We start from the raw sequence: 72,089 nt of genomic DNA on the forward strand, positions 1-72,089 counted from the left end.
TTTTTTTTAGTTTTGAATCTTAGTTATACTTTTGATAATACTAAGTTTTGTCTACACTGAAAAATATTATTTAAAATTTGATATGGATACAAACTTTTTGATAATCTTTTTATAAACAATACTTTAAATTTTCAGTAAACTATTTATGTTAATTTTTAAACTTAAACTGTTATCGACTAAATTGAATATTTTAATATAACAATAAATTCGACTGTTCTAAAATTTTTATATAAAGTAACTTTTAAAAACTCGTGTTTTGTAAATACAATACATTTACTTTAAATAACTAAATAGGTATACTCAGTGAAATATTTAAAAAAAAAGTGTTATAATTTGTTACTTTTGTTGAAATGGTAAAGAAAAGAAAACTAACTTATTAAATTATACAAAAGATTAAAATAATTTCAAGCAATCAAAACATTATCTATAAAAAAAACTCAAATTTAAAAAAAAACTTAAGTAATATCAGTTTTGAAAAGCTAGTTCTTTTTTCAGCGTATCAAAACAGCTTGTATCTTCCTTTGTTCATTGGTTGATTGTAGTTTTGCTGAAAAATTATAAACTAGTTAGTAGAAAGTAATTACAAACATTGTTTATAAAATTGTAAATTGATAGAATTTTTTTATTTATTTAATGATTAACCGAAAATCGAATACAATACTAAGAAACAAGGTAAAAATAAAGATTATTATTACATTATTAGGTCTTAATAATTATGTAAAAGTTTTTATTTACCTTAATAGTTAATGCTTTTAAGGTTAAAACATTTAGTAATTATAAATTTAACTTAAATTAAAAGGTATAACTCAATAAACATAAAAAATAAAAATATAAATGTGCAAGGATATAACATACGTAGACTTCTGGAATAACGTTTGGTCAACATGAAAATAATTATTCAGCAAACCAGTGAATAATAGATATTTAAAACTAAAGCTATGTGATAAAAAGCAATAAAATTTTAGAAAACCTTCAAGCAATTTTGATGTCTTTCCGTATAAGTCTAGAATAATTTTAAGTTATATACTTGTCGACTGGCAATAAATAACATGCTATGAGCAAACTTAAAAAGTGTTCCAAGTAAAACTCAATGAACTAAAATTTTGAATTCCAGGAAACCTAAGCTATTTTCGAATGAATTATATTTTTCAACATTTTTTGGCAATTACATAGCAACTTCTTTATAGATTATTATCTAGAAAATCATTATATCTACCATCTTAAAACCACAATATTTACAACATAAACTAAAAGTATTTTCAAGTACTATTGTGTTAAAAAAGTACTACTTTTTTAACAAGGTAATGAACGAATATTGTTTTGAAATGACTCACTACTACCGGCTTTATTTAAAATTATAGCAACTTCAAATAATACTAGAAATTTTGATGGCGGAATCATTTAAACAACTAGAGTTTAAGCTGACCATCAGTACATGCAACAAGTGCTGATACACTGTTTTTGTTATTGATCATTCTTTTTCTACAAAATACTTTCCCTTAATCAAAAGCTTCTTTAATAGTCCACTTAAACTAAAGTTTATAACATCTTAAAAGTAGTTAACTTAGATACTACAAGAGTTCTTTAAAGTTTCAGCTTTGTATGTAAATATCTACGAAGTGATAGACGTAAAATCTTATGTACTTATGTTTGCTTAAATTGCTTAAAAATTGATCAGTAAAGTGTTTCTTTAAGTACATAAACCAGCTTTCATCTTCATGAACTATCCCGAGTTATTAAGAAGGTTATAAAACTAAAATCTTAAGTAGTAAACTTTAAAAGTCAAACATTAAACATTTTTAAAGTTGCGAAACTCAAAGAAATCAAAAGTCTTATAATAAAACTGTAAATATTGGTCAAAAAGTGTTAAATATGTTTGTCTAAAAGATAAATTTAAATTATTAAAACAAAATTCAAATCTTGCTTTATTTTAATAAAATTTAATAAACATCACAATTATTTTAAATATATAAGCTATCTTAGTATTTTCCTGTTTTTATTGTCAACTTTTTGGTTTACGATAAGATTAACTAATTTTTAAAAATTGGTAACACAAATGGTTTTTAATACTAAAAATGGATAGAAATAACAACAATGATAATATCAAGAAAAACCTATTAATTACGTGAATAAAAATACATTTACTAAATTAATTTAAATAAAACTTCAGTTTAGCAAAAAACAAAAAAGACTAACCAGTCTGATAAGCTCCTCTTTGATGATCCTTGTTATTTCACTTCTTGCTTTCTGCACAGCAAGCTCAGTTGGGGCTGTTTATAATATTGATATTTACAATTATTAGAACAATAAGTAAAAACCAGTTAATGTTACGATTGCAAAACTAAATTAAAAAATAACCCGTTAGAAAAAATATGCTTATTTAAATTGTAAAAGTTCTAAAAATTAACTTTGTTAAGTCATTCTTATTTCATGTGTAATTTTGACTTGGAGTAAAAAAAACAATTTGGATAAAGAAATATGTGCGTTTTCTGTATTAAGAATCTACGTAGAATAATAAAAAAACTACTAATTACTTTAACACTTTATCCGAATAATTTAAAATACTGTATAAATATACATAGAAGACTTTTTAGGTAAAAAATTAGCACAAGTTCTTAAAACTTTACAACAAATAAGGAACACAAGTTAAGTTTTAAAACCATTGAAATTTAAAAGATTATAAACCGTATCTTTTATCAAGTGATGGACTCACAAAAACTTTCAACCAAAAACAAATATAAATACATGAATTTTACCTTCAATAGCCAGATAAAGTTTTCGTTCATCAGTATCGCTCTCAGGTTTCTGACCAGGAGGATAATACTGCCCTCTAATGGTGATACTTGTTTCGCTGTAGTCGCAAATTTCGTTCAGAGCATCTCTCGCGCATACTTTGTATCTACAAGTCTGCGGAATATTTATAATTAAATTTTATATCCTTATTTTTATTTTTCAATATCAAATAAATCGTATATAGAATGAAATTGTTTGTTTTAATTCATAACACATAAAATAAAAACTTAACTTTAACTAAACTAACAGCCCATAAAACATTTAGTATTTTAAGCTTTTTTTTTTGAAATATTACAACTGTTTAAAAACTTATTGCATACCCAAAATAGTTTACGTAGACACTTTAAATGTAAAAAGTTTCAAAGAAGTATTACTCATTTTACAAGTTAAATGAACATAACACAAACTTAAAATCTGATAAATCAAAATGTACACATGTAAAAATTATCAATTCTTAAAACTTAAAGATATTATGATACAACAGATTCTACGATAATATGAACATTACAAATAACTTTATAATTTATACAAAAAGCTGACTAGTTTCAATTCTTTAAATATAAAACTGGTTGGTTTTGAACTTGACTTTAAAATAGTTAAAACATAAATTATATAAAAAAAAAATAAAAAATAAGTAAAAAATATTTTAATGAATAATTAAAATACTTTCAGTTAGTATTTGTTATAAACTTTGTAATAATAAAAAAATAAGCACCATTTTCAGTATTACAAAGTTAGTAAAAATACACTTTATACAACTTCAATTGGTAAACTTCTAAGAAAATTTATGTAAATAATACATCTAAAAATGAATAAACATATTAATGAAAATCTAATAAGAAAAAAAAATAAAAACATGAAAAACAGGGATGCAACTAGTATATGTGCTCATTAAGATTTCTTAAAAATAAACATTTCATGTAAAAAAATTTTCACACCTGAGAAACTTAGCTAACCGCTTAATAAACGAAATACATCATAACATAATACCTGAGGGAAGCCGTTAATTTCCAGTTCTTCTTCATAATGTTTACCAGCTTCTGAGTTGGCAGTTTGGTACAAATCGTCTCTTTCCTATTATGTCATATACGTTAATATTTAATTATTTTTAACAGCTTTTTTGGTACACAAATACTTTTATTGGACTAGTAACATTTAGGCGCCCATAAAATATGAACAACTCTAATGAGTCTATATATGTACTGACTGAATGACTGATTAAATTAAGTTATTTTTTACATCAAATGTACAAAGAAAAACTTCTAATATTGCAAGAATTAAAAGAATACTAAGAATTAAGTATTTTTTATTACGCAATCATTTAATAAAAAAACAAAAATAAAGTTTGCAACTTAAACTTCTTAGTTTGCTTCAAAAAATATACAAAAAAAAATAAATCAAAACAATTGAAAATAGCTTACTCCAGGATGGTAGTTGATCTTTTGATTGATTCTTTCAGCAATTATCTGAGCGTGAGTCTTCTTTGCAACTTCAGGCGCTTGGAAGGTTCCTCCTCTCATGAATGAGGTTGCAGCTTGCTGCATCACACCCAGCTGTAAAATTAGTGTTTGAAAAATTGAACTGTTTTTAAATAACGCTTGGTGTCGCATTATTTCACAATAAAATTAAGTACTAAACAAGATGCCTGAATTTGATGTATAATGTAAATCAATCATGTACTTAAAACTAAAACAACTAAAACAAACAAAATATTTATATTTAATATTGATTTTCAATGAATTTATACATTATCTTCAGTTTAATTTCCAAGTTAAATAAAAGATATACGATGGGAATTTATAACAAACCGTCCATCAAAGGCATAATATAATCTAAGACTTAGTTTATTAAATCAAACGACTCGTTTGACACTTAACAGTTCAATAACTTTACCTGATTTGTTGGTTGGAACGACTTGTTGATGTTTATTTTCGAAGCGAGCAGTTTGGCTCGTTCTAGACCGGCTTGGTTCTTATCGGCTACCGATTGAGTTTGCTCGTTGACAATCGGTCGCGATATGTCCTTCACTGTCTTCTTTGAATTGAACAACGATTCTATCTTGTCGTCAATCTAAATTAAAAAATTGTAATGTTTTTAAGATGAAGGTGTTTCTGATATACTTAGTAAGTTAAAAGTAAGCTAATACAAACTATAACTTACTTCATGTTTTTTTTTGAATAAATTAATTAAGGTCAACTTAGTGATTAATCTAAGAAGTATTTTTGTTTAAAAAACCATTCAACGTTAATAAAAAGTACTGCTAGTATTCATAACAAATAATAACATAAAGTCTCAAACAACTATAACTTTCAGTGTCAATAGTATTGTATATGCAAGCAAGAACTTATTTTATTTAGCCCTGCGTTTTAACTACATATTAAGATATAAATAATGCTTTCAATAACTATTTTGAATAGACTGCTATAAATAACTAACATTTTCAGTATCATTTTCATCTTCGCTATCTTGCATACCGTACTGAGCTTTTTGCGCCTGCTTCTTTTCTTGCAACATTGTCGCTTCATTCTCGTCAAATTTGAAACCCTTGCCGCTGAATCCTCCTTGAGATGATTTCACTTTCTTTCCTTGCTGTTAACACAACTTGTAAGTTGTATAAACTTCAAAAAAAAACTTTATAAAGGTAATAACTTGAAGTTATGATTACAAATGCAAATAAAAAATTATAAAAATATATGATATATCTGATCATTTTTATAAATTTAAGTTTTAGTCACAAAAAATTGAAAATTTATAAAAAAAAATATTAATAACTGATAACATATTTTTTTAGTTTAAAAATAATACGCTAAGCTTCAACTCACAGCTTGCTGTTCGTTCTTGAACTCAAGCCACAATTTTTCCAGTTCAGGTGGAACTGCTGTGTTGCTCAGCTCCAATGCTTTTATAATTTCGCCTGAATATCTGGACTGGTCGCTTGTTATAAACGTGTAAGCTTTACCCTGTTATTTTATCTTAAAATAAAAACTTTAAACAGTAATTTACAACCTAGTTTTAAAGCTATTGTTTTTAAAATAATCGAAAATGTTTTATTTACTTTTTCTAAATGTTTGTTTTGTCTTAACCATTTTAGAAAAAATATTAAATAAATTCATTAGTAAAGTATTTTTTTTAATAATATATAAAGGTTTTAAACAGTGCTTATAACTCAAGATTTGAAGATGTAGCAATTTTATCAACAAACTTTATTGATCGATCATATATTTTTATTAATTGAATTTTTTTTCAATTGTTATTGTATTACATACGACTAATTTTTCATCAGAAGTCATAAAAACATACAAAGCTATTAACATTAAAAACAAAAACTAATTTAATTATCAGAAGGACAAACTTTTTGTCCAGCCCTCCCAGTTCTGCCACATCTATGGACGTAGTCTTCATAGTGATTGGGACAATTGAAGTTAACAACAAGCTTCAAGTTACGAACATCCAATCCTCTTGCGGCGACACTTGTTGCTACCAGCAATCTGCAAACTCCGTTCTTGAAATCCGTGATGACCGAATCACGATCATATTGATCAATACCTGAAAAAAGTTATGAAAATATTACAGTTTTTTTTCATTTCGTTGAATACAAAAAGTCATAGTTTTTGAAATTTATCTACATCTATAACAAAATTAACACTAAAAGCATTAAGATTATAACTGATAAAATATTACAACAGTTTTATTGAAAAAAAAAAAATTGTTCAAACCACCCACTAATTCAAAAACTGATTATATAATTAAAGTGATACCTCCGTGCAATGACATGCAGCCTCTCCAGTTGTGATCGATGAGATCCTTGAGGAGATTGTCGGCTCGTTCCTGCTTGTCGACAAATATGAGTGTGCTCGATCCGTCCACGTGATACGTTCCCAACAATTCCAACAACTTCAAAAACTTCTGCTGCTCCGACATCACAATCTGCACATTGAATATCAATGTTAAAATAGTATGTGTAGTTTCTCTTATAAAATTATGTTCAAACTTTTATTTTAATAAGCTGCTATATATATATTGAAGCTTTAAGGGTAAATGAATGTTTCTATTTGAATAATTGTTCAATCTAAAATATACTCTTAAATAAACTTATGTACTTAAACACACACTTTGAATTTAAGTATTTAAGAAAAATTTAAAACATGTTCTGATGTTGTTAGTTGAGGTGCAGTGAAATTGTAAATGATATAAACTTATAAAAACTAGAACTGAAGAATATCAAAGCCCAACTTATATGCATTTAGGTAGTGTGAGGATTATTATTAACAAATCCTCAGAAAATTTCATCAATGTACAAGCCATACTTACAACAGTTTGTTCGACGTCGGAACAAACCACACTTCTGCCACCGATTTGCACTTCCACCGGTTTAACGAGATACTGCCTCGCGAGCGCCTCCATGTGGCGGTTGAAGGTGGCGCTGAAGAGCACGAGTTGGCGATCCGGTCTGCAAGAATTGATGACTTGCCGCACCTGAAAAGTTGCAAGTTCTTAACTGTTTGTTGTGAACAGAAACTTTGATTGCATCTTCTGTATAGTTAACATTTAAATATTTTTCTCTTAATAGCACATAAGCAATGGACAAATAAGGTTTTATAACTCTTTTTAATATTTAAGTTTTAAAAATTTGTTAATATTTAAAGTTAAAAAAACTATTTAAATTTTTAAAATGACATTCGAAAACTATGCAAAACTTAGTAAAAGTTACTTAAGAAAAACTAGTGTCTACCATAACAAAAACTGGTTCAGTTCGATTTTTGCTAAATATATTAATCAATAACTCAATAATAAATTTTCAACTTTATTAAACAAAATAATGTTTTACTCGTTTTAAGACGAGATCTTCAGTTGTTTAAATATCTATAAAAATTTATGTAATAACATGTAGGAAGACATTAAGCTTAACTTGAAACAATAAATTAAAAATAAATAAAGTTATAACAAAAAACTGAATAAAATCTAATTAAAACTTATAGCTTAAAGTTACTAGTATACGAATATTATGTTGTTAGGTTAGATTTAGATAAATGTAAGTTAATTAATAATTGTATAATCTTAAAACTTAAACAATTAGATAAAAAATTAAAATAAATAAAAATATCTATACAAACATTTAGTAGTCTTTCGAAATTTGTAGATAACTAACAAAGAAAACAAAACAACTCTTCAACTAAAGCATTATGTTAAATATTGAAATTTACTCGTTTAAAAAAATTTTGACTACCGTGTTGTGACGTAACTATATATTGGTTTAAACATTTACTCGTACAAATTAAAATAGTGATTTCTTATCAAAATGCTCTAAGTTTTAAAATAAAGCTTTTCAAAATGTACACAAGAACAAACTAATTCGTTCCTTTTATTTAAAGAAGTTCCCCCGTCAGCAATAAAATCAATATTTACTTTAAAAAAAAAAATTAAATAAATTTTACATCAAACTTTTCTGATAACAAAATATAATCTAAAAACAACATAAAACAAAAATATTGCAAAAAACTTGGAAAAAAATACTACAAAAGGAGCATCTGACTTTAGGGGGCAAAAAAGGTAAATTATAGTTGGGCCTAACACTTTATACGGTAATAACAAATATCTTTAAGTAACATATTTACTGAAATTAAATTTAAGTAATCACTAAAGAAAATAGTAGTTAATATAATAAGAAATAACTAACCTGAGGTTCAAAACCCATATCAAACATTCTGTCTGCTTCATCCATAACCAAGTAAGTGCATCTCCTCATATTTGTTACTCCACCTATTTTATTCATATATTTAATAAGTTCTTTTTATTAAATTTACAGGACTTTGTATGCTTTTAGTAGTTTTATATAGCAACTTTATTGAAATATTTATTTAATATACATTTATAATATTCAAACGTGTATATAAAGTTGATACATAATTTAAAAATTTGTCATAAAAAATATCAAAAGCATTAAAGTTGCAATTTGAACTCATAAAACCTTATCAGTTTTAAAAATTGCAACTATCAGTTTAATGGTATACGTAACGCATATAAAAAGATCTGATTGACGTTTCAATAACAGCCCATCACTTCATCAACTGCACAAAATTAGAATAGAGTCGCTCTGTGGAAACAAAATAAAATTAAACGCGCTATGTGCCATATATAAGCTAGTTACATTTTAAAAGAAGTAACTTGCTACTTTGGAAGACCGGTAGCATTGTAGACTGCAGAAGCTCCTGTAAAAAACAAGAGTTAATACTCCAAAAAGTTAACCGCTTGCGTTTTGGAACTCCATTTAAATTCTGATCTTTAATCTGAAGCAGGGTTTCCCAAAGTGGGTGATACCGCCCCTGGGGGCGATTTTAGTAAGTTTGGGTAAATAATTAGTAAAGGGGCAAAAGGGGGGCGATTTTAAAATTTTGAAACTTACACTAGATATTCTTGAGTTGCAGATGAAGAGCAAAAAAAAAAGATCTTAAGTGTGTTAAATGGTAGTTTTTTGAGTAGTCTTGTTGGATGGGCAATAGCCTTTTAAATTTTTTCAAAGGGGGCATATTGAAAAATAAAAGTTTGGAAAACCCTGATCTAGACTTTAACCAAAGTACTACGTAAAACTTTTAAACTCCATTTTAGAATACAAAATTAAGTCATTTTTCTTAGATATACCTTATAGAAGTAGAATTTATAAAACATATTTTTTAACTCTTCGTTTTTGTTATGTATTTGAAAATAAACATCTGAACTAAGATATATTTTTGGAATGATGGTCTCTTATGATTTAGTTACGAGAAAAGTATATACAGATACCATTTTACTTAATCTCTACTTACACTAAAAGCCAACTTCTTGTCTTGGGACTAGATAAAAACTATACGTAAAAATATTATTTTGGTTGAAACTAATTTCATGAATCTAAACTATCTCTTACATTTTAATTTATGTGTATTGTTCTGTTCAGTTTTTATTAAACACTTTAATGTTAGTATTTTAAGTTCCAAATTATTTTATATTTAAACTATTATAATAAACAAACCTTTGTTTACATAGAGCATGTCTATCATTCTTCCAGGAGTGCAAACTATAATCTCCGCTCCACGCTTTAACTCAGCTATCTGTTTAAATAGGTTATAGATGTTAACTATTGTCTAATTTTCACAAATGTTTAAAAATTGTCTTTTTAAAAGACTAACTTTAATAAAACTATTAGAAAGATATCAAAAATGGAACTGACTTGTTCGGAAATTCCAGTGCCACCGTAAACACAACACGATTTGAGGTTGTTTTTGCGGGCAAACTTGTTGCACTCGCGATGAATTTGCAACGCCAGTTCCCTTGTCGGAGTCATTATCACCGCTGTATTCCATTGTTATTTTCAAAACTTTGATTAAAAAACAGAAAACAAAACCGAGTTCTTTCACAATATGCCGTCCAACAAAACGAAAAGGTGAATATAGATACATATTGTTTTATATCTAGTTGACCAATATAATTATGTGATATTGTGAAAATTTAATAAAATAAATAGGTAAAAACTATTTTTCTACTTCGAATCTTCTAAAATATCAAACATATGACTACATTTAAAATAATTAATAAAGGTTAACTGACAATATTTTTTTCTAAGATTACCAATGTTAATTAAATTGTATAACTGTGCAAAACAGTAAGCTTAGAATCATTCATGATGTAATGGGGATTTTGTAAACTATGGTTTTTTCATTTCAAAATAAGAACTTATATTATATTGTAAAAAATACTATACATACAATCTGTTCACTCATTTATTATAAAGTATTTTTCATTGTATAAATAAATATATAAAATCTATTTAAATTCTAAACAGGTTTATAAACATACCGATAGGTCCATCTCCATAATCTAGGGATCGCTGAGCCATGATATGGCGGAACATGGGCAGCAAAAAGGCGAGAGTTTTTCCACTTCCAGTCTTTGCTATTCCGATCATGTCATTACCTGCCATTATAGCTGGTACAGCTTGCGCCTGGATCGGAGTTGGTTTCTCATACTTTAAACTGCAAAGTAAAATAAATCTAAAATAGTTTTAGTGACAATATATAAAATTTAAGCTCGAGCCTTATTTATATTTACCTTACAATTTTTTTAATTTAAAGACAAAAATTAAGGCCATAGGGGGAAAAGGGGGGGAGGGTAAATTATGTTTTTTACAAGTTGGTCTTTTTTATAGAGTTTTTTCTAAGCTTCAAGAAAATTTTTGTCGTTTTAAAAAATTCGAATTATTTTTTGAGATATGACCAGTCAAAGTCGGGCGGCATACTAGGTTCCTTATAGAAAGGGAAAACTAAAACCGCGAAAAATTACTATTTTACTTAAAATCTATCTCCTCCTACATTTTCCAAGCAATCTTCTTCAAACTTTCACAATCTAACCTTTATACAATAACAAAAAAAAGTTACTTTGGACTTTGAAAAATTTTTTGTAAAAATATTATTTTTTTGAAATAAAAAAACGTTTTCTTTTTTTTTTGATAATTTTTTTGTTTTCTTAAATTTTTAATTTCACAAGTAACGTTTTTTTTCTTTTAATATAAGTAACACTTCCTGAAAATTTGAAGAAGATAGCTTGAATAATGAAGGAGATAGATTTTTAGTGAATTTTTAAATTTCCGAAAAAATTGACCCCGAAAAATTTGCGGTCCATACGTTTGTATCGGAAACTTTTTACAAAAAAATAAAATATCTCAAAAGTTAAATGATATTTTTGAATTCTATAAAAACTGGCTTGTAGTTTGTACTTAAAGCTTTTATACAAAAGCCAAAGTTAATTTTTGTAAAAAAAGTGTTGGATCCCCCCCCCCCCCCCTATGGCCTTGATTTAAAGTTAACAACTTTAACAGCAAAGAATAACATTTCAAAACAAAAGCATTACAATGTTTATAATAATTAAAACGAAAAGAGTAGTTACCAAAACTAGTATTGGCTGTGTCTGCTGTTTAATAGTGCTTTTTTGTAATATGTACAATGTCAAAAAAAGTGAGCCAATTCTTTAGTATTTTTAAGAGTTAAAACTAAAAGTAAAATTTAATGTTGTTTAAAATTTCATAAGTTTTTCTTAAATGGGTTTAATACTTCTATCTAATAAGTCCATACAGATTAGGGGTGGGAAATTAATATTTGCACTTAATTTTATTTTCAATACACAACAAAGGTGCTTTCTACATGATAATTCGTTACAAATTTGCTTTAAAAATTGTCTCTATACTTGTATAGTTACAAGCTTTTAAAAGTATTGTCCATGAAACTTTTCTAAAAAGTCTAGCCACAAGATTTTTTTTGATAAATCTGGCTCGTTAACTATAAAAGTTTCCGACTGCTACCGTTAAAATTCAAAATCAAGTAGTTAAACTTTGTTCAAAAAAAAATTATAAATTATTTGTTTATAAGTTATATACAAAAAGTAATTTGTTTTATAAAACAAAATGTATACTCATTAATAAAAGCTTTCAGTATCTTTAGCCTAAATCATAGATGTTTTATCGAATTTCATATTATCTTGATTGCTAACCTTGATAACAACTCATGCTTTTCAGAAACAACAAACATACCAAATTTTAACAAAACTACTTAGCGCCTAAAGAAATATATAATAAAAATAAAACAACTTACTCTTTCAAAATTTTTAGTATCTTTTTGTTGACACCAGCATGAACCCACTGAAGTATTGGTCTAGGGCAATTTCTTCCTTTAATCTTCACTCCTTCCAGATCTTCATTTCTTAAATATTCCACTTCTTCATCTGTCATTGCTGCTATTTCAGGAACCTGGAAGAGTAATTAAACTAATTTTTAAAACTAAATAAATTAAGTTTATATACAAATGCTTTGTACAAGAGTACTTACATGCAAACACGACAAAAGCATTAATCTTTTTAAAAAACAGAAAATTACGTTATTCAGTTAGAAAAAGTTGATAAATACAAAATAGTAAAAGCTTAAGTAAACAGTTAAGGGCATAGGGGGGTCCACCTTAATTTTTACAAGTTGGTCTTATTTTATAGTTTTATCTGAGCTATCAGACATTTTTAACCGCTTGAAAAAATTCAAAAAAATTTCGAGATATGAGCGATCAAAGTTGGTGACCTCAATAGGTTCTTTATGGAAGGCGCAAACTAAAAACGCAAAAAAAGACCATTTCACTAAAAATCTATCTCCTTCATTTTTCAACCAATCTTCTTCAAATTTTCACAGAAAGTGTATTATCAAATTTTAAAAAGATTGAAAGCAGGAATTTTTTAAATTTTTAAAAATAAAATTTTTATAAAAAAAAAACCACCTATTTTTTTTGTTTTTTTATTTAAAATTTTTATTTTTCAATATTTTTAAAATTCCAACATTCAAAGTCTTTTAAACTATAAAATGAACGCTTTCTGAAAGTTTGAGGTCTCTAGCTCAAAAATGAAGGAGAAGATAGATTTTTAGTGATTTTTGAAATTTCCAAGAAAATTGACCCAGAAAAATTTGCAATCCATACGTTTGTATCGGAAATTTTTATAAAAATTACAATATTTCAAAAGTTAAACAAGATTTTTCAATTCTATAATAACTGGCTTGTAGATTGTACTTTAAGATTTAAAATAAGATCATATGTTATTTTTAGTGAAAAAAAATATCGGACCCCCCCCCCCCCTATGCCCTTAATGTAACTCAGGCTTAAATTATCTTCAAAAAATATATTTATAGCATTACACAAATTTTATTTATTTTCTAACACACGAAAACAACAATAACAGATTGTCTAAATTGAAGTTTAAAAACTATTCTAAGACCAAAGTAATAAGTAAAGCCTAAATGGTTAAACAAACTTACCTCAATGTAAAAATTTTTAGTGAAACGTTCATAGTGAATTTTAGAATGATCAACAGTGACTTCCAGTTTTCTCGGTTGTTGTTTGTTCTGAAAATTGCTGAGTGCCTCACCAAGTGACTCATCTTCCTCTTCAGAGGAATACTGTTTATATCAAATATTGTTAACAAAAACTAGTGATGGTGTTCTTACTGTTAAATAAATTTATATTTAAATACTATGGACAATAAACAAATTTAGTGTGTACAAAAATTATTTACTAGTTCAACCTATAATTATTAAAAATATTTGAAACACCTTTTAGTTTTTAATTATTTTAGATCAAACATTAAAAATGAGTTTGTGCTGTTAATCAGCATAACATTACGTAACTCGCTTTCTAAAAATACTTGTAAAAACCTCCATTGCATCCTCATTTCCAAACATCAGCTCTCCTTTTTCCATGACTTTTTTGTCGCTTTTTGTTGTTCCCACTATTCGCCTCACCTTCGGCCCGTTGCCATTTCCTGCTTTCTCACCCTAATATTTAAAAAATAAAATAAACTTCTTAACTTCAACAATTAATACCATAAATAAGTTAATCCTTATCCTTTAGCATGATAATGACGCATTTCAATTAAGCACTAACATTTAACACCTTAAAATAGTTTACAATTCAAAGTTTACATCAAAAACTACAACTAACATCTTGCTGGGCACCACCATTGAGTCCCATCATGAAAGCATCAAGAGGATCAACTTCGTCTTCTGTTTCTTCTTTCTTTTCACTTTCATCATCAGTTGACATCATATCTGATACAAACATTATATGTTCATGAAAACAAAACTAGAAAATATTGTAATAAATTTAATTTTTTTAGTTATATTATTGATAATTGCTTTTATTCAAAAATAATAACGACTTACAAATTCTCTATTTTCTTTAATTTTTCTTAAACTTATTGTATTAGTTATGTATTATATCAGTTTTGTATAGACTGAAAATTTAACACAAAAACTTGATTATTTATAACAACTTCTATTAAAATAGTTAGTTTAGATTCATATCAGGTTACTATAAAAAATAAAATAAGCGTAAAAACATTCAGTTTCAATTAAAACCTTTGGCATCGACATTTTCTTCCTCGTCTTCCGAGTCGTTCTCCAGATTCCACTTCTTCTTCTTCACCTCGTCCCCATCCTTCTTCTTTCCTTCTTCCTCTTCCCTCTGCGCCTTCTTCAGCGCGTTCATCATCCTCCACTGCTCGATCCTCAGCCTCCTCTCCTTCGTCTGCTCCTCCAACTTCTCCTCGCTGAAAATCTGCAATACAGGGTTCGTCTGGGTACAAAACAAGCAGGTAAGAAATTAGGTGTCAATTCGAGTGCATGCAAAAAATTGAAGTTTGAAAACTTATCAAACTACTTGATATATAAGCTATAATCAGTTTCAAGACATTTTTAGAAGCAACAAGCTTTAAAAAAAATCTTTTAATTTACTTGTACGCAATTACATTTCTTGATGATCGTTAATCAGTTGTCTTAACAGAAGCGTGCATAAAAATTATTAAACTGAGCACAGTAACTTTACTAAGGTGAGAAAACTATTTTCAAAATGACATTTGTTTTAGATTATTGTATGAGATAAAGCTAAATATGATATAAATTAACAGTCATTAAAACAATGTTTATATATCAAAACAAAATTTAAAAAAATTATTATAATTTACACAATTTTTTCTACTGAAAACTGAATATACTTTCAAGTAGTTTAGTGACCAGTTTTTGAAAAGGTTGAAAACTACTGATCTAATCTTACACATCAAATTCAACACTGCTATAAGGCAACGCACACTATAAACTAACAAATATAACTAAAGATATAATAGAAACACAGTATAAACTAACAGGGTTGAGTGACTGGCTGACGTTCATGGAATCGAGGTCGGTGAATTTAGGAACATCATCAGCGAGAATTTTGGCCGCTTTAACTTGTGGCGTCTTTGAAGATTTGTGACGCGGTGAACGCGATCTTTTCCTTGACCTGGACCTGTTGAGTTGAAAATAAAGTCAAGCTAAGTACCACTTTCAGTATGATAATAAACAATAAACAATGAACTTTACCGCAAGATCAACAACAACAGCATCCGAGACAATCCTACGACCGGTTTCGTCCTTATTAGGACTCATCAGGCAGGAATAGTCGCGAGAAACCGCTATTGTGATCTTAAACAAGCAGGCTTAAGTACTAAGTACTGAAGCGACCGTTTGTGGGTAAAGTTGAAAAAAATCAGTATGATAAGGATACGTTAATTAAATTAATAAAGAGCTGCACAGTGAAGGAGCCAAATACAATTAAATCAAAAGTTTTATAGAGTTTATTACTAACTTAACAGCTTTTGCAATGATCACAAGTAAATAAACTAACAAATATGGACATTTGATATATACAGGGTTGCCACTCTTTGAGCCAAAAAATCTTCCCTGAGTGACCAAAAATTTCCCTGAGTAACCTTAAATTTCCCTGAGTTTCCCTGAGTATTTTTCAAATCTTTAAAAAAAAATTTTCTCTTCTAACACAAATTATTAATACCTCATTCTCATTTTTCTTTTTTAATAATAAAAGGAAGGTTGTATGTGTATGCTTCTGCATTAAATTTATGAAAAAAACTGTTTTCAAAAACTCAATCTTAAAAGGTTTAAACCAATTAAAAACTAAATTTTTGCACAACTTTGTGTAAACTTGTTAGTTAATTTTCTACATAAAAGAATAAAGTTTAATTTGTTTGACATTTTAATTGACAAAATTTAATTATACTATAATAATAATTTCACATGAAGAACTCACTTAAATGCATACATAAGAACTTTTCAATGAATAGTTAACAACAACTTTCATTTCTCTAAACTGTTTGATTTTACTTAAGTAGATATAAATTTAAAACATAAAAAAAACTACTATGTTAATACTAAGAATATTGAAGAACTAGCCGCAAGGCTAAAAAAATTCTAAATAACCACTTAAATAATAAAAATTACTACTTTTGAACAAAATATTGAAACTGGATCAGCTAAACCTCATTCTAAGATCTAGAAAAAAATTTCCCTGAGATTTTCAAAAACTTCCCTGAAATTTAGAGAAAAAATCAAAACTTCCCTGAGTTTCCCTGAGTTAAAAGAAAAATGCCAAAATTCCCTGAGTTTCCCTGAGATTCCCTGAGTTTCCCTGAGATTTTCTACAGTTTGAAAATTCCCTGAGATTCCCTGAGTTCCCTGAGTTCCCTGAGTGTGTGGCAACCCTGTATATATAGTACTTGCATAGTAATTAGTAAATTAGTTAGTCAATTACTTTTTAGTAGCCCTGCTAAGCTTTCATTTTCTAAACTCAAAAATACATACTCCATAATAGTACTAAAATTAAGTAAAATAAATACTTTTGAAATAATTATTAATGGTTAATTTCTTTTTTCTTAAATGTTGTAAAGGTTTATAATAAATCTAATAAGTTTTTAAAAATATCTAATAAAAACCTTTTATTTCGATGATGTCTGTCACGAGAACGGGACCTTCTGGATCGATCACGAGACCTCCTTGAAAGTATAAGTTTACAAATTAGATTCTACAACTTATTTACGTCATGTAAACTGTTTGAAGTAATATAAAAAAGTATTTTAAATGGCTGTTGTGAACTATCATTTAACTGATATGATAAAAATAAACTATATAAAATAGTATATGCAAAATAACCTTCTACGCTTGCGAGATCTGCTTCTTGATCTGGACTTTCTACGACTTCGGTCTTTAGATCTAAAATTAAAATATTTTTTTTATAAATTGCTTTTTCTTTTCTAATCAGACTTTTCTTTATACTATAATAATCATAATATTTAAAATTTTGCAAAAAAAATATTTACTAGTGTAGAGCACAGTTTCAAACTTGATAGAACAGCAAATAAAAAAGTTAAAATAACATTTTAAATAATCATAATTTTCAATAATAAGCTTATTATGTATAAATTCAATAAAAAATATATGTAAAATATTTCAAACGTTTTTAATTAATTTTAGTGTTTTTTACACTACAGTAAACATTTAGTATAAATTTTCTTGCAAAATATGGTGACAAAATTTAAATTCTAGGACAGTGTAAACTGATTTAACTTTGGAAAACTATAAAATATTTAAGTTTATAAAAGCTGAAACCAGTACCTTGGATTTAAGATATTGTACAAGTACTTAATAAGAGAATAGTTTGAAAATTTTCAGAACTTTGTTGAAATAAAAGTCAACTATACCCTACTTATATGATAATAAAACACAAATTAGTAAGTTCGACTACAATACTTAAAAATATAAGGACTAGTTTTAAAATACTTATATTTATACATTTACTTTTAAAATTTTTCGCTAAAGTTTTGTCACGTTTTTTTTTTCCATAATTTTAATTGTATTCTTTACTACTTTTTATTTTTAATAATAAGAAAAATAAACATAATAAAAAGAGCAATTAAAAATAATTTATTATTTAACTTTTTGAATATCTATACTTAGCCTAACAACAGTTAAATAATAAAAGCTACATAACAAAGTAATATTTACTTACTTTTTTTCTTTATGACTTATTTTTGATTTTGAATCTTTAGCTTTCTCTCTGTATTTAGTTATTAAATTTATTTTAAATAACTTTCAAAATATAATAACCAGCAAATCAATATGTTTAAAATTAAAGCATAAATTTTTACTAATACCAAATCAGAACACTTTTAACTTACTCATTCAATGACATACTAAAACTTTTAGGCACTTCGGTTTCTTGTTCTTTTTTTTCTTCTTTCTTAGTTGACTCTGTAAATAGAGTAATTCCATAGTTAGTTATTTGTTTAGAAACTTTAAAACATCCAAATAAAAGAATTATATTTTAAACATGTTTAAATTTTAACGTAAATATGTAATTAACAATAAAAAAATGTTTGTGCAAGAAAACAACAAACTTTTTAAGTACTTAAACTTATTCAAACAAATATTTTTTTCTAAACTTAAAGATCAATTTAAGCATAAGTAAACTATTAACAAGGAAACAACATGAATTGTTTACTATACATTTGATGCAAAAAAATTTACTGAAAATTAATTAAAAATAGTTTCAGAAAATGTAAATAGAAAACAATTGTTAATATAAAATTTAAAATATAATAACAAAATAAAAATTCAAAAACATTCAATTTAACTTATCGACAATCTAAAATCAACTACTAGTTGGCAATAAACCTTATTTATGTATAAAAACTCTAAAAAAATTACTAAGTTTTACATCGAATAATACTTGAAACTATTAACAAAAATTAAAATCAATCTATTTTTTAACATAGACTAAATAACTGAACCATTAGCAATCATGTCCGTAATACTTTAATTTAACACTAAAAATTACCTGAAACAGAAGAAGAAGATCGACTTGAGGAAGAAGAGCCAGATGATGAAGAAGAGTGACGCGATTTTTTCCTTCTCTTCCTGTCACGTGACCTTCTGCTTCTGCGCTCTTTTGACCTATTAAAAATTCATTAGTTAATAAAAAATATTATACAGTTTATATTTACAATTTACTTAAATATGTAAAGATTTTAATACTATTAAAGTTAAAGCAAAAAAATTGATCAAATTATAACATATTTAAACCATAAAAAAGTTAGAATTCTTTTTGATAACTAAACCATATTTAGCAATAATATTAAAAGTTGAAAAAAAATCTTAAACAAAAATTTCAAAACAAAATTATCAGCATCAACTCATAAACTAATTTAAAATAACTAAAATTTAAGTATAATACAAATAAAAGATTTTATAAACTAAATATATAACTTGAACTATAAATAAATGAACAAACTTTCTTCTACGATCTCTTGATCTAGATCCATGACGTCTACGACTCCTGTCTTTTGATCTGCGCCGTGGTGATCTAAAAAAAATATTCAAAAAAATTTACAATATCTTACTAAAACAATTGAAATATTAGCCTCTGAAAAAATACTTAATTGATATGTTTCTAAAATGAACTTTTTTTTTACTGATATTAATAAATACAGAACTAACTTTTTTCTAGATCGGGATCTTCTAGAACGAGAAGCAGAACTTTTTCTAGACTTTTTAGGGCTTCTTGACCTTTTTCTACTTCTAGACCTGCTCCTTGATTGTTTTCTCTTCCTTACCTTCGACTCTTTTTTATTCTAAAAAAATTTTTAAAGAAGTGTTGTAAAATTATTATGTGCATTTTTTTTTAATAATTTAAAAACTCAATTTATTTCCAAAAACAAAGTTATAGACCTATCAATTCAGTTATCTTGTTCAGTAACTATACTTTTATAGAAATAGAGCTATATAAACCTTGTTTTATTTAAAACTATACCTAATAAACTTCACACTAATACAGTATTTAACAAGAAAAAGCAAAACTCAGTTTCAAAATTTTCAATAACTTACAAGATTAAAAAGATCTAAAAATATATAAAATTAATTGTTTGAAAAGAAAAATATTTTTTTTAATCTTAAAATATTTTAATGCTTAGATATACATATATAAATAGTTGTAGGTAATAACCTCAAACAAACTTTATCTAAAAATTAATGATTTACATAAGTATTAAGAAAAACAGTTTTTAATACAACTAAAAAATGGTTACATGACTATTCAAACTACCACAAATGGAATACTTACAATTTAAACTATCATATGAAATTTTAAACCCTACATCTAAAAAAAATCTAAATTAAAAAAAAAATGTTCACATAGGTCTAATAAATAAGATTAGATAATTGTCTAATATTTAAAAAAAAAGAAAATTAATGGAAATAGCCATATTTTAGTAAGTTTAAAAACTTCATTTAAACATATTCACTATCTAGGGTTGCCAAAGGTTTTTTTCTAAATTTTTTCCAGGATTTTTTGTATAAAATTTCATTAAGATTATGAATGATAGAAAAATATTTAAAAGATATTGTAATGCTACTTTAAGTGTGTGTTATAAAAAAGTCTAAACTTTTGTGTATATGACATATTTTTTTATATCTAGTCTAAGTTTTGTTATTTTACATGTAAAAATTGTTAAAAATTATAGGTTTTTCCAGGTACTTCAGTCAGGGTTGCCAAAGGTATTTTATAAAATTCTTCTAGGTTTTCTGAATCTTCCAAATAAAAATAAAAGAAGTTTTTTGGCTCATTTTTAGTATAAAATTAAACTAAGTTGAAAAAAAAAAGGTCTTAAATAGTTTAACCACACTAAAAATTATAACTGAGAGACCTAGAACGAGACTTGGCCTAAACTGCTTTAGATATTTAGGTCCCAAGTTTTGATCTAGTGTCCCTGAAACTTTTAAAAAAGATTGTTTCAAATTTAGTTTAAAAAAAAAATTTTTTTAATAACTACAAAGAGTTTATCTAGAGTGCTTCTGTATGTATGTTTTGTTTGTGTTGAAATTTGAATCTTGTTATATGGCATCAGATTATGATGTGTGGGTCTTTTATTTTATGAATGTCCAAGTAATGAAATAGTAATTGTTATAAATTATTGATTAAATTTATTTATTGTTAATTTATTTTTTATCAATTTTATTTATTTCTATTAGAAATTAAAGGTAAAAGTATAAAGTTAATATATATATATAATTTATTTTTTTTTGAGTTTTATGTCTAGTTAATACAAACAAATTTATATAATAGTTATTATTTTATTAACCTTATCATTAATATATTTTTTCAATAGAAACAGTACTTCTTTTGTCCTACTTACAATATTTCTTTATTCTAGGTTTTTTTTATAGAACTTAATACTTTCAATTAGATATTGGTTCATTTGAGTTTGCAACAGCTGATTGTGAGTTCACACTGGTGGCAGTGGTCACGATTGGATTGTTAATGTGCTTTTTGTTGTAGCTTTGGCAGATACTTACTTGGGGATTAGAGCTCCATGATTTTTCCACACTTTGTGGTTTTTGATGTTGAGATTTTAACCTTGTGAGTGTTTGCCAAATGAGGTGTCACCAAGGATTTTTTTTTCAGCTTAATTGATAGCTTTTTATTTTAAATTTTTGGATATTTTAGTGTTAATTTTAAAGGGGAGATAGAATTACAGGTGATGACAAATTGCTTGCTTGACTTTCAAAAAATGTTTATCGTTGTAGAGGGAAGAGTAAGTCTGATATTTTTCTACCATAAAAAATAATAATAATAAAAATAATAAAAAGTTATAAAAATACTTTAAGCCTACTTTAAATGCTATTTTTAATTAAAAAACAAATAATTCAAAAAAATGCTATAGCTATGATAGATTATTTTGTATCTAATTAAAATTTTGTCTATTAAGGGCATAGGGGGGTAAACACCCTTATTTGGTTTTTGATCCTATTTTATATAGTTTTTACTAAGCTACAAGATGCTTTTTACAGATTTTAAAAATTCAAAATAACTTTTGAGATATAGCCAGTCAAAGTCGGAGGCAACAATAGGATCCTTATGGGAGGCGCAAACTAAAACAGCAAATAACTAGAAATCACTAAAAATCTATCTTCTCCTTCGTTTTTTGAGATAACTACCTTAAATTTTCAGGAAATGTTCCTTGCAATATTTAAAAAATTTTGTCAGAACAGAATTTTTAAAAAATAAAAACCAAACATTTTATTACAAAAAAACTAAAAAAAAACTGTTTTTGTTATGATCAGCTTAATAAAAACAAGTTTTGTATCCACTTATTATTTAAATTATAAATGTATTTCTCTTATTCAGTGTCCAAAAATAACTTACTTTTTCATCAACAGTAGATTCAACTTTCTTTTCTTCTGACATTTTACTAATGATAGATTAAGTTATATTTCTAAAACTTTTATAACATATAATTACAATATTTAGCAAATATCTAATATTTATATATTAGTTAACAAAGAAATGTTTTATTATCTTAAATTTTAGTTGCATATATTTGTTATAGCTGTTGATAGTGGATAGTAGTCCTTGGCAAGACGTTAAAAGGTATACAAGAGGTGTGCAACTTGATAACCAAACAATTTTTTTGTGCATTAGGTCCTAGGACCAACTATTTTGAGCGTATTTTTTTTTTGTTGTTCAATAAACATTACATGTATAATAAAAATATTTGATAAAGTTAGAAATTATCAAAAAATGCTTAAAATTTTAAAAGTCGTACTCTAATACATTATTTATAATGCCAATTTTACACTGTGTTATTTAAACTAAACTACTAACTATTAAACAAAAATTTCAAATTCTGATAATATTGCAGTATTTTTATTTTGACACATTTTAACCACTATATGTTATATTATTGAATTGAATTGGATTACACTTGTATAAAACTCAAAATTTTTTTTTTTTAAATGATATGTTTGAATTTAATTTAAATTCACAAAGAAACAAAAACTACAATAACAATAATTATGTTTGAAAAAATATATGAGTAACTTCTCAAAATAAAAAAAATGCAAATAAAACAATGGTCAATATAACTGGTCTAAATTAAGCCATATTTGTAATTTAGTTATACAAACTATTATAATATTTTTTAGCTAACAACAATTTTTTTAGTAATGATTTTTTACATCTTTGAAAAAAAAATTCAAGTCCAAAAGTAAGCCTAAAATTTAGGAAAAAATTTAAATTAGCTTGAGTTTTACTATTTATTAAAAAAAATTGTAACTTGCCCAAGCTTTTTAAAGTTTAAAATAGTCTGAATAAGTATGTGTTGAATGATACACATTGAATAAGTGGCCATATTTGGCTACCATAAATTTTGATTTATTTTGGTAAAATAGTAATTTGTATATAGAAGAAATCTTTAAATGCATAAATATGGTCTATTGTTAGAATCTGAAAAAAAAACAATGATACATGTACATATTAAAATGAAGGGATGTTTCTAGATTTAAAATTTTATATGTTGCAAATTATAAGATTTAATATTATGCAAAGAATTATTTTTAAATTGTTATAAAATCTTGCACTCTAAGATATTCAACATTCACAATATAAAAAAATGTTAAACGTAGTCTTTTAGAATTAAACTTTAAAGTATTCATATTAAGTACATAAAAATGCATTAGAAATTAGTTTGCAATATAAATACTATTTAAGAGACGTAAAACTGCATTTAAATTATAATAATTAGAATTTAAAAATTTAAAAATAAACTAGAATATTTCTACTGTAAAACACTGTCACAAGTAAAACATTTAAATCTAAAGTTTGCTAATGTTAAAACTAAGTTTTTTGGTTTTTTTTTTTTACTTAAAATTAGTTGTGTTTAAATTGTTCTTTGTAGACATATGAAAATAGTAAATTGACCATTTAGGCTGTAAATTTATTTACAGTGTTTTAAATCTAACAAAATGTTTCATTACAGTAGATTTAGTGATAATTAAATGGCACTATATTTTCTAAAAAAAAACTGCATTTCATTTTTTTCAAAGACTTAAACATGTTACTTAACAATAGAGTCTTGTTGAAACGTTAAGGTCCTGTAACATTTGCTGAATCAGCAAAATAAAAAAGCTTTTTTTCATGGTTTTGTAATATTTAGTTATTAAAAAAATATTTTTTGATTAATTTCTTTTATGTTTGGGTAAGGTGGGTTCAAGATAAAGGTATAAATTTAAAAAAAGATTCAGCTTAATAAATTTTGCTGAGTCAGCAAATATAAGGGAAAAACCTAAACATGCAACCGGACCCCTTAACAATGACAAACAAAATAACATTAATTTAATAAAAATTACGTATAGTACCTTTAATTTCATAAAAAAAACTAATGTAAAAACTATCTTAAACGCAAAAATTGAAAAATTTAAATAAATTTAAATAAACCTTTTATAATTTTTTTATAAGTAAAAAGTAACTATATGGTTTTTTATTACAGAACAATACGAAACCTTAATAAAAAGTTACAAAAATGTTTGAACAGAATTTTTTTAAGCACTTGTATGCATTTTTTAGTATAAAAACTTTTAGTTTTTGTTATTAAAATATACTTTAATTTGGAAAATAAATAAATTGTATCTTAAATAAAGTATTTGTTACTCATACCAACAGCAACTTTAATTTCTACTAAAAATAATTCTCCTCCCAAAATGACAGACTTTGTGTATAAGTAACCATAAATATTGTTAGCTTGTAACTTTTGAATAGTAATAAGATAAACAACTGGCTTATATAAAGTACTGTTTTCATTTTCATTAACTATTTTATTTTTTTCAAAAATCTACATACTTTTTTAAATATCTTTACATAAAACACATGACAGCTTTTATCAACAATGGCTACAATTTCATTAACATTATGCTACGTGACTGTAAAATTTATTTTGTTAGTTTTTGATCGTCAATTGCTAAGGTAAGAGTCGGAACTCGGCAGCTTCCAACAAGTAACGAGCAAAGTTTACTACAAAACTAACACAATTAAACATTAAACAGTAATTCTTGATTTTCATAGCTCCGTTAAAGTGTGTTAATACGTTTACACACAGAAACATATGTTAGTGTAATAAAGCAAGGATACGGTATAATGAATTATTATTATATATTCCAGTGAACTTGTTTCGCTTGGATCTTTATTAACAAATGCTTAAATTTATGAATTGTTTGGTTTTGGTACTGGTTTTAACTAAAAAATTTAAACGTAAGTCACTCATTTTCGAAAAAGTTTATTAATTAATTTCGTTTAGCGCATCCTCAGAATAATATTTCTAAAAAGAATTGATATTATAGTGTAATTTTAGTTATATATCAAATTCATTGTATATAACTAAAATTACTCTATGATAACAATAGTTTATAGTAATATTATTCTGAGGATGCGATAAACAAAATTAATATTTTTTTTTTTGAAAATTAGTGATTTACGCTTAAATTTATATTTTTGAATATTTGGAATTATTACATAATTTTTATTAATTAATAAAGTAGTTAATTTAACAATAAACTCAATTTAACTTTTAAAAACAATTATATAGCTATTTATATAGAATTATATAACTAATTCTCAAGGTCATTAGTGATCATTCCTACTCCCTATTTACTTTGTTTAAGGAGTTAATAGTACTTGTCATTTAATATCCAAATTTTTATAATTTTTTTTATATTTTAGTTTTTTTTTTTGTCCGAAAGTTGGTTTCTTTGGTCACAGTAACATTGGTTTAGACTGGATTTTATCATTTTCTATCTAATTATTTCTAAGATTGTAGTTAAAGTTAACTATTTAGTAATTCATTTAATATCCAATTTTTTGTTTATTTTTTAATTTTTTGTTGGAAAGTAGATTTGTTTGGTTACATTAACATTGGTTTAGTTGAGATTTTAGCATTTTCTGTCCAGTTATTTTTAAGACTATTCCTTAAGATACTTTTTTAATATATACTTTATTGTTTTATATTTTTTATTGCATGAAAATGTAAAAAGAATAGTTGTAGATGTTTATATTTTAGCAGAAAATAAAGTATTTAAAAAGCAAGCTGAGATAACTGTTTCAAGCAAATTTATATTGAAGAAAAATCTCTTTTTGAGCAAAGTAAAATTATTCTTTTTTATGTTTACAAATGTTGTTTTCTTTCTATTATTTCAGTTAAGACTTAGACAAGTTTTTCAAAGAGAAAAGAGTTTTGTTTTTTTTGATTGATTTAGTGGAAAGAAATTTGTTGTTGTTAATATCATTGTTGCTAAAATTATTATCGTTTTTTTTTTTTTTTTTTTTTTTTTTTTTTTTGTAACGTATCTTCATGTTTTTATTTATAAAAGTTAAGTTCAGTTATTGTAAAAATAACTTCTTTAATATTCTATAAAAAAAAAAATTTTACAATAGTTTATGTAGCTATTCAAATGTGAAATATTTTTATTTTCAACTTAAGTTATCAAAAGAAAAAAAAAAAACCTTTTTAGCACAAAATACTTAATTAAAATGATATATTTATTCTATACTTTTTATCTAGTTTAAGCAATTTTTTTATGGATACAGCTTTATTTTACTTTGTTTGAATATTGCAGTTTTACGTTATTTTTATTTATGTTTTCTTCAATGTTATAGTTATATTTTACTGTTACTTACTTTTTGATAGGTTAAAATAAGTTGGTAGTAGAGTCGAAATTCTTAAACACACATAAAAAAAGGAAATAACTTAATATATATATTTTTTTTTTTTCTTTTTAAATTATATAACAAGATAATTTATTTGCAAAGTTCTGGATTAATTTTAAAATTTAAATTTCAGATAAAAACTTAACCTTTTAACGTAAAGTTAGATATATATTTATGTGTATATAGTGTTAGATATATGAGTGTGTAAAAATTCTTTAATTTTTTGGAAAATTCTTTTTTTTTCTATTTATTTTTCTTAAGAAAAATATTTAATGTTGTAAAGTTTAATAGAGTCTCTTTTTATAGAGCTTTTCGTTTTAGAGTTTAAATTTTTCATTTTTTTCATTTTTAGCTCATTATAATATTGATTAAGTTTGGGTATGCAACTCGATGACCGAGAGGTCTTTTTGCTATCCAGGTCATTGAACCAAAACATTTTTGAGCAAAAATTTTTGTTTTTTTTTCGCTTTTTGTTCAATAAACTATCTATATAAAATCAAGTACTGTAAGATTTATACACTATGCACTTAATGAGAAAAAAAAAATACTACAGCAATGGCTAATAATAACAAGAAACTTTTTTCTTCTATAAAGTTTTAATATTTTCTTTTTGAATACTTTTTATGCCCAAAAGTGTAACTATAAAGAAGCAAATAATATTTGCAAACATAAGAATAAAATCTTTTTAGGTTCCCTCAAAAAAATAGATTAATTGATTATAAGTTGACTTGAGACAGTAATCCCAGCTTACCATTTATTTATATTCTAAACTCTCTGTTAAAAAGTACATATATCATTTAATTTTTATATGGGCATATTAAAGAAATGTATGTAAAGAAGTTTGTAAATATTCTGAAGCTGGCTAAAAATAGTAATCTTAGTAAATAATCTAAAGAATAGACAGATAGAAAATATTGCAATTTAGACCAAACAAATCAACTTTTAACTAAATTTATTGGGTATTAGATGACAATTATTATTAACTCCCAAAACAAATGTAAATAAATAAGTAGCAATGATCACTTATGACCTTGATAATCAATATTTAATAAATAATATTTAAGTACATCCTAGAACTTTCCAAAATGCGCAGTCCATAATTTACTACCTTTGTAAACTAGCAATTTCTGACCCTTCTTGTTGTTGAATCTAGGTAGGAAATATTTTGTTTCTGAAGACCTCGTATGGTAATTACGGATATTTTAAACACTTTTAAAATAATCATTAAAGCTAGCTGGTAACAAATTCTTGTCAAATTTTAACATAAAAAGACCTTATTCGTATAGATACTGACTTTCAACATTTTTTTTCTGCTCTTAATTTTCTAACACTATCATCATATTTCTTATAAAGTATGCACCCAGGGCTCAGTTTATAAGAACATTGATATCATTTATATATTTTTTATTTGCTCTGTATTTATATCACAACAAAACTGTGTACATCTTTCAAATTGCTTAAAAACACTTATTTTCTCAACATAAAATTTAATGATCTTTGGTTTACTTTCTTTAAAAAGACATTCCTAAGCGCAAAGTTATATTAAATTAAATTTTGTAAAACAACTGAACATTTTTTACAACCTCTTATCTTAAATTAGGTTTTTCTGTTTAACTAATAAATACAAATAAAGTTTATGTTTTCGTTTCATCTATAAAAGTTTTCAAATTGCGTTAAGCTGTGTCAGATTACCAAAATAGTTGCTCGATTATCCGACGAGATTAACTAGTTTTGATCTCTAGGTTTCTTGATGCGTTTTCCTTCTTATTCAGGGGTCGGCACGTTTTGGTGGTCGCAGGTCGAATTTAAAAAGTAAAAAATACTCGCAGTTTCAGTTTTTACTCGTTTTTAATATTTAGTTTAAATTTCAAAGATTTTTTTTTCACGGGCCACACTTGTATGCTCGTAGGCCGCAGGTCATTCCTTTCATGGACCGCACCTAATTTTAAATGTAAAAATGCTCGCGGGTTGCGTTTGCCGACCCTAGATCTAATACAAGGGTTATTTTCAAAGCTTTTTTAAAACAATAAAATAAGTTTTTGTAGTAAATAGTAAATTTTGCTTATTTTATCACATTGTTGGTTTAAATTTGTATTTTGATCAAAAACTATTACAATTATTTTAAGAAACCACGGCCAAAGAAAAACTTTTATATATACAATGTGATTCGTGAGCAGCTTTTTTCACAAACTTTTGCTTGTCACTTATATAAGGCTACCGAGCTTTGATTTAGTAACTAGTTCAGTGGTCAGTAAACTGCTACTCGTAATGTACTTTTCAGCTTTGAACATATTTTAAACCAATAAAAAAATTGAGGTAGCAACTTAGAATTAGAGTTTTGATTTAATAACTAGAAGTGATTTTGTATTGCTATTTAATCACATTCTTTTGTTTAAAACATCTTTTTAACTCTGGGGTCAGCAGACTGCAGCCCAAGATATACTATCCAGTCAAAAAAATCTTTTTAGAACAATAAAAAAATTATATAATAGAGACTTACAGTTAGACTTTTAATTTGATATTTAGTAATTACTGGTACTTTATTATTGCTCGTTTTCTTTGGTTTAAGATAGCATTTTTGTACTGATTACTACAGTTATTTAAAGTAACAGCTATCCAAGAAGAATTTCTTCTTTATAGTGTGGCTTGCGAACAAATTTTTCATTCAAAATTAGCCTGCGACTTATTCTATTTTAATAAAATGCTACCGACCTCCGTGTTAACAATTGTTTATATTATTCTGTATAGAACGATTTATTAAATGACGTCACTATAGGACAGTTATTTTGTCTAACTTATTTGTCTATTTTATATTCTATTAAGAGCAAACAGCAAAAGCAAAACACAGCATTAAAATTGAACAGCATTTAAGTCAAAGCAACTAGTAAGTTAAATCTGTTGATATTTCTAGTTTTAATTAAGTTAATATAACCTTTTTGAAAACAGTAAGTTTGTTTAATGTCTTTACTAAAAAATGTTCAGTTTGTTAAAAAACTATATGTGTAAAATATTATATAACAATAAAGTAACAAAAGGTTAAATATTAAATCATTGTATTTTATTATCAGTGTTATAAAAATTTGATATTTTTATGCATATTTGTAAATTTGTTATGTTTTGTAATTCATAAACGAAAACTACTTCAATTAAGTTTAACTAAATTTATATATAATAAGATGTATAGAGAGGTTATGTTATGCAATAAACTTTTGTTAATAAATCTACAATTTATGTAACCATTTAGAAATATGATTTGAAGCAATTTCTACTAAATGAATATAACTGTGCTAGATTGTTTAAAAAGACAGTGTTAATAACGTATAACTTATGTTTAGCTTTAATTTTAATATATAAATTTTGAATGTCTATTTAGAATAACATTGTAAAGTTCTTAAAATAATTTACATTATGTTTTTAATTTATTACCAAAAAACTTAATCACTAAATAAATTCTTGAAGTTAAACAGTTTAAATGGTTTAAAATAATTGAAAACAAACATAAAATGATGTTGCAAAATCAAAAAATAATACCAGCTTTCTCTAATACATAAATATTTTTTATTGACTTGTTTTAAAACTTTAAATTTAACATGGCTTCTTATACCACTTAAATTATTAAGAGTTGAAGAATATATTTAAGTACATCAAAAACAGTTTAAGATAAATATAAGAATAATACTTAAAATTATATTTAACCATATTATATACAGATTATACAGCATATATGATTTTATTTTTAATATTTACCGTAATAAAATAAATTAAAATATTCTTATACCTTTTTATTTTAATTAAAAACTAAAAAATGCTTTTTGAACGTTGTATCAGTATTTTCTATACTTGTAAAAAAAAGAAAAAAAAGACTGTTTGCTCAAAGAAAAAGTATTTTGTTATTTGTTCAGTTTAAAATTGACTTTTTTATTTTGTTATTGTAAAAACAAGTTCTATTCATCTACTTGAAAACTAATCTACAGTTTCTTTTACGATAGCTTATAGACTTGTATTTCAAAATGCAGCTTTTATATACTTTAAATTTTTTATATTATAATACTTTTCCTTTATTTTTTTTTATTGCTTTCAATAATATACGCACACCTTGTCTTTGAAATTTCAACAACAACAATTTTAATAATTGACTAATCACTTCCTAAAAAATAAAAAGAAGATAATTGCTATCTAATATTTATTGCTCTTGTAAAAACCTAGATGGCTTACTAATAAAATGATTAATATACAACAGAGTAAAAGCATACAAACAAGCATTAACAAGCAAAGTCAACGCAAATAAACAGCAAACAAGTAAGTAAATTAAATTTATTAATAACTATTAATGTTCAAATTAGAACTAAAGGTATAATAACACACTACATCCTTAATTTTGTTGTTTAATTTTAAAATATCTGCTTAACTAAGAAAAATTCCAAAATGTTTTTAGACAAAGCAAAATGAACCAAGATTCATTGGCGGAAAGGCATAATGCTACTGCAGGTAGACACCCGGTTTCAAAAATGTGTAGCAAGTATGCACCAATGGTAACTCAACTTAAAACTGACATGTTGCATATAAGTAAGTTGCTTGAGCTAAACTTATTTATTTTTTCAAGAAATTTTACATTGAGTGGAAGATTGATTTGTTAATCACAGATAGTTATAAACTAAAAGATCATTTTTACTTATTGTACACAAATAATCTTTGAGATAGTAAACATACATATATATGAGTATATTTAAAAAAACTTAGCCAAAAGATTACAAACTGAAAAAATTGGAATGAATACTGAAATGGGAGACTTAAAAAAAGAAATTAAAAAAGACCAACAATTAAATTATGTGATGAGGAGTCATTTTTCGAAAGTAAATACAAGCTCGCTAAGTTACATGGAACCACAATTAAAAAGAGTAGCAATGAGGAGTGGTGATCACGCAGGGGTAAGTTAAAGCTAATTATACTTAATATATTATTTTAAGGGTATTAAGTTATAATTTAATTTCTCTGTTTTAAATTTAACTTTTTTATTTTTAGCAGAAGTAGCTTCTGTCTCACCGTTTTTTGTTAATAAGTCTAAACTAAATCATTTTTTGTTTTTAAAACTTTTTTTTTGTAAAAATTAAACCAGGTAATAAACAATAGTCAAAAAAAAAGTTCAAGATAGTAATTACATCAAAATTAAATTTTATAGACGGCAATTGAGGTAGTCCATAAAGAACTTCAACTAATTAAACTAGATTTAGAAGAATTAAAACATAAGCGACAAAAAAAATTGAAGATTATTAAGCAAAAGTTAGAAATAATACAAGGAAATGAAATTGCAATTGTTGATAAAAGGGGAAAAAATGATGAAAGGGTTTTTTTTTATAGTTAGATAATCGAAAAACAATTAAATTTAACTTTCTTATTTAACAACAACAAGTTTTAAAGTTTTTATATTTGTTTCAAATCAATCTGATTAGAAACGTTAATTTTAGGAATTGGCTGTAAAATTAACTTCCGGAAATAAGTTTAAAGTCTAACAAATTAGTTTCTAGTACTAATCTTTTTAAAATGCTCGATAGTTTATACTTTTATAGGTATAAAAGTTCAAAATAAATTTATTAAATTTATTTGTAAAATGTCTTTTTTTCATACATGAAATAACGTTTTTTAACATTTAAATTTCAATGTAAATGTAGTAGGACTAACATTTTTTAATTAATCTTTTTTTTTTTGTTTAAGCAATATAAATACTTTTACTTATAAAAATTCATTTTACCATTTGCAGCGCAGCTTTGTAAAAAGAAATATAAGACTGTTTTGTAATGATAATTACTAATTGAATAAATTTTATAAAAGAAGGATGAAAATTAACTTGAAATTAAGTTACTTAATGTTAATACAGTGTGAGAACATTATTTAAAATGAAACAATTTAAAACAGACAATAAGGCAGTTGGTAAACAGAATAACTAAAATGCGACTAAAAGCAATGGCAGCTGGATTGTTGCATCTAAACTACAAACATGTTAGAAGTTACATCAAGGTACACACAAGAACTTTTTAGATATTTTTTGTCATCAATTGTTTCCTTAAAGTTATATAATATCATTTTAAGTATTATCATTCTATAAATTTATTATTTGCTATTTCATATTTCAATTGTTTCCTTAAAATTATATAATATCATTTTAAGTATTATCATTCTATAAATTTATTATTTGCTATTTCATATTTCAAACCATAGAATGAAATTGAAAAGTTTCCAAAAACACTGAGAGAAATTAATGAAAGTATGAAAAAAGTGAAAACTGAAGTTTCAACAAACTTGAAAGAGTTAGAACATGTTAAAACATCATTACAGAAGTTTATGGTAAATGTTTAATGTATACTTATAGTAATGAAACTTGTTTTTTTTTTTACAAAACTTGAACCAAAATACTTTATTCTGATAAAACTCAATAATAAGTTGCAAAATCATAATAAGCCTAAGTGATTTAAATTAGAAGTGTCAACCTTTTTGACCTTCGCAGAATTTTTGAGCTTGCTGAGACATTAATGGAATTAGTAAGATCTTTAAATCTTCACAATAAATTATAATTTTTTTAAAGTATTCGTATTTTATGCAAAATTGTTTTCCTGGAAAGCTTTATTTAGCTGTAAATTTTATTTTGCAAGTGATAAATGTTATACAAATTTTTAATAAGAAACGAGGTCGAATTTAGTATAAATTGACCGTTAAAAAGTTCTCTCAAAAAATTACCATTTACGCTAATCGTTTAGAACGTTTTACAGTTAAGTTCATAGACTCAGGCTGCAAGACACTTTGATTAACTTGTACTAAGTTATTTTTAATTCTTACCTTTATTAAGTTACTATTTTGTTTTACTACCAAGTTTGTGTTGAGTTCTAAACTACATTTTGTAAACCTTTTTAATCTCGTCGATTTCTCTAATGCACAGATAAGGTTTGACACGGAATCTCAAAAAACTCGTCAAACCAAACAAAGATCAATTGATGGTTTCAGGGAAGCAGGTAGGTTTGTGATGAGGTACTCTCACGCTGTCAGCAGTCAAGCTATCTTAAATGGTATTAAGACTGGTGAGTTGAACATTTTTGTTTTTTAGTTTGTAATTCATAATAGTTACTGTTTTGTTTATCAAAGAGTATTTTTCAAAAAAAAAATTCAAAACTAACTTGTTACAATATTGTTTAACTTTTACTTTTGTAACAATGTGTTTTTAGCTAAAATAGACAACAATGGTAAACAAATTGTTTTAAGCAAATTTATCCCAAGTCTACATCTTTTATTTTTATTTTTTATTCAATTTTATAAAAATCTTATTTTAATGAAGTCAGTTAATGTTGAAAACTTCATAACTCGTATTGTTATTAAAAGTGTTGTGTATAATTTTTTTTCGGGTGTTATATCTCATTTATCAAGAGTATGAGATACTAAGAGAAAAAATTTTTGAGAAATTTTGCTACTGATTTAAATGTTCGATTTCAGTACAGCTTAGCTTCCTTATAACCTTTATCATATAGTAAAAGTCTTACATCGTTCTAAAGATTGGGTTTCTATTTAGGTTGTTAAAGCATCTTTATTTAGCTTTAAGTATAAAAACTGGTGGTAAACGTCTAAGAAAAACTAAATTACTTACAGGTGTGTGATTTACTGTCAAGAATATTCCCAGGCATAACACCTTGGCCGAATAAACTAAAAACATAGTTTACGATTAACTTAATACTAAAACAAAAGTTCAAAACTATATAAAAAGAGAACTTACAAAGTCATGTGTTTATGATTTTTAGAAAAACGTTACAACTAAAACACTGAAAAAACAAAAAGGTTCTTAAAATAAACTTAAATTACGATGAATTAATGAAAGCATTGAATTTTATTTAATTGTCAAAAACAAAAATATAAAATAACTAACTATTTATTTCAATGATAAAGTTGAAGTATAATAGAAATAGATTAGAGTACAATTTTCAAGCTCAAAAATCTTAATGACTAACTATTTGAGTTTTTTATATAATGGTCGAACAAAATGAAAGTATCAAAAGTACAATAGGTCGTTTGAATTATTTTAAGTTATCAAACTAACTACTGATGCAGGGAAAAAAATCACTAGTAAGAACAATTGACTTGTGTCCTGGACCGATTTGCGAATTATTTATAAACCATTTTAAAAAAGTAAGTAAACCAAATTCGAAACAACTATATTCTAAAAACTTATGATTAATTTTAAGAGATCTCTTAAATCTTATCTCTAAGTTTACGATAAATGGTTTACATAATATTATTATATCCTTTTAAGATACTTTTATTGATCTTACTTGTGCTACTACTTTTTTTTCTAACTAACTTCAATTATAACTTTACCTTAAACAGGCAAATTCAACATAACATTAGATCCAATCTACATGCAAACAACTCATTCTCAACACAATCATAACGAAACAAAGTCATCTTTAGAATCAAGAAGAAAACAAAATGTTAAAAAGCAAAAAAGTTTCATTCAAGTTAGTGTGGTAAACACGAACTTAATAGCTGTTTGATTTGTATTTAAAATCATTAAATAAAAATGATAAGTCTTAAGTTTTATACAAGAATACTTTACGTACAAAGTTCTTTAGATGGTTACTATGATCTACAATGACATTACATTTTTATGTTGTTTTTTAATCTTAAAATATATTCGTTATATTACACTACGGTTGTGTAAAATTTAAGTGTGTATAAAATTGATTTAGTTTTGTACTTTTTTGTACAGCTTTATTACGGTAGTTTTAAATATCTTTAATTTTTAAAGCCTTCATAATCAATTACCAAACAAAAACTTATCAACCTAAAAATAAACAAAAAACTTCACCACACGATTAACAACATCAGTATCCAAGATAATCTACGACCGGTTTTGTCCTTGTTAGGACTCATCGGACAGGCATAGTCGCGAGAACCGCTATTGTGAACCAACCAAGCGGGCTTAAATGTATACGCACTTAAGCAATCGTTTGTGGGTAAAGTCTCGGGTACTGTTGTTGTTGATCCTGCGGTGAAGTTCATTGTCTATTATCGTTAACGAAAACATCTCAACTTTGTTGATGATGGCTGAAATAAATACTGGCTACAACCTAAAAATAAAAACTTTATTGAGAAGAACATTAGAAATAGTACTTTTCTTAAACTTGTATTTTAGTTTTAAAATTAGTTTGGCTGTTTTTAAATAGTTTATAAAAGTGAAACAACATTGCTAGTTTAAAACTTGATTAAGTTCTTCCTCGATAATACTTTTTTATAGAAACAAAAAAGATGCCGAGAAAATAGTGAAAGACGCGTAATGAACCTTATGCACGCTAAAGTATCAAAACTTGCTGTGAATGATTCCAAATCAGAAAATTTTATCGACACAAGAGCTAAAAGATATCAAATACTGAAAAAATTTAGAAACACCAAAGATAATAGAGGTTGTACATTCATAGCATGCAATAGTTTTTACATTAATTTAAAAATACCAAGTAAGTTTATTGAACAAAATCTAAAGAAAAACGAAAATGCTCAAAAAATGTTGGTCTAAGGTCCTGGGTGTACGAAAAGACCTCTCGATCATGGAGTCGTACACCACACTTAATTTGACTTCGTATTTAAATACATAAAGCCATAAAACATAGTCGGTTTTAACTCTAAAATACTTATAAGTTTCTCAAAATAATTATAAACTCTTTTTTACTGTCAGTTAGTAGTTATTTCAAACTAAGATTATAACCTTAAATCAATTTGTACTAAATAATTAAGCTTTTAATCTTAATTATATCTACCGCTACGTTTGCTGTAATAAATTGTTTTTTTTAAGTAACAGAAAACAAGATTGTTTACGCACACGAAGAACATAAAAAGATCAACAGTAGGAAAGCAGATCAAGACATAGATCGTGAGCGAGTTAAAAATGAGTTGAAAATGTACGAAGAATTGATCTTTAAGCTTCAAGAAGCTTTAAACAACAAAATACCAATGGAAAATCCGGAGGTATTATGTTTAAATTTAGTTTAATTTATAATTAAATAACTTATATGTTAGCTTAGTTAATACCAGTGTTAAATAAAAACATATATGCCTAGTTTCATTAGAAGTTGTGGGCATAAAGGGTCTCAATATTTTTTTTTAATTAACATAAAACATATGAAAGATCTAACTATACACTATAAGATACTTTTCCCAGAACAAAAAAACTTGTTAACTTTTAAGATATTCACTAAAAATATATGTTCTCCTTCATTTTTTGGTCAATTAACCTCAAGTTTTCAGGGAATGTTTCTGCATTTATAAAGAAAATCCTATTTTAAGAATTTATTAAAATTAAAAATAAAGAATTTTTTGATCAAGATTAAAAGATAAAAAACGATTTTTTGTATTAAAAAAATTCTAAAAATAAAACTATTTCCTACTACAAAAATGTTTATTATTAAGTTAAAACTAAACTATAAAAGTTTCAGAAAGATTGCTTAAAAGCTGTAGTAGAAGATAGATCTTTAATGAAATAATCTTTTTTTTGCCTTTTATCTTTGGTCCTTCCATAAGGAGCCTATTGAGCTCTCCGACTTTGTACGCTAATATATCAAAAACTAATTTGATTTTTACAAATTAGTAAAAAGTAACTGTTAGCTAAGTAAAAGATCTTTAAAATTACATCGACATGTAAGAAATAAGTGCTTTACCCCCCTCTTATGCCATTAATAAGTTGTTGTAACAAAAACAATTTTTTATACTTCATTTTATAACAGTAAGCTGTAGTTTTACCAGTATTCAACTTTAACGTTACTTTATTAATAAAAGATAATTTCTTTGCTAAAGGAAGCTGCTACATTTTTTCATGAACACACTGAAAAACACCACGAAATATTTATGGAGTCCAAACTAAAAGAGCTGAAGTTACAAAAAGAAAAGAAAAAGTCAAGAAAACTAATTGATCAACTTGAAAATGTAAAGTTTGTACAAGAGGAAAGGTTTGATGTTCTTAATAGTATATCCTTTTTTATTGGAAACAAACCAGTAAGGGGATTCTGAAATTAACATTGACTGTAAAACTATTACAAGTAGTTCAAAACATTTCGGTTAATATTGCTGTTCTGCAAAAAATTGTTTTTTTTTGTTTTTGTGCCAACTAGCGGGCTACGAATTTACAACGATCAGCTATAATAATTTTTGTTGCTTTCATTGCTAGGTACACCTCACCACCAAGCCAAACATAAAAAACTTCAATATTTTTTTTTTTTTAATGGTAGTTTTTACAAACAAAACTAAATCTAATAATTTTTGTACATTAGGTAGTTTATTAAAACTATTTCATAAATATCTTATTGTATTTTATGTATAATTTAAGTATAAAACAAAATCGTTACAAAATGTCCAAAAAATTAAAATTAAATTAATAATAAATATATCTGTTCAAAAATATAGGTTTAATCGTTTGCTAGTGAATTAACTTCACTGGAATATAAATAAAAACAAATTGTACAGTAATCTTCCTTTATTGTACAACATACTTCACATAAAATTTACTAACATATGTTTCTGTGTGTCAAAGAATCAACACACTTCAACTGGGTTGTTAATGGAAAGAATAACTCTGAGTAAAAAAAGTATAAAACTAGAGTTTTTTATTTCTTCGAACAACAACAGAAATTTTTGAGCTTTACGTCTAATTAGTTGCTTATTCTAATACATTTTAACTGGCCTTAACAACTATTGCTTTATTATCTTTATTTACGTTTTTAAGTTTTAATTAATTCACAAAATATAATGTAGTATTTACTAGACTTATTTTCAGAACAAACAAAAGAATATGCAAAATTCAGACTACTCTAAAGTTTTTAGATGAAGCAAACTCTACAAACTTAAATTTGTTGGATAAAAAGATTGATTTAATGTTTCTTCTTTTCAACGTGTTTGAAGTCAACAATTCAAAATTACCTACTAGTCTAACTAAATTTGATGTACCTATTGAAAAAGACTTAGACCGTTTTAGATCAAGTTTGTAAGAACACTGCTAGTTTTATTTTTGATTAAAAACTTGTTTTTAGTCTGTTTTAATACAAAGTACAACTAAATTAGTATATTACCCTTAATTTTTTTAAGTTTATTTATAATAAATTAAAAACTTTTTTTAATTCTAATTTAACAACTGTTTTAAGCACAAATGTAACGTTTTGTTTTTTTAGCTCCTACAGAAAGCTATAACACATATAAATATCTTGTCGATACACTAAGATCGACAGCTCAAGAAAAACTTAGCAACTTTATTTCACGCAAGCATGAACAGGTGAATACTCCATCCCTTGAAGGTAAGTCAAAATACGAATATTGATCAGCATTACAGTTCATATATTTTTTGTTTTGGTTATATCAGTATAATTATAATTATAATAGTGTAATTTTTGCTGAAAATAAGTTTATCAAACTAGTGTGTTTTATTTAATATCATTATTTTTGATTAAGAGTTTATTTTATAAAATAATATTCAATTAAAACAAAACAAAAATGGTTTGAATGCTACTAGTATGTTTCAAAACGGTGTGATAAATTTTTAAAACAACTATTTAATATATTTCTATTTAGTTGTTAAAGTAGGTTTTACATTTTTCAAAAACTTTATCTAAGGTCTTGCGTAACATCTATTGTGTGTACAGAGAAGTCTTTAGGTCAAATTTGGCATCTACAGAACTTTGGTATTTAAAGAACAAAACTATAATAAGCAATTTTTGTTTAGAATTTCTTCAAACGCTAAATCCTTATCAAGAAAAGTTGAAACTGATTGAGTCTATGCGGCTGTTGGAGTTCGACGAAAGTATCAATAAAATATCAAAAGTTCTTCGTGAAAATATAGTAAGTTATAATGAAAATTTACTAAGCAACATTGCATTAAAAAACTATATTAGAGCAGCAAGTGGTCAAATGTGATCTAAAAAACATTTTTTGTTTTTTACTCCCAATCAGTTTCTTTTAATGCTTGAAAACTTTGTTTTAAAACTTAACTGTATATTTATGTCGATAATAATGATTAATCTATGATGCATTGTATGGTTTTTTTAACTTTACTACTTTTTAATACAAGTAAAGTATAAGATCATAACCATAAGTACTTTAGTTATTTAAAAAACTATTCTTAGGCAACGGGTATATAAATTTAAGCAAAAAGGTACTAAAATATACGGTTTAAAAATTATACAAGATTCAACTTTTTAGTATAATGGAATAAAACTCGACTCAAAAACAAATGTAAGAATAGGAACAGTGAAAGAAAGTTCTGAGTTAGGTTAGAATATTATTATAAAAAAATTACTTTGTAAAATTAAAGTGCATTATTTAAAAACTACATTAATTGGACATGTTTTTATAAATGAGTATTAACCTTTAAAACTCTTTGTTTTTACTTCTTACAGAAACATATGATTACAGAAACTTCTTATTTATTACACAAACTATTTAAGACACTTAAATTATAGGAATTTTTTACGTTTGATAACTATTATTTTCATTTTAAATTTTTAACAGACTTGAGTAGCGATGAAGAAGATCATATAAAAACACAAAAAAAGACAAAAACTAAGTTTTAAAAAAACAAAAGTGATAAAAAAAAAGTAATAAACTACTGACCACTGTGTGGTTCAACTCAATATTTTTTTTTATAAACATTTTTTTTTAATTTCAAGGGATCTGCAAAACAACTAAAGTTCACAGTTGTTATCTGTAATATGTTTATTGGGTGACAAACAAAGAATTAAAAACAAATTTGGTCCAATGACCTAGTGTACTAAAAACAAATCGGTTATCGAGTTATACACTACATAATTACAATTTAATGTTCAAGGATAATGTATTCAATTTGATCCTATTTAATTTCAATGATATATTGGTCATAATTGATTAAAAACTTGTTGTTTATCAACCATAAGTAATAAGGGTACACATATTTTTGCTATTACTTATATTCTACAATGGAGGGTAGATAAAAAAATATCCTACTATTAAATAAACTTTTTTGATTATCGACTTTACTACAAGCAGTTATTTTAAATGGTTCTTAAACAGCATGTTACCAATTAAGAGTAAAAAATATTTTTAAAGTCACCTCGCTTGCCTTAATCGTAATGTTACTCATTAAAAACCGAAACTTTCAAAATTAGATTACTGCTGTATAGCTAAACAACAAGTTTTAATTCGAGAAACTCGTTCAAAATAAATGTTATAAGACATAAAATCTCATGTGATCATCAAAAAAGTCCTCGTAGACTTTTTATAGTTCAAATAGTTTTTTACCTCAGCAAAACTTAAGTCGTACACACACAGAAACGGTAACATGATGTTTTGTTATATTAAGCTTTTGTTATAAAAAATATTGTGATTGATAAATAAATCTAACGTTTTAATTATACATAATTATTAGTTACCAGCATGTGCAAAGCTTAATTTAAGTTTCTGAAAAAAAACAATTATTTAAAGTTGAAAAATTTATTCATTCAAATGCTTTAACTATAGATTTTATTTTTTAGAACACAGTTAGTTTTGTGCTAATAAAACTAATAATACATAAACTTAGAGAAATCAAAGTAGTTAAAATGTTTTGTTTATTAAAATATTTTTTTCTGCAAATGCGAGAGAGCTGTTTGTCGTTCTGACGTCTACAAGTTAGTTCGTATTTCAGTCTTTTGTTTTTAATGCAAATGAAAGAAAAATTAATAAAACTACTCTATTTCAAAATATTTAAACTTGCTTTAAAGTGTTTCTATAAAAATGTTTTTTAAACAAATGAAAAATTTCGAAATAAACGAAATTGAATTGCTTTTGTTTGAAAATGTTATTGTAACGCGAGTAAGATATAATTGAGTTTCAGCCAACAGAAAAAGAATTTTTAGGAACTCTTTGAGTATAAAATCTTTTTTAGCTAATTAAAGTTTTAGTTTGTAAGTTTTTAATTTGTATTGCTTTTTTTTCTGAGATCACTTAATACAGTTTTCAAAATTAACATTTTAAACTCTATATGTAAATAATAGTTTAAAATTTAGCTTGTCTAAACAATTTTTAGACTAAAGCTTTTTTGAGACTTTTAATGTGTTCAAGAAAAATATTACAGAAAAGATTTCAAGATAATGAAAATATAACACTTTAGAGGTTTTAGAAAATTTTTGTTAATTAAACTAAATTATTAAACGTAATATTTTTCTTGAACACATTAAAAGTGTCAAAAAATCTTTAGTATAAAAATAATCCTTTTAGTTTTTTAAATAGATAAAAATGTTGTCTGTTTTTTATACTCTAGACCTATAGGTGAAACATACATACGTTACTTAAGTTTACATAACAGTTCAAGTTCTTGAAAAAATGTTTAAGGGGTCACATCTCAAAATTTCATATACAATTGAAAAACAAAATGCTCTTTTATGTCTAATTTGTAAAGTTATAATGGTAATTATTTTTTATAACAACAAAAAATTAGTGATTACTAAAATTTTCTACATTTTAATAAGTTTTAACAATTAATTTAGTAACATATAAAAAATAGTTTTGATTTTAATAAAAAAAAAATTCTTTTAAAGATGCAATTGTTAAGATTTTAACTCCAAAATGTTTTAGTTTGTTTAATACTTACTAAAAGATATAATTAACGATTGCTCAGAATTATTAAAACCTGAATTGTTGTACACCCGCTTTTTTAAATATAAAACTTTAATAGTAGTTAAGTTAAATTTTGAAATGTTCATGAACCTAAGCTTTTATTTATTTTTTCTAAATTACGCACACATTTCATAAGTCATTAATTATTAAAAGCTTACAAAATAATTATTTACTGAACATGTACATTTTATAAATTTAATTAAACGTATTTACTAATTAAGAAAGAACATTTTGACTAAAAAATCTAGAAAAACTTTTATAAGTTTTTTTTTGTAACGATTACAAACTTCGTTTTAAAGTTTAATATTCACTAGTTTGATATAAGTAGCCTTTAAAAGTTCACTATAATGACTGTTAGGTATTATTATTTTAAAAATTTTCCGTCTATCTATTGCTTAAAGTTTTCACCAAAAACATAAAGTATACATTTTAAAGCGGTGTTATTTCAAAATGAGCAACAAAGTTAGCACTATGAATTCAAACTTACCAACTAAACAAAAGAATGATAGAAGAAATAAAAAAAACATTATAAGCTCAACAAAAGAACAAGCAACAAAGCTGGCTGTTTTCGTAATTTGCTTTATAGTCATGGCTGTATATTTTCTTAGCAAGCAAAGTCAATTGGATCCGCACTATGTTTTTCTTATCGGTTTTTCTTTAATTTTTGTGGTTATTGTAATAACTTGGTATATTAAAAAAGACTGATTTTCTTTTAAACTTTTAAAAAAGGACAGGACTATTTTTTTTTAGTAATTAAATTAAAATTTTAACAGTTATAATTAGTATTCAAAATCTATATAGATTTTTTAAAGGACACAAAAGTTTCAATATAAATTGTTTTCGGTTCTAAAGATGTGGTTACTTTAAACTTATAATTTTCAAACTTAAAGTTAAACTTGATTATGCATGTTAAACGTATTTTGTTTAAGTCCTTTAATAATTATGCATGAATATTCAAAGAAAAAACAACTTTTATTTATAATAAAGGATAACATTTTACTGAATGAATCAATCGCGTTTTTTGTAGTAGGTTTAGTTTTTGGTTTTTTATAAAACTTATAAAAGTTAACATGTAAAAACGGTACATAACTTAAAATTAAAAGAAAGAAACAAAATCTAATTTTAGAATAGATATTTATAACATATTTTTAAATGTATTTATCAAACAAATCAACAAACTTACTTAAATTAAACTTAATCACTAACACAACTGTGTTCCCTGCATTAGTTATTAAAAGTTCCCTAACATTTAACAAAATATATTTTTAGGTTTTCATTTCAAGGTTTAAAAGAATCAAAAGCTTCACCTTCCTTTAATTATAATTGAAAATAAAAAACTTCACCAATAATAAATATTTTAACAGATGTACGTGTTTTCTTGCAAAAACTGATAGTTAAATTAATATTTAAAAGTAAAGACGTTTTTTTATAATTTCTTTAAACATACTGATTTATACTGACATTTTTCAGAAAATATTTAAATTTAAAAACAAAGAGTTTTTATCATAATTTTAAGCATCTCTTTTACTCATAACCCATATCATTCTCTTTACCCTGCTTGACCTTGCTAGTTGCCATTTAAATTTGGATAGTTTTTTATATCTAAAATGTATATTTTAGTAGCGGCTTATTCAAATATAAAAAGTTTATAATAAATGCTGGTAAACAAAATGATATCAAATTATAAGTATTTTTTGGTATTAAGGTTAAGTATTTAGTATTAAGATTATTAAGTAGGGTTGACCATGGGGAGGGACACTGGAGCATAGGTGACACCTAAAACAAAAAGAAGAAGAAAAGGCTAGAATGTATTATCTTTATCCTTTAAGCATTTCGTTTCCCTGTTTAATTTGTTTTTTCAAACTATGTTAATGTAGTATATGAAAAGTTAAATGAATTTTTTTAATACCAAATATACATAGCCGGTGTGCAGTAAACATTGTGTACCGGCTTTGATGCAAAACTTTATAAGGATTTTTTTTAATTCAAAATAAAGATTAAAAAAATGCTTAGTTATGTTGAACACCCTAGTTATAATTGATTTTTTTACAAAAAAAAACTAGCATTTTGTAAAAAAACCATCAAGCTAAGCTAGGGGTGGGCAACGTAAATAGTTTACGGGCCGGATCCAAAAAAAATGGTCCTCAGCGGGCCGGAGCATTTCGAGTTAGTGATCTACCAGGTTCAGCTGGATCCTTTTTTAGATCCGGATCACAATTTGAAAATATTATCCTGACCCGGCTAAATACTAGTTTAAACAAAGATCCGGATCCGAATGGAAGCTAATTTAAAAAAGATTTCGATCCGGCTGGATGCTAATTGATTGGGTATTTCAGAATTTTGAATCAATGTTTAAATTACCAAGGTTCTCAAATATGAAATTTTGTGTTAATTTCTATTTAGTATTCATAACTCTGTATTTATTATAACTCTAGACCGAATTTATACTAGTTTGTCTTATAAAAACAATAACTTACTTACTAAAACATACTCGAGCCTAATATTTCAAGCTGAAACATTTTAAAATTGTTAACTATCCAAAATTATCTAATTTTGGCAATCCTTGGCTGGAGTTTTCATTAATAATAATATTCAGAAGTTAACTAACATTACAAAATTAAACTACTTACTTTTAATTTGAACAAACTAATAAACATTCATTACATATTTTTGCACGTATATAAGAAACCAAACAACAATTAATTATGATATAATGAACGGTTTTACCATAAAAAGCGAAAAAATAAAATTAAAAGATCTTGATGAAACACTTATGGTTAATCATATAGTACAGTTGTTTAAATCTAATTGCATGACGGTTTGGGAAAATCTGCAAGTGCACTGAAATACCGATTAAGTTTGAAATTAGCTTATCTTTGTTAATGTTTATGGTCGGAAATGTTTGTTTTCAAATGTATGAAGTCTCAAACAAAACATATGATTTTATGGTCATATTTTGAAGTTGACAAACTTTGGGTCGTTCAATAACACTAAAAATCTATCTAAAAATCTACTAAAAGCAACGAAAATTATATGTTTGATTTAAATTTTCATATCAACATATTTAAAAAACAGTTAAACCTAGATAAAAAAACTGCTTTGGCTTAAAATTCTAGTACTTTTACTTTCAAAATATCAAACAGTAATGATCAACTTATGAAACTTAATTAAGTTCTGTACTCTAAAAATAATATTGTCAAAAAATTCATCTAAAATACTTTTATAAAAGTATAACATAAAATAATGAAATACTAAAATAAATATGAGATTAATTAATAATTAAACATGATGCCCATATTAATTTAATAGTCTTTTAGGCTAATATCAGTTTCACTAATAAAAATAGTACTAAACGAAAAATTAACATATAAAACTGTCATATTATATTTTAAATGTGAGGTTAAAGAGTTTAGAAAGAATAATTACACTAAAAAGAAGTCAATAAGACATTTGTGGATCTTCAAAAATTTTAACAAGTTGTTTAAAATCTGGAAGTATATTCGAAGTAGATATTCTCATTAATGACTGCAGATTGGTATCAGTAAGATTTGAACGCAGCTAACTTTTGTTTATATACATGGTTGAGAATGTTTGTTTGCAAATATATCTAGACTAGACCCAAACAGAACAATTAACTTCATTGCCATCTTTTATAAATTAACAAACTTTGACTTGTTAAATAGGGCGTAAAATCTGTCAAACTTTTAAAGTTTGAATTTTTTTAGTGTACTATCACATTGAAGTTTAGCAGTTCTAACTGTATATTGCTCGGTGCATTTTTGGTGTCAAACGTCAACTATGATGACACATTATCGAATTCTTCTATTAGTTGTTGAAAGTCTGCAAAACGACGACCAAACTCATTATCAAGTAAAACTATTGTCATCAGTTGGTCATCACTAAACTTAACCATAAAATTAATCAAAAAGTAATAAAAAAATAAATCAATAGCAGAAAAGAGTGGAAACTGTAGTCTCAACTTAAAATATTTTATTAAAATTTAATGTTGATCAGTTTGACTTAAAATAATTGTCAATGCTTAGAAAGTTTTTTTTTACTTTTCTAAACAAGTATAAAAAAGACTCACTACACATCTGGGAAAGACAGCAGTTTTTGACACGTCCATTTTTTATAAATAGGTAAGATCATCAAAGTTAGTTCAGCAAACAATTGTTTTTGGATAGTTTAAGAAAGGATTACTTCAACTGACTCGAAACAGAAAGAGATACTTTAACAAAAGAGTGTTTTTATCACCACACATATAAAAAGCTAATTTTACAAACGTTTTCAGGGTCAAAGTTTACATTTTTGTTTTATTAAAATGGTTTTTAAAAGGTTTTTACAAATTTTGTAATATTTACATTGGTTGGCCAGATTTCATATAATTTTTGAAAAAGCTTAGCGGGCCGGATCATCTACTCGCGGGCCGGATCAATTTTGTCTGCGGGCCGGATTCCATTCAAATTTAAAAAAGGTTTGGGGGCCGGTCATTTTCATTTTGCGGGCCGTACGTTGCCCACCCCTAAGCTAAGCCATACTATGATAATGATTCAAGAATAAACCAATTTTTATAGAAAAGTAATAAATGTCTATTAAAAAAAATTATACAAAAAAGTAAATATATATGCAAGTAATAATAATAAGAATTAGAAAAATTAAATGAAAAAATCAAAAAATAAATTAATAATATAATAATAACAATAAAATAAATAATAAATAAACAGTGCTTACTGTGAATATAGTGTTAACTTCTATATACAAAAAGACTAAGTTAAACTTCAGTTAACTTAAAATTTATAGTAAAATTAATAACTTGTGTACCTAAAAAGTGAACAAATCAAAAATTGTAATTGTACCAACTAGTAGAGTTGAAAAGTTCATCAGTTTTTGTAGCAAATTAGTCTGCTAATTTGTTTTTATTGTTTTTTTAAAACTTCCTAAGACTCTTAATTTCTATCAGTTAGTTTTTTTATTTTATGAAGTTAAACTAAAAAAATAATAAAGTTTAAACACTTTATTGGTTGCTCAATGATCAAAATTTTAGTAAGTTTGAATTAAAATAAAAAAAGTATCTTTTTCATAGTTAAATAAATATTTGGTTTTAAAGTCCACTGTTATAAAAGAAGGATCTTTGAATTCTGTTTAAATAAATATATTTGAAATAAGAAAATTTAAAGTTGAGTATTAATAAGTTTTAAACAGCTTGTAGGAAACAGACTTTTAATTTTTTATCAAGTAATTTTTATCTAAAACAATAAAGTCGATTTATTTTAATTTTGGATTTAAATTTTGAAAACTTTATTCTTAAAAGTTTGCTTTCTAAAAACTGTTTGTGATATAAAAAAAACTATTTTTAATAAAAAAAAAAAACTATTTTAAAAAAGAGGATTTTTTTTTTTACATTTCAGAAAGTTCTGAAAAAATTGACCTTAAATTATTTATTTTTTAAACACTACTTTTGTATCAAAAAATTTTATAAAACTAATTATATCACAGAATTGTCACACAAGCAAGACATTCAGGATATATTGAAATTTTTGAAATTGTCAGTATGACTCAGTACAGCCTAGAATAATTTATGTTTTTTTAACTCAGGTTAATAGTGTTGTTTTATATAATAAATAAAGTTAGTTTTAATATTTTTTAAAAATTCTCAAAAAACTTTTTTTATTTATTTTTTTGAATGAGATTGAATTGCACTTTTTGTTGTTTTATAACCAATTTTGTTAAAGAACTGATTTTTTTTTACTTAAGAAAAACATTTTATAAATTAAGTATTTAGTCAGTTTTTTAAGTCTAGAAATGTTATTTGTTTTTATGTTTATTCTTTTGAGTTATAGGCTTAGACTGTATTTTCATTTTTATCTTATTAAACAAGTTTTTTTTAGTACATTATGAGTAAAACTTTTATTAGTAAACACATTGCTTAGTCAATTTCGTTTAGTTTTTATTTCTATTCGTTCATTTTATTGATTGCTCTATTTCTTTTAGGTTTAAAAGTTTATGTTATAATTTTTAAATTTTTTAACTCGTAAGAAATTGTTCAAGTATGTGGTGTATGACTCGATAACCGAAAGGTACACCAGTTCCTTAGACCAAACTTTTTGAGCGCTTTTTTTTATCGTACAATAAACAACATATTTACTTGTTTATTCAGTGTATTGAAAGCTAAATCTGACTTAATTTTGCTTTTAATTTATTATTTGTATTAAAAACATTACATATATTTGAGATTAAAAGTTGTACATATGAAATGAAAATTTATTTTTAAATAGTTAAATTTCTTTATAGATTATTTTACACCTTTAGTTTTCTTAGTCTGCAATTAGTTAAAAATTAAATAGATTTTGCTATGTTTGTTAGTTCTGTCTATTCATAGCACAGTCTGATTTATCTCTGTATTCTATTTTTTATTTGTATTGAGAATTTTTTAGATTTTTTGAAAAAATTACATGTTTTAGATAAATATTTTTTGTTAATTGAAATTGTTACCTGTAGTTTCTTTTACAATTTTTTTGCTATATCCGACTAAACTTTGATTTTTATTTTGCTAATTATCTGAAAAAATATTTAGCTACTTTATATTAAAAAATTCTTTATTAGATACTAATAACTTTCATAATGTTTTCCGAGTTACTTGTAAAATATTGTTTTTGAATATAAAAGTTTTTGTTTATCACTAATAACTTAAATATTATTTTTATTTTCGTCAGCTTATATTTACGCAAGACCAGAAAAGTATAATTAAATTTTAGTTAGAAAAGTAGCTATAGTTGTTTGAAAAATGCTACGTTTGAAATAAATAAGTGTTTTTGAATAGTAACTTTTAAATTTTTGCATAATAAAACTGTTTTTATTGAATTATTTAAGACAAGGTTTTTTTTTAGCTTTAAACAAAAGTTTTAAATTATAGAATTTTTTTGAAATGATTAAATTTTGCGCACCCCCAAATAAAATACCACGCTACGCCACTGGTACTGATATAAACTTTTTAATTTAACAAAAACTGTGAACGTAAACAAGATTAAAATATCTTACAAAAAAATTATAAAATTTAAATTCTAAAGCAAAAAAATAAAACGTTTTTGAGTAGCCTGAACTGAATCATAAAACTAAAAATAATAGCAATAAGCTATTTTTTAATTTTTATTTTTATTCTTTTTAAAAGATGTTTTGTAACTATGGTTTTATGTTGTTTTTTTTTTAATTAACCAACAAAATAAAAGTTTTGTGTTTGATAATGAGTAAATTAAACAAACTTTCACAGTACTTTTTAGTGTAGCTTAATTACTGAAATATTACTTTACTGCAGGTTTGTGTCCTAAAAGATTATTTTTTGAGTATGTGCATTCTGCATTAATTATAGATATTGTTTAAAAAATTTAAGTCTTATCAAAAACAAAACTGCAATTTTTGAAATTAAAGAAAGTTATGAGCAACTTGAAAAAGTCAACATATATAGTGTCTTTTATTCTTGTGTTTTTAATACAAAGTGTAAGCTTCGACTCTAATTTATGAATAAAAACCAACTTGTTTAAAAGATATATATGTATTAGTTTTAGCCATATTTAAAACAACTGATATCTAAAACCGAACTTTATAAGTGTTGGTTGACCGACTACATACTGTTGTTTTTGGCAACTTGGTGTAGGCAAGGAAAAGGACTTGGTGAACGAAAAAACCGCTCGGTTATCGAGTCGTGCACCACTTGAATATAGTTTAGCGTCTTGTCAAGGACTAAAAGTTTTTAGTTAAATAATAATTTATTGAACTTTAAAAAGTACATTTATCAAAAACGTGGATGAAGTTTTTTCTTATTCTTTAAAAATAACTTTCGGTCACCGATCAACATACCACATTATTACAATAACTAGCTTGAGCTAAGTTAAAATATTTTTTTCATCTAAGACTTAGGCTTCAAAGTTTAAGGTAAGAAAACGCTTAATGACGTTCTTTTTAATTAAACAAATGTGATTTTTTTTTAAGTTCACATAAATAAATAAAACAACTTAAGATGGTATGTAAAAAAGGTAACTCAGTTACATTAACTTCATATAATATTTAAACAATCGATTTTTGTATTTAAAAACTATGCCTTTTCAGTAAAAAAAAATTACCATTGTTTAAACTGTCAATTTTGCAACTAAATAATTATATCTAGAGCTCAAAATTTAACTTATAACCAAATGGTTTAAAGTTAACTTTTATCTTAATAATAATATTATATTTTTCAGTCGTTTTGTCATTTATCGCAAAAGATTGGCTTAATTTCCTGTTTGGTATTCAGAGCACACAAGATTTGTTCAAAGATGTACTTTTGGAGCTCTTGGTTATCTGTCACATATAATTAGTAAAACTATTAACAGTACGATCTCTAAATTGGAAAAACCTAACAAACAAGGACCAATTAAGTGCCCTATATATTTAAGAATGCCATATTTAGGTAATAAAGCAACAGCTCTTGAAAATAATGTCAAAAACACAGTCAACTCTACTTTTAGATCTGTACAACTAAGAATTAGTTTTTTTACAAGAAAACCTTTGAATGGAATTTATAAGGATGTCACTGCCGATTTAGGAAAAATTAAAGTAGTCTATAGGTTCAAATGCCACTATGATAGTGTTTATATCGGCAGAATGTCCGAGAGATTTCATATTGGAAGAGACCAACATGTTTTAAAATCCCTTAGAAGTTGGATGGACACGGGTTTGAAAAAACCATCTAACAGGTCATCGGCGGTTGCCGAACACTTATTAAGCAATTCTTTTTGTGCAAAGAATTATAGTGACAGTCATTTTTCAATTCTAAGTAAAGCATGTAATGATTATCATCTAAGTGTTTTAGAATTTTTATTCGTAAAAACGTTTTAACCTAATTTATGCAAGCAATAATACGTTTATAAATCTTAGCTTCATAAGTTGTTATGATTGTTGTTTGTCTCTTATTTTGTTATATTTATTGTTTGTTTTGTTTTATATTCATACGTTTGCTTATCTTAGTTAAATTGCTTATTAATTCATTTATGATTATGTAATTTTAAACTCTTAATTTATCTGCAACTAATTTTGTTTTATTATGCTAATTGGTATTACTTGAATATTTTCTGATGAAACCTCTAACTACTTACTCAAAATATAGTTTTGAAATTAGTTGCTAACAAAAGTAATTGATAAGTGTTAGCTGAAATCGATTGTAATTATTCAATAATTTTTTTTTTTGAAGGAATTATGTCTCAAATTTCTGTTTAATCTTAATATTAATAAAACAATAAAAATATTAAACGTCTTAATAATCTATGAGTTACACAAATAAGAAATTAATGTTTAACCAAGGCTGAAAAAACCGTAGCGTACAAAAAAGTTAACGTAAAGTTTATTGTTTTTTTCGTGTTGCTATTTATTAAAAAAAAAACAGAAATTGTTAAAACCTAGCTATAACTTAAAACAAACAAAAAAATATAGTTTAGTTTGTCTTCTTCATCTAGATCAAATGACTTGCATGACATAGATTACACTGATTTAGGGTTCTGAAAAGATCCACAGCACAAACTAACTTAAAACGTATAACACAAAATGTAAAAAATTACGTCAATAACCAGCATTTTTGTGTAACTAAACTTAACAGTCTTCATGCGTGAAAAAGTTTAAATCAAGTTAAAGCTTTATTAATTTTTTGCTTTTGTACCTAACAGCAAAGTCGATTTAAATACTTGAAATTATAACTTAATTTGAAGTAAACTGTATTTATAAACTGTTATAAATTTTTGAAAACCCAAAAGCAAGGCTTTTATTAATTTAACAAGTTTTAGTTTTATCAAATAAATTTTAGTTTTAAAATTAACATTTTTGAATGTATATTTATTATGTTTTTACATAAAGTTTTATTTTTTATTTGTGCACTACAACGATTAAAAGTAACAAAATCAATACTTTTCTGTAAGTACCAGGTTTATCTTAATTTACAATAATTCAAAAAAAGAACTTTCGTTCGAAGAAAATACTTAGCATTGTATTTTGCTTCAAAATTTTATATTGTACTTTTTAAAATGTCAACCTAATTCTATGTTTTTGAAATTTTGATAACCTAGCTATAATAAATTTTTTCAATAAAAAAATGATTTTACTAAAAGTAGTAGCATGTTCTTAATAATAAAAAAATCAAATTATATCATTGTTAAAGTTTATGAAACAGTTTCACAACATTTTTTTTCATCTATTATAATTTCTTTGTTCTAAGAATGGCTTATAGACTTAGATTTACTAAAATATAACACACCTTTTTCTGCAGTTGACCTCTAATGGAATAATTGAACTCTGAAATCACTGAAAAAACTTATGTGTACATTAGATTAAGGATATACACAATATTTAATAGTAAAAACTGCATGACTGAAATATAACTGTATTTTTTGACAAGCAACGAGTATCATTTCGATTAAACAAGCTATAGTACTTTTGAAAAATTAAAATTTACCTATAATTTTTTTATGTACTTAAAAATATATCCCCCAATTACATAAAAACCGCTATAAAGTTTTTGTTGTAAACGTATAATATATGTGCTCCTTTAAACAAGTACAATAACCTAACACTTAGGTATGCACTTTGAACACAGCGCTAAAGTGAGTACCCAACTGGCAGTGCGTACCTAGGGAATTTTAGTCTTTAATTACTTACTTTAAGCCCGATGAAAATATGTTTACTTTATTTTACAAATGACTGTTAAAGCAAAATCACCCAAAATAATAACTTTTATCATAAAAGAAAAACAGATTTGTTACGAAAAGTCTTGTTTATTTATTTAATGTATGTATTTATAATTGTAAATTTATTCAACCTACTAAGTTTTTTAAACTATCTTGTATTTCTTTGTACCTATGAAATTTACATAGTACATATAATTAATTACTTATTATAAAAATATTATGAAAACATTGATCATGGTTTTATTAAATTGTATTTATTTGAAAAAGCTACTTTATGGCTACAAAATTTTACTACGCTTACTTAATATTAATTATATCATTTAACAGGTTACCTTGGTAAAAAACACAAAAGTAAAGAATAAAATCGTGTGGTGCTCTTAGGAAGTCGTAGTAGGCTGTTGTTTTTATACTCAATATTGTCAGTAATGGATTTAGAAAAATAGTGCTTAATAATTTTAATAATTCTAAGAGTTGAATTTTTACTTGTTTTGTTTATATGTATTTAACATGGTCACCACAATCTCAGGTCATTTAGGCTAAATGTTAATTTCACTGTTTATTAGTTACTTTTCAGAATTTTGTATGACTTTTTAAGTATTTCTTATTCATATTGCTTAATTATGGTTTATGTAAACTAAATTGCACTGTTCGATGTTTAATTAAATAATAGACTTCAATATGTTTTATTTTTAATGTTGGATTTAATACACAACTTTTAAGTTAAAAAATTATTTTCCAGTTTATTGAATTACTATTAGTTCAGATTTATTATGGTATAATTTAAAAACCATTTTAAAGAGATTCACATTGCAAATTTGTAGTTTATTGGACGCCGTTTCGACTTTCCATCAGTCATTATCAATAATAAAATTGTGGAAAATAACTAAAAATTAGTGTTAAACAGCTAAATATATAAGAAAAATTAAGTAATAAGATGAATATGAACATTTATATATTAAAATTATAAACTACAGTAAAGTTACAGGTTATATAAACATTTATACATGGTAAAAGAATATATATACAACTAATCAAAAACTATTAATATGTAGGTAAAACCCGGTTTAGTTAATTTTTTGTTTAAAATTGGATTATAACGTTTAATTAAAGCAGCTTTGCTGATCAGAGTCTTAAGTTTGTTTCTACATTCTTTTAAAATACAAACATTGTTAACAGTTATTCTTTCATTTTTACAATTACTAATGTGGTCAGATACAGCTGTTTTACCTTTTAAATGTTCTTTGACTCTTTTTATTAGTGGTCTCGAACAGAGTTGGTAAAATGCTAATAGTTACTATGGTCATTCAGCATTGAAGCGTATAAACTTTGGTTTGTTTTAAGTTAGTAATTTCACGCTCGAGTAAACAAAGCAAAGCTTTTTAACATGTCTGGTCTCGAAGTAAATCCAATGTATTGGATGTTCTTATTCTTAGTGCACTTATATTCGTAGACCACGTAAGATTTCAATTCATGAGATGTCTTGTTTTTGTGGCTGAAGTAATTACCTACTTTGCTTATAAACTGTTTAATAGTTTTTCTAGTTTCTTTTTATACTCACTACCTGGTTTTTCTATGTAAGGTACTTTTAGGATGTTTTTGAGGTTTGTATTGTTTAGTTTTTTATTAGAGCACTCCAGGGGCGTGTCTAGACGTTTTTCAAAGGGAATTCAAAAATTTTTTTCGTTTTTTATTTGCCGCTGAAGTACGCATTTCTTAGGTAAGCACTGCCAGTTAAGTACGCAATATTTAGTCGAAAAACTCTGTGCTTAAAATGCTTTTTTTCTACTTAGAAATAAAAAAAACATATAAGTAGTAATAGAAAAATATTATATTTTTTGTTTATTATACTGTATTAAATTTAGATAGATTAAAACTAAAAGAACCAGAAAAAAGCTAAGAACTGACAAATTCTAATCAAAATTCAAATCTGCTATCTAAAACAAAAGTGTTACAGACATGACTAACTTACTCAATAAAAAATTAACCTTTTTATCAGGAAACAATATTATAAAATAATTAAAACTAGAATAAATTTTTATAAAGAGAATTTCAATTTTCATTCAAATGTTAGTATAGATGGACTTCTTAAAATTAATATTTTAAATTTTAAACTCTTTAAATTTATATATCTATTTATAATAAAAGTATTTTTTTGAAGTAATTTAATCTATAAAAATTGAAATTTCATTAAAAATAATGTTTAGACTTATACAATTAAATAAATATATCTTTAAATTTTATTTAAATGTTTGCCTGATGGTGCAGGGATTCTAATGACGGTTTTGAAATCTCTTTGAGTTGAAAATTTCAAAAAATCAAGAACCAACTTTATGGCCAACAGATATACAAAAATAAAATAACTTAAATAAAAACATTAAAGTAACATTAAATGATAAAAGAATAAATTGCCAGGTGGTGTAGTTGTCTAAAGATGATTTTGAAAACTCTCTGAATTGAACTTTTCAAGGTTTAAACCCAGTTGGTTGACACATAAACAAAAAATATAAATGTTTAAGTACAAAAACAACATTATTATACAACAACATAACACAAAAGCTTCACGCGACATTATTATATACAATAAACTAAGTAAAATAAAATTTTAGTGATTATATTGGACTTTTTTCAAGTAAAATTGTACTTACTAGTTCAAAAACAATACTTAATCAAAAGTTATTTACACTAAGTAACAATTAATAATGGGAAAAAGTTTCCTAGAAAAAAATGCTACTTTTAAATTTTTTCCTATTATGACGTCACCATTAAAATTTTATTTAAAATCATTTCAGTTGGGCGAAAACGAGAATTTTTTGTCACTGCTACTTTTTAATCTTTCAGTGTTATAAATTCAACACTCATTACTCAAAGTTTATCAAATAAGTAAAACAAAGTCAATAAACAACGTTTTTAATGATATTCTAAGATAAGGGTGTATACATGTTTTTCGTTAAAATAAAATAATTTCTACAGATAATAGTTAATAATAGGTAAAATACTTAATATTAAATCCAACTATTATAAAACTATATAATATTTGTAATTATTAAGTCTAAAACTAGTAAAGTAAACTAAAATACACAACAAAACAACAAATCATAATATAAACAAAGCACTCACGTTAAATGGAAAGAATAACTGATTCAAATTTACTGTTGTTAATGAATGAACGAAATACATTCATTACATATAATAATTACGTCACAATATAAATGAGGTTATTTCAACTGTTGTTATTAACAACAGAAAATTTGAATCAGTTATTCTTTCCATTTAACGTGAGTGCTTTGTTTATATTATGATTTGTTGTTTTGTTGTGTATTTTAGTTTACTTTACTAGTTTTAGACTTAATAATTACAAATATTATATAATTTTATAACAGTCGAATTTAATATTAAGTATTTTACCTATTATTAACTATTATCTGTAGAAATTATTTTATTTTAACGAAAAGCATGTATACACCCACTTTATTCTATGCTTATATTCTTTCATTACAGTAATTATTTTTTTACAGAACCCAGTTGAAATGTGTTGATTCGTTAAGACACAGAAACATATGTTGCTACAATAAAGGAAGATTACTGTACAATTTGTTTTTATTAATATTCCAGTAAAGTTATTTCAATAGGATCTTTTGTTAGCAAACGATTAAACCTATATTTTGAACAATTAAGTTATTTTTATTGATTTGTTTAGTTTGTTTAATTTCTTGTAGAAGTTTTCAATCTAAACATCTTTTCGAAAGATACAGAATTTGTCATCCACATATGTGGAAAGAGTCAAAAAACATTTAAAAGGTAAAACAGCTGTATCTGACCACATTGGTAATTGTAAAAATGAAAGAATAACTGTTAACAATGTTTGTATTTTAAAAGAATGTAGAAATAAACTTTAGACTCTGATTAGCGAAGCTGTTTTAATTAAACGTTATAATCTAATTTTAAACAAACTGATGAAAAGTCGAAACGACGTCTAATAAATTTGTAATGTGTATCTCTTAAAAATGGGTTTTAAAAACTCAAATATCCCCTCCAGCATTAACTTTCGACTGCATAGTATAATTTATTTTGAAATATATCAGTTTTATGGGAACGGGTCTAAATTGCACGAAGACAAAAATGCACGAGGTTACTAATTTGCACGAGGGCACAAAATTGCACGAAGATGATTTTGCACCAAGGGTCAATTTTGAACGAGTTATGTTTTTGCACGTGAGTAGAAAAATAAAGAAAAAAATAAAACATAACAGAAAAAAGTACTATAAAATAGTTTAATTAAAAAAAATTACTGACCGAGGGTAAGAGTGATAATAAAAAGCTACTGAGCGAGGGTAAGGGTTAACAGCGTTAGTGAAAAAATAATAAAATTTAAAAGAAAACTTAATAAAAAAAAATCAATAAAATTCAGCCCGTGTAAAATTGTCTGCTCGTGCAAAATTTTCTTCGCGCAAAAATGACCCATTGTGCAATTTTATCCCTCGAGCAATTTACCCGTTTTGTATTACTACTTTTAGGTTTGTTTTTTTTTAGTTTCAAAGTAAAAAAGAAGGCATCTTGAACAAAGGGTTTTTCGGCTAATAAGTGCGTACCAAGTTGGCAGATTGCTGTATTTACTTTATGTTTTATTAAGACTTTTGTGGGTTGCTAACTTTTCAATTTGTGCTTGAAGTATATTTTACCCTTACCACCAAGTTAACCATATAATCGGCACATAAGCTTACATTTTACTTATTCCTGATCAATAATTTATACTTAACAACTTATAATAAGTTGTCGGCTAGACACTATTTACCTACTTTATTAATGAAGTAATATTACATTACTTTCTCAATTATCGCTGCATATTTAGTCGTGTAAAAAAATCAATTAATTTTTTATTAAGATAACTTTTATGTATAAATCTGAAACCTTTAATTTAAGTTTTTAATACTCAACTTATATAACAAAATTGTTCCAAAAATAACAAGTAGAAAACTATAATTTATTTTATCTTACTGTTTCAATATTTAGATTTATTTAAATTGATTTAACAATAAAACCTCTAAAATGTATGAAAGTCATTAATGTGAACAACATTAGCTTCAGGAAGTATTAACACTAAATGGTTTTCAAGTACTAAAAAGTTTACATTCTAGTAGGCATGGGTAGAAGTGCACTTATTACTTAAGCAACTAAATCGATATCAAAATTGGCAATAGCTTACGTAACATAAAAAGAAGAAGTGCGCATACTTCGGAATACAAGCTACATTAGTTAAAATATCTAACATACCTGCGGATTTTAAAGCTCATTTCACATTGTTTCCAACTTGTATTATTTTTGCTTAGTATAAACTGAAAACAAAGGGTGAATAGATAGTTTTTATTTTACCATTTCAAAATCAAAGAATTTCGGGCGACAAAACCAACTTTTGACGTTATAACTTTTCTTGGGCAAACAAAAAGCTGAAATTTAACTGAGTAACAAGAACAGAACTTTAAATTACTAACTACTGAATGAATTTTTAGTTGAAAAGTGTAAACAAGAAAACGAAAGTGCGTCATAAAATACCACTCTTTAAGCATCAAAATTAGTTTTATTTATTTATAAAAAAATATTTTTATTTAAGTACTAAAATATATATCGGTATTTCAACGTAAAAACGATTGCGTTTACCTAAATCTTTACTTATTACACACCATAAAAACTACTCAGCTATTATTCTTAAAAATCATTGAAATTTTATAAAAAGATCATCAACGCTAATTAAAAATTAATTAAAAACGGCGCATGCTCGCGATGAAAAAGAAAACCACAAAAAGTTGCCTAAACGCTAAAAGAAAACGGTAATTTAATATAACACTCGAAGAAAAAACAAGTAGTGGTTTATTCACAACACATGGAGCTGAGGGAAAGGTTAAATGTCGTCAATGTCAAAGTCTTCATCATCGTCGTCGTCATCTACATGGTGGTTGCCATTGGTGACAACGGTAGACTTTTCGCCCTCCGCGTCACCAGACCCTTCTTCAACTCGAGAGGCTGGAGTTTCTTCGGCATACTCAACAATGTCGTCCTCCTGTAACATTTTTTTTATGTTAACTATATAAAGCCTTTCAAAATATTAATATTATTTAATTAAAAACTAACGCTGAAATACATATTAGAAATGTGTAATTGTTTTAAGATGTTTTTCAATACTACTTTTTATTGTTTGTAAGAAACCAGACAAAACAACAGTGTTGACGAAAAATATACGTTAACGAGTTGATGCTGTTATGAAATTAAAAATCCCAGCTTTCAAGTTAAAAACTTATTTCATTTAAAAGTTACCTCTTCAGAAGATTCTTCTTCGGATTCGGTTTCAGCCTCACGTAGCCATTCAAGAACTTTCTCGGAGCTTTTGATCAGGTCGGCGCTCAACTTCTTTTTAACATACCTCTTGCTGGGCTTCTTGCCCCAATCCAGAATAACTTCCTCCTCTACGATATCCAGATCGTACAGTTGCTGAAATTGATTAACGTAATAAAAATTAAACATTAAATTAACACACAACTTATTACAATTAATAAATACAGCACACAAAGCTATTCAAATAAAAAAGAAGCGAACCTTGAGGATGTGAGGGAAGAACTTGAAAAGTTTTGCATAGTTTTGTTCCACCATGATTTCGCACCCGCCGATCATTGCACGCTGAGATTTCTTGTTGTCCTCGCACACCTGTGTATTAGCTCACTTATCACTCATGTTAATTACAAAAAATCAAGTTCTTCTTAGATTACAAAAAAAAAAAAAAAACTGTCATTACATAATGCTCTATTAACTAAATAATTGAAATGCTATGACAAACAAAATTACGTTTACAAAAATGTCAGCATAATCTTTGAGTTGATTGCGGATATCAGCGTCGCAAAGAAGCTCAATGAGGACCAATGGCGCTTTGTTGTTGACTTCCAATCTTTTCACTTCATTGATGATGGACTTGGCTTGCTGTCATATATATACTTTTTTTAAGTATTTAAACGTTTTAAAGTCATAGTCAATATTTAGAAAACCAGCTTTAGTTTTTAAATTTTTATTTTAGAAAAAAAGGAAAATACAAAAAAAGTTATTATACTTATATGAATAATCATATAAGTTTCTGAAAAGGTTAATTTAAGCAGTTAGTACAAACTTTTCAAAGTATATACTTATATGAATAATCATATAAGTTTCTGAAAAGGTTAATTTAAGCAGTTAGTACAAACTTTTCAAAGTATAGTTACATTATTATTATTAGCATTAAATACAATAAAAAGTAATTGTACCATATATACACGGCTAGTGGTTTATTTACATTAATATGATTTCAACTACAATGCTGAAAAACAAGTAATTTAAATTAAAAATTATTTGTTCATGAAAATTTCAAATACCCTATAAAAATTATCAAGTGATTCTTTAAACTTGGTGATACAAACACGGATTAACTAAAAATTCACTAACTTTTTTTACACTTGTAAAAATAGTTTTGAATGCTAGCTTGAAATCAAAACAAATTAAAACATATTATAACCATAGTAATTACGAAGAAACTATTTTTGATCTACATTGGTATACAATTTGATAAAAATAGATATTAAGTCATATATAATTAGTTGTACAGTACTTTTTCCCTTATCCGGAAATATTGGGCAAGATTTATTTGAATGCATGTCTGGATAATTACAAAAAATCTTTTTTTCAATTAAATAATACAACTGCTGTAAATTATGCAATAGACAGGATTGCCACTCGTTTTTTCAAAATTTTTTCCAGGTTTTTAAAAGTTCACATTTTTGGGTCTATTTATAGTTTAGAGTTAAGTTAAAGGTAAGAAACTGTGTTAAAAAGTATAAAAATATTGAAAAGATACTGTAAGGCTACTTTTAATAAAAAATTTAATTTTTTTAATAAAAAAAAATTTTATGATGACAAATTTTTTTTATTTATATGATAGATTTCTTGAGTCAAATCGAAATTTTACTACTAAACATGTGCAAGTTCCAGGTTTTTTTAGTGATTTTGTTCGAAGATCCAGGTTTTTCCAAGATTTTTTCAAAAATTCTCAAATCCCAGGTTTTTCCAGTTTTTTTTCTGCCTAAATTGTCAAATTCTAGGTTTTTCCAGGTAAAGTGGCAACCCTGAATAGATAATAGATAATAAAATCTCAGCTCCTTTTTTTCTGCTTTAAACTTTTCAAAATGTCGTACAAAGTCGACCTGCCTATGCTAAATAGCTCCATTATAAAAGACTTTTGTCACATTGTTTCTTACCATTTTACAAACTTTCATTATACTTCTAATAGTTAGTACAACTCGTTTTCTTATTTTTGATGTCTTGTCCATTTTTAAAACCTGAAGTTGTTTTTCTATGTTGAGTGTGTCAAACTTTTATAACTTATAAATAAAATTTGTCTTGCACCTCATCTTAAACAAAACGTGTATGAATTAACAACTTTTATAATATAGTTTGAATTAAAATTCAAACATATAAGAACTGTTACACATTCATTTTCTAAAAAAAAACTTAGAATTTAATCACCTATCAAAAAACCTTTAAAAGTTTGAATAAAAACTTTAAATCATATTTTAAATAATGTTATTTAATAAAAATTTAAAAACTTACTTACTTTACTTACAGAGGTTTTTGATAACCAAACTAGTTTTGAACAAAGTTTGAATGTAAGCTCTAGTAGTATTATTAGATTAAGTCATAAAAATGAACTAAATAGCAGAATTATATAACTATTTAAAATTTTCTTGGAGCTAGAAAAGTTTTAATATTTGTATCACACAAAAATGTTTGTTTAATATAGACTTTTTTTTTTTCTTCATGACTGAAACTGTCCGGATAAGTGAAGTCCGGATAAGTGAATAAGCATTGTACTACTTATTAAGGGCAAAACTAATAACTTTAATGTTAAAGATTTCTTAACTGTCACATAAAACTAATATTTAATAAATTATGGACATAATCGCAAATAACTTTTAAAATATAAGATATTTTGAATAGTATAATATTTAAGGTTAAGTCATTAATAGCAAATGAAATAAATATATAAGTGTTTTAAACTTTTAAGGATTTTAAAACTCTATTTAACAATTACGCTGTTAAATTAACATTTCTTAAATAATCAATTCAAAATTTACCTGTTTGATGTTGTTGCTCTTGACAATTTTCTTTACAAAATTGTAAAACATATCTACACGTTCCTTCTCTGGCTTCTCCAGATCATCGTTCATGGTCATGCTGGCAGCGTGATCTGTTAAATCCTTCATTCTTGACTTGACTGCTTCCGCTGAGGTGTCATCAAGCCAATCGTCCTCATCAAAACCACGACCATTTAGCTGAAGAAGTTTGAGAAAATAATTGCAAACATTACATAAGCATGTACAACTAGCTTTTAACTTAAAAATTAATTTCTATTTTATATTTTTTGAGTCTCACTTGTAAAATGCATATATTGCATTAGTCTAGTTAATACTTTCTCTTCAAAAAAAAATAATAATTAGTTGAATTTATTTGATTTTTTTTTTCAATGATTATTAATCTTAAAATAAACTTATGTAAAACTAGAACATTAACTAACATCATGGGGTTTGATTTCAACTTGCTCGTCTTGCTTAGACTTTTCAGCTTGGCCAACAACAGCCTTTTTGGTTTTTGGTGGAGGATTTTTAGATATGTAGGTGCATAGCTTATGGCGCAAATCAACTTTGCTTTTATTACCACAAGCCTTACACAGCAAAGTTATTTTGTCACGACCAACAATCTGTTTTAGATGTTTTTATAAAAATAAAATAAAGTTTGAGTGCCTTAACAACAAAATAAGTCTTACCATAGTAGTTTCAGGATTATCACATTTATGACAAAGTACAAATTTCTTAATGAAAATGTCAAGCATATCTTGCAAACGAGAGCCCTCATGAGATCCATTAACAACGAATCTTTCTTTGGAAACATCCATCTGAGTTTGAGCTCCTAATTCACAACCAAAAAACTTGCATGGATCTAGACAATAATTATAAAAATTTCAAAAGACTGAAACTTATTTAAGTTTTACTAGGAAATAGTATAAAATAATTACACAATTCACATCCAGTTTAATTATATAATTATTATTAGCATTTCAGTTTTTATCAAGTATTGTAGGTCAAAACTTACAAGTTGCAGGTCTTCCAATAGCTTTGCCAATGTCATCCATGTTGACAATGACAGTTTTGACGCCATTTCCTTTTCCCTCAACCTAAAATGCAGTTTTTTTTTATTTGCTAACTACCCTTTGTACACAACAAGATAAACAAATTACTAACTTTAGCTATAATAGCTGGCATTTTGTAACGGTAAAATGGGTCCTGCACTTCACGGTTGACATTAAGTTTAGACATTTTTGGTTTTCTTTGGTAAAATTGACTAGATTGTTAACAAATAAAAAAGAGCCTAAGGATGATATAGTCTTTAAATTAAACTTTCTACTTTTTAATTTACAGCTATTTGTTTTATTCAATCTTCTTGAGTACGGATCAGCTTTTTCTATTAAAGACTTTTTGACACAATTTCCATACAATACTTTTTTCAATTTGCTGTTTTTTAAGTAACATATATGTCGATGACAACTAGGGTGTTGCAGACAAATATTTGGCTTCAGTGGGTGAAATTTTTGATATTGAGTACGACCTGTTAGTAAATAATACAATATTTTTTGATAATTAAATCTTATCACAAAAACTACTTTACCAAGTTTTAGTAGTACAAGTGTCAAAACATAAAATTAAATGAAGCTTCATTTAAACCTTAATTTTATTCTAATATTTATTTATATAAATATTATATAAAAACTACAAAAAACATATATCCTAATACAATTAAAGAAAGAAATAATTGCTTTGTTTTTGAAAAAAATAGTAATGGACTAAAACAAACAAACCGTTTTCAATGGGCGAATACGTCATATAAGTCAGCAGTCTTTGGGTGAGCAAGAAATTATCTTACAAAGTTAAATAAGATTATCTGTATAAATACATTTTGATGATATATGCTTAAAATTTATATCTTGTTTATTAAAAATTTAAGTTTTTAAATAACTAACTTTTATAATCTATCAATTACAGAAAATTATATGTCAAAGTATTTTAATAATTCTCTTTTTTTTTTAAGATTTTCATATGAGTTTTTGAAAAAGTTCTACCCTGGTTTAGCCTAAGTAGCTACGTCCTATCAACTTTAAACTTCTAAAATCACTTGATGAACTATTGTCAAAAAAAAACTTAATTGCTAGCAAAACTAGTTCTACACTTGATGCACTATATAATTCTATTTAAAATTATCTATAGATATAAATACTTAAATGTAATAATTTAAGTCAACACTGTAATATTAACAAAAATTATAAAACAGTAAAACTTATTTAAAAATCAATGTCAAAATATTAAAAACTGAATCAACTCAAACTCATTCAAAATGTAACAAAAAATTAAGTAGAGTTTTTGACAAATCTTTTTAAATCTCAACTAGTCTGAGTTGGTTTGAAACTTCAAAAATTTATTAAGTAGTCTGTGAGTGTGGTAACCCTGTAATTTAAAAATATCTATTTTAGCAAAAGTTCAGCACATAAATTTCAAAATCACCTGAAAAAGTTCAAACAAGCTTAAGTTGGCATGTATTTTCTTAAATTATTTATGACATTTTTTGTAAGAACTTGTAGTGACCATATTCATCTGGCAGATATAGTTCCAATGATACACTGTTTCTGCCAAACCAAAGCTAATTGTGACTCAGGTTTGTCATTGATAGCAAAAAATATTATTACCAAGTTAAAAAGTGATGAAGAAAAAATGGGTTTTAACTACCATTTCACATTAAAATTGACATGTTGACATTAAGTTGGGCCAATCTTTCTTAACCTTCAAACTTAAGACTGACTAACAAACAAAAGCAACAGGGCAAAAGTACTTTAATGTTTGGTTTGACTGAACAGCAGTTCATTGTGACTATGACTTTCTGATGAGTCTTAATTAGTAAAAAAATGGTTGAAGAATTTTACTTGAACTGCTGTTGATACTAATGTGGTTTAGTTAAGGCCATAGGGGGGGTCCACTTTGTTTTTTACAACTTGATCTTATTTTGTAGAATTTAATCTGAGCTATCAGACACTTTTAACCGCTTAAAAAAATCAAAGTAACTTTTGAGATATAAGCGATCAAAGAAAGGGCGTTCAATAGGTTCCTTATGGAAGGCAAAAACGAAAAATGCGAAAAAAGACTATTTCACTAAAAATCTATCTCCTCCTTCATTTTTTGAGTAGTCTTTCTCAAATTTTTACAGAATGTGTATCATTAAACTTTAAAGAGATCTATTGTAGGATTTTTTTTAATTTTGAGTAAAAAAAAAATATTGTCAAAAAACTACCCTTTTTTTTAGTTTTTTGTGGATAAAATTTTTATTTTTCAAAATTTCAAAAATTCCAACATTCAGATTCTTCAAAATATTAAAAGGAACAATTCCTGAAAATTTGAAGTCTCTAGGTCAAAAAATGAAGGAGGAGATAGATTTTTAGTGAGTTTTAAAATTTCCGAGAAAATTGACCCTGAAAAATTTGCGGTCCATACTTTTGTATCGGAAACTTTTTACAAAAAATAAAATATCTCAAAAGTTAAATGATATTTTTAAATTCTATAAAAACAGGCTTGTAGTTTGTATTTAAAGCTTTCATATAAAAGCCAAAGTTATTTTTTGTAAAAAAAAAAGTCGGACCCCCCCCCCTATGGCCTTAAATGCAACATAATATTTTTTAAAACTATACTGAACAATAAGATGTTAAAAATTATTATAAAATAACTGACAAACAACTCATAGTATTTAACCTTAAATAAAATACAGATACTATTTTTTTTTATAGTAAAATTAAACTGAATCTTATATCTGTATTATAATTTTAGTATACCTTTAGTTATATTATGAAACTAAAATAAAAGTTATTGCAAAAGACTATACTAAATAAGAATTATCAGCTACCCTAAACTAGCTCAATTTCATTAGAAAAAAGAAAAAATAAGCAAGAAAAAAATACTGTTAGCTTATGCTAGGATACCTAAAAACATCATATTACCAACTTGAGGACTTAGACTTTTAAGCTACACAAACTGGCATGGAATTTATTTTAATATCTAAATTAGTCTTATCTGTGCAAAGAAATTTAAAACAACCCTGATTTTTTTTAATAAAAAAATCAAACTAGCCTAGTTATGCAGTCATGTCTGTTTTCTTAAGGCTTTATGGTAGCTACTAGCCACATTTTTAACTATAATAAATGTTTCATTAAAAACTATTTTAAACATTTTTTTTTCACCGAAAGTGCAATAGTAGGATGTAAATCTACTAGGTATAGGAATTTTTTCTATTTAAAAAAAATGCTAAGTTAGATTTATTACTTATTTATTTATATGTTTATAACTATTTGTAAAAAGCTTTTGCATAAAAAAAAAAGCCAAATTAGCAGAAGTTTTCCAAAAATTTCAAACTAGCTTTGATTGCCTTTAAATAGCTGTTGAATATAAATTTTAATAGCTGATAAAAAAAACCTGTTGATTTTAATGCAAGAATTTATTCAAGACTAAGTGACCTAAAAACTTAGAGTGAAAAATTGAACATTATTTATGCAACCATTTTTGTATATTTTTATTCCAAGTAGGTCCAATGAAAATATGTCATTGACAATTTGTTATTTATTTAATTAAATCTCAGAAAATATTAAAATAAGCATTTTTGCAGAAAAAATATTATTCTTTTAATGTTTACTATTTTTTGATACCTTTTTATATACATTTTTTGTAATTTTTAAAGTATATTTTTTACCAAAATGCTAAACTAGGTACTTTTGCATAAAAAATATTTAGTTTTTATACATTCATAACATTTAAGTACAAAAATATAATAAACATTAATTACGAAAACTATGTTTTTTCAATAACATTTTAATATCACAAATGGTACTACAAACCAGCTTTGGGATTTTATTTTCATTTTGCTAATGAAAAAAGGTTTTTAACATATTTTGTGTAGTTTCGTTAGTTTTATGCAACACTGAAAATGTTAGAAAAAAGCTAGAAATTTAATTTAATATTATTATTCCAACCATTATTTAAATAAGTCAACTAGATAAATTAGTTAAATGACAGTGGAATTTAATGAATATAGTCTTTGCAGCACTTTATTAATCATTAAGACAATGTGAATCTTAAGTAAAAATGACAAACTTAAAGAAATTGTTGAAATGTCACTGTATTGTATCATTATTCTCACTCTTAGTAACAAAAAATCAACCTGACTGACCACAAACTGTTTAAGAGAAAATACTTTCATTTAAGTTTAGTACAATTAAAAACCTTTAAAAAATCATTGTTAAACAAGCTTAAACATTTAACAATATTAAAATTAAAACAAGAAACTTGATAAAAAGACAACTTTTAAGCAATTCATAGTTTTAAACCATTAGAATTATCTTTAAACTTAGGAAAAGGACCCAAACTAGCTTGAGTTAACATCAAGCTGATATGGTCAATGAATCAAGTGGTATGATCAAAACTTTATGTAAACTTTCAGTATTAAAAGTGATAAGTATCCTGTGCATAACTTATTCAAATTTTTTTATAAGATACATAAAAAATAATCCTTTTCCATAATTTCAAGTTACTTTATATGATAGGTTTATTGTTACACTACCCACCGTTGCCAAAAGTTTTTTGTAAATACTTTCCAGGTTTTTAAAAACAAGTATTTTGACTTATTTTTTGTATAAAATAAAACTAAAGCTAAAAAACTGTCTTAAATAGTATAGCGACATTGAAAAGATACTGTGAAGCTACTTTAAATGTATTTTTTAATAAATAATACTTAATTTAGACAAAAAAAATATCTTTATGCTATATAACTCATATCTAATTGTATATTTATTACTGGACATGAAAAATAGATTAAAACTCCAGGTTTTACAGTGATTTTAGTTTGAAATTCCATATTTTATTTCTAAATTTCTCAAATTCCAGGTTTTTCCAGTTATTTTTTACCTAAATTGTCAAATTCAAGGTTTTTCCAGAGTTCTAGGTTTTTCAGCAACCCTGCCTCAGGATTGCCATTGATTTTTGAGAAATTTTTTCCAGGTTTTCTAAAGTATAAGTGTTTGGGTCTACTTTTGTATAAATTAAAGTTTTAGGTAGAAAACTATCTTAATAGTAAAACAACAATGAAAAGATACTGTAAAGCTATTCTAAATGTGCTTTTTAATTTAGAAAAATTTAATGATGACAACAAAACTTTACCTATATAATATATTTTTTCTGTTATATCAAAATTTTATTATTTTACATATAAAATTTGTTTAAATTTTCAAGTTTTTTAAGTATTTTTATTCAAAACTCAAGGTGTTTTTCTCAATTCTCAAATTCCAGGTTCTTTTTAGCCTCAATTGTAAAACTAGAGGATTTTAAGGATTCCTGGTTATTGAGCAACACTGGTTATGATTTATAATGAATTGCAATAAGAATTTACAGAGATAGATTAAAAATGATCACTATTAATTTACACTTTCAAGATCAATTTTTAAAAAGAAGGTAGTCCTCATGATCACCTTACAAACTGTTCTAGAAATTTCTATTTACAAATTTCCTTTAGTATTGAATTTAAACAAGGCAAGGAGAAAAATGAGCGGTTATTTTTTAACTTTAGATGTAAACATGTTACAAACTTTACCACAAATATTGGGTGCCAAAGATCTTTTATAAATTACTTCCTTGATTTCTTAAGTACAAGTTTTTCAATTCATTTTCAGTATTAAGCTAAGTTTCAGGCCAAAAAACCTATATTCATTAGTATAACAAGATTGAAAAGATATTGATGCTTAAAATGTGTTATTTAATTTAAAAAAGTTTTATTCATAAGAAAAAACTTTTATCTATTGCAGATCTTTGGTGTCAAGTAATTTTTTATTACTTAACATCTAAAAATTATTTAAAATTACAGGTTTTTTAGTTATTTTTATTAAAAACTTTGTTTTTATTTTATTTTATAATTCCAGGTTTCTTTAGATTTTAGCCTAAATTGTCAAACTCCAGGATTCAAAGTTTTTTGAAACTCTGTGAATAATACATACTTTATTTCTCTACCCAGATCAAGTTTGACTAAATAGGAAATTAAATTAAAGTAATAGTTTACTTACAGCATTCAAAGCTAAATAATTTAGGGGACAACTTAAATTTTAAAAATATTATAACTTCTGATTTATTCTGGCTATTAAGTTAAATTTTCAAATTAAAAAGGTGCATAACTAGTGAATTCTACCATGAGGTTGAACAGTTACAGGGTTGCCACTCTTTAAGTCTAAAAATCTTCTTGAGTGACCGGAAACTTCCCTGAGTAACCTTAAACTTCCAAGAGTTTCCCTGAGTTTTTTTCCAGTCCTTAAAAATTTTATTATTTACTAAAAAATTACAATGTTAATTCTAAAATATTGAAAAACTAGCCCCAAGGCTAAAAATTTTTAAACAAGCACTTGAAAATAAATCAAATTAACATTTTTTCCCAAAATATTGAAACTTGAATAGATTAACTAAATGTCATTCTATATCCAGAAAAAAATTTCCCTGAGACTTTTTAAAAAATCTTAAAACTTCCCTGAAATTTTTTAAAAAATCAAACTGACTTGAGCTTCCCTGAGTTTAAAAGAAAAGTCAAAATTTCCTGATTTTCTCTGAGTTTCCCTGGGATTTTCTATAATTTGAAAATTCCCTGAAATTCCACTAATTCCCTGAGTGTGTGGCAACCCTGCAGTTAGAAGAAATCATAGACTTCTCTGAACTATAGGTTGAAATTAAATACTAGGTTGAAGAATTGGTTTTAATTTAACTTGAACTATGAAACTTTTAACTTTGAAGTGTAATTTAGTTAAAGACTGTTCTTTTTCTTAATTAACTACATTTATATATAAAGTCTTATAAAAATATTTTTTTAAATCATTTATCATATAACAAAGGAGCAAAATATGTTACAACTATTGACAAATAAATAATAATAACAATTTGACAATAAAATAATCTGTATTAAAATAGTTTAAAGAAAAAAAAATGAACTCTCACAACTATGGTTTGGAGGAAGACTTTTTGGTCATAAAGCTACACACCATTATTAACTTTGTAAAGACTATGTAATTTAAAAAGAAAGTTTAAAATTAAGATTAAGTTTTATTTTTTCCCAAGTAAAAGTACAAAAGTTTCAAATAATAAGCAGTTTTTTTTAAATAACCTACATCTGCCAATATTTACCATGGAAACCACATCTACAATGGGTATTACACCATCTCTTCCCTTACAAATTGATGAAAATATTTTTCATTTTAAATTATCTTAATTATGAAACTAAACCTTTTTTTTTGCATGGTAAAAACTATAAACTTAATTTCTATTAAAAAAATGGATAAAGTTAATTCAAAAGTTTAAGTTCTTATAAGTGTTGCTAGTTAAATTGTACACTAATATTTCACCTTCTTCATGATTCATCTATTGCACCATGAGTGTTCTATGTGGCCCGGATGTAAAAACAACAAGCTTAAACGTCTGAATTATGAATGAAAAAACATTAAAAGCCATATTTAATAATATTAACAGGGTTTTTAGTTAAATAAAACTAAATTAACAAATTTGTTTGTAAATAAAAGATTATTAATTAGTAAAAATTTTACATGTAGTCATAAGAGACGTAACTAATAAAAAAGTAAAAGAGTTAAAACTATTTACAAATTTTAAAATCTTACAGTTTAGTTAATGATAAGTATTAACATAATACAAAAATTATTAGCGTATTTTTACAATTAACTTTTTACTAAATTTTTCCTTATTTTCTATTAGATTAGAATTTTATTTTATAAATATAATTCTTCATTTTGGTTGGCAACGAGACTGCAGTTAACTTATAAAAACTTTATAATATAAACTTATACAAACTTAGTATCTACTATCTGTAAACCTTTTTTTTAATTCATCTCAACTTAACGTCCTCTTAATCAACTATTTGTTTAAATAGTTTTAATAATATTTTTTTATTTACCACAAACTTTAATTTAAAGTAATAAAAGCTGTTGCAGTACGAACCAACAATTTTGACTTTTTTAGACTTTGCACAAGCTCATGTGTGTGTGTGTGAAAAATAAAAGTAATGAGTTGAAATTATAGATTAAAACTTATTGACTAAATCCATAGTTTCATTAAAATAAAACAATTCCTTTTTATAAACAAAACTAATGGTATGAATTTTTTAAACCCTATACATTTCAATTTTTTTTAAGCACGTAGATTCTTGCTTTTTTATAATATAAAACTTTTTTTCTAAATTTGTTAACATTTAGTCTAGTTCATCTTTATTGCTATATAAACTTAAATAAAAACTAAGATTTTAAATGTTAGATTTAAGTTACTATTAATACAATTAAAATACAAAAATTAGTTATTATACTTTTAAAAGCAACTTTTTCTTTTAATTAAACCCTATCTTTAAGCAAACATAATCACTGCTTTCGATAACAAACAAAGATTACAGCATGGGCGTGTCGAATATTTTCAGTGGGGTAGTATTTTTAGTTCAATACTAGAATATATAATGTAATAGCTTTGAATAATGCACTTTATAAAAGTACCTAACTGTCTGATTTTTTTTCCGATACATATAAATGCTTAAACTTTGAACAATTTGAAATTACTATTAAACTATAATGCACAATATTAATAAGTAATTCAGTTCTTAAGATTTTTCTGAAATAACCAAATATACCTAAAGTCCTGTTTTTATTGACAATTTTAAATTTTTGATTTATATTGTTAAGTGAAGCTAAGATGTATAACGAAAACGTTTCTACATACGAAACTAAAAACAAAGTATTAATCAAAAATAGTTACTAATTTGTATTAGTATTAAAAAAAACATATTTAGTCGTTTGTAAATAAATTATTTACTCAAGATTTCCATTTAGATTAGTTTGCCAAAAATC

The 72,089-nt window shown here is 25.3% G+C and overlaps 2 protein-coding genes across 2 annotated transcripts; both read right to left on the reverse strand.

The window, feature by feature from the left end:
• Nucleotides 1-206: 206 nt before the first annotated feature.
• LOC145846457 (putative ATP-dependent RNA helicase DDX46) lies at nt 207-22,454 on the reverse strand. Its single transcript, XM_082953223.1, has 29 exons — nt 22,377-22,454; nt 19,673-19,806; nt 19,467-19,538; nt 19,014-19,129; nt 18,355-18,427; nt 18,186-18,233; nt 17,330-17,389; nt 17,113-17,172; nt 15,491-15,632; nt 14,708-14,906; nt 14,292-14,398; nt 14,006-14,125; nt 13,610-13,750; nt 12,411-12,565; nt 10,624-10,799; nt 9,998-10,119; nt 9,800-9,878; nt 8,471-8,553; nt 7,105-7,269; nt 6,552-6,720; nt 6,146-6,339; nt 5,616-5,753; nt 5,230-5,382; nt 4,687-4,863; nt 4,215-4,346; nt 3,784-3,867; nt 2,757-2,907; nt 2,197-2,270; nt 207-547 (listed from the first exon to the last, which is right to left on the reverse strand). The coding sequence occupies exons 1-29, from the start codon at nt 22,416-22,418 to the stop codon at nt 500-502; spliced, it is 3,414 nt and encodes a 1,137-aa protein (XP_082809349.1). The 5' UTR covers nt 22,419-22,454; the 3' UTR covers nt 207-499.
• A 35,952-nt stretch (nt 22,455-58,406) lies between these two features.
• LOC145849210 (eukaryotic translation initiation factor 5-like) lies at nt 58,407-64,098 on the reverse strand. The gene is made up of 10 exons (XM_082954334.1): nt 63,984-64,098; nt 63,370-63,733; nt 63,221-63,302; nt 62,895-63,067; nt 62,646-62,828; nt 62,206-62,403; nt 59,894-60,025; nt 59,648-59,755; nt 59,369-59,542; nt 58,407-59,114 (listed from the first exon to the last, which is right to left on the reverse strand). The coding sequence occupies exons 2-10, from the start codon at nt 63,442-63,444 to the stop codon at nt 58,956-58,958; spliced, it is 1,284 nt and encodes a 427-aa protein (XP_082810460.1). The 5' UTR covers nt 63,445-63,733; nt 63,984-64,098; the 3' UTR covers nt 58,407-58,955.
• Between the last annotated feature and the right edge of the window lie 7,991 nt (nt 64,099-72,089).

The sequence above is a fragment of the Thalia democratica genome, chromosome 1, assembly GCF_965202585.1.
Source record: "Thalia democratica chromosome 1, ktThaDemo2.hap1.1, whole genome shotgun sequence".
NCBI lineage: Eukaryota > Metazoa > Chordata > Thaliacea > Salpida > Salpidae > Thalia > Thalia democratica.

Bases quoted from the DNA above. Each gene is read 5' to 3' on its own strand.
- LOC145846457 (XM_082953223.1), bottom strand. From the start codon at position 22,418: ATGTCAGAAGAAAAGAAAGTTGAATCTACTGTTGATGAAAAA. The intron at 4,864-5,229 runs GTTAGTTATTTA...TTTTTAATTTAG, and splicing joins ATGAAAATGATACTGAAAAT to ATTGACGACAAGATAGAATC. The intron at 548-2,196 runs GTTAGTCTTTTT...ATAATTTTTCAG, and splicing joins AAGAGGAGCTTATCAGACTG to CAAAACTACAATCAACCAAT.
- LOC145849210 (XM_082954334.1), bottom strand. From the start codon at position 63,444: ATGTCTAAACTTAATGTCAACCGTGAAGTGCAGGACCCATTTTACCGT. The intron at 62,829-62,894 runs GTAAGACTTATT...CATCTAAAACAG, and splicing joins ATAATCCTGAAACTACTATG to ATTGTTGGTCGTGACAAAAT. The intron at 59,115-59,368 runs GTAACTTTTAAA...AAAATGTTACAG, and splicing joins AAGAAGAATCTTCTGAAGAG to GAGGACGACATTGTTGAGTA.